Below are 72,089 nucleotides of genomic sequence, written 5' to 3'. Positions count from 1 at the left end.
GCAGAGGAATGCCAAGGATGGGTCCATCATGCCAGACGATTCTCCTCGGTGCATTGCCAGAGAGAATATCTGCTGCGATGTAGATGAAAATATGTGGCCGGAAAGGAATGAGAGACTTGGTTATCCTGAATGAGTATAAATAAGTACAGTATAATTTAAATTGCTTACTGTAAGTAGCAATTTAAATTATACATATTTAGTAATGCAAGTAGCCTATAGTTAATCACTGCTTGTAATTTATCTATAATTCATATTCATTATGGTGTCAATCAAATATGACAAAATCTTAAGTTTAGTATACATTTGTTTTAATGTTTAATTTCGTGAGCTTTTGAATTGCGTGAAATATTTGCAAAAGAGAGCTGTATTTCATTTTGAAAAATACCAGGAGCACTTAATTCACTTTTGGCAAGTTGCCAGACGAGGGGTAAATGACGAGTTTTATTCAAACTTTAGCCCAACCCTTTACCTTGTAGGGGATGCGGGTCCTAAAATGTTAGTATTGCTGTAAGAACCTTAGGGACCACTCTTCCAAATTTTGTGAAACACTTTTGGTTTCAGGTCTCTCCACTGGTCATTAACCCCCTCTGAAATCTTAATTTTTGGTATTTCTACTACGTTTAAGCCGAAATAACTCACGTGGGGGGCTCCAAAAATCACCCAAAGATATTTTTGGATAGTTGTTGATGAAATCTACAAGTAAAACAGATTTTTGAAGTTGCACTTGTCATGTATTTGAGCATTGCTTATGGCCACTTTGGTGAGGCTAAAGTACGGCATACTCCTAACCAAACCGGCATTATTCTTTAATTCTGCATTGTCTGTGGTTAGATCTACAGTAAAAAATGACAGGGTGTGCTTCCAGTGGCACTAGCTTGGAGCTGAGTAGTTATGAACTTGTGTGTGGAACTTAGATTTTTTTGTTACAGTGACACATTTGAAACGACCAAAACCTCACTCAGGTGCGTTTTAAAAACTACAAAAAATAGATTACCATGGTAAACTTAATGTAACTTGAAGGGATAACTTCCGACGTCACTAGAATTTCACATCTAGTCCTACTGGAATATAAAAAAATCTTAGTTCTTCTGACACGTATATAAATACACAAAAAGGAAAGGATCTTAAACATTTTAAAAGTTGCATGCAGAATGTAGTTGGTTAACAACTGCTATAGAAACCACACATTACAAAGTTCAGTAATCATCAAATTTAAAATTATTGCGGGCGTGAACTGGAACGGGGGGTGAGATTTTGTTCACAGTGTTCTTCCATTCATAGAATAGTCTGTCCTCGGGGGAAGGGCCACTTGAAGGTGTTCAGTCCAGCAGGATGCATAACCTTCACATGCTCAACTTCTCCAGGGAACATTTTATTGTCACACAGCACCTTCACTGAGTCACTAGCTTGTAGATGCGGCTGAGCTGAACCCACCTGGACAATTGCGCCTTTCAACACTGTCAGCACACGGAACCGTACTTTCACTGGCAAATGAGACCTTTATCTTGCCCGGGGTATTGGGCACAAAGTGGTGTCCCTGGAGCCGGTGATGGCTAGGGCATACCTGGCATTAAGGAGAGGGTGTTTATCTTCTACCTGTTCTTGAGAGACAAACATGATCTGCACACTGGTTATGTGTCCTTCACCCATTCATACAGCTGGTAAGGGGTAAGAATGATGTTGCCTTGAAGACTAGTTCATCCTGCTCTTGCATTAATAGTACCTCCCACACCATCACACAGACATTTTCCATGTCATGTGGTAAAGTAATGCCATTCTGCGGTGATACAGAAGTCTTGCTGATGAAAAGCTAAAAGTTTTTGTGATTCTTGTACTGACTAGCAGCTCTGTTACTGAAGTAATGTATATGTTTCAAGTTAGGGACCTCCCTCTTGATCAAAGGAATTTCCTCCTTCTGAAATGCATACACTGTCGATGTGGAGTGTTGCATTTCATTACTTATCACTGCAACACTCATGTGCTTAAGCTCACTGCCCCGGTTCAGCATGGACCTCTCAGAACTACATTTCCCATCTGTAGTTGAATGTAGTTCTGAGAGGTCCATGCAGGTACATGGGACGCCATCTTGAGGCAGGGAATGTAATTTAAAAGTTTAAAAAAGTGGTCAAAATGTAAAAAAAATAATAATTAAAACAATATACGCACCTTACGTAAACAGTTGTAGTAACACATGGAAACATGTAACACAATAAAATAAAAATGTCCTTATGTGCCCTTTAAATGGTTTTATTTCAACAAAACACAAAATAAACAATGGCTCAAGGGCCAAAAAACAACTTTTTCTCAAAAGCCCTATTCATTACGAGTCAAACAAGGTGCTACACATGGTAGCGTCTAAGTTGTGCCCTGGGTGATTTTTCTGGTCAAGGTAACTTTTTCACTTTAGGTTGACCTTTGTCAGGTCACAGCTCGAAGAGGAAATTTAAAAAAAAGAAATGATTAGCATTTCTGAACTCAGCGGGCCTGAAAACCCCCAGGTGAATTTACTAGCAAAATCTGAGACGGTCTGGCAGCAAAATTTCCTGTTGAGTTAATGTGGAATGACACAAAGATAATTATGCAAACTTATACTTACATGGAATTAACAGTATTAGACCCTGCCATTTCCTGGTGTAGTCGGCAGGATTTTGACTGTATCACACCAGACCAATAAACCATGAGTATACAGAACCCACCTGCAGTAGTGCCACCATTGGGGGACAATTTTGTGGCCCTTCCAGTGGTTGCTACTATGGTTAGGCCCTGGATGATGGGGGCCCAGTAGATCCCAAAGTTCAAGGGGATGGATAGTGGAGTTAGGTTTGGGGCAAGTCGATTTGATAATTAACCATTAGAGGGGGATGCAACAGAGAAATGTTGATTTGGATCTCGGCTGATCGTACTAACTCTATCCAGATTTTCAAGGTGCTGGAGAATTATATGGAGACCGGGCTTCTCTAGCTCAACTATGGGCTTGATTTTTCAGTTGTAGTCAGACTGGGGAAGAGACTGTGGGGGCTTACACTCTCTGGTTCCGTGAATTGTTGCATAGGGTGCAGAAGAGGAGCCCAGTGGACCTGGGAATTCAAGATGTGGTGCTCAGAGACCAGTGGATCTTTGGACTACAGCCAGGAGTGGTACGCCAAGTATGTCGAGTACCTGATATGCTCTTCACTGAGGTGTGCCAAGAGGCAAGGATTTTGGAGGAGGAAGCCATGGGCGGACCAGAGGAGATGGTCAGCTGCACAGTCACGTGGGGAGTTCCCCTCTGCAGACCTACTTGGACACCTGGAAGAACGAGGTACGTGCAGAACTACTAGCTAACAGCTTGTAGATACCGTATGTCGGCTACGCAGTCATGGACTTTGTAATCGGAGTGGTGCTGATTCCAGATGGAGGGGTAGTCATCGTTAAGGACGAGTGCCTGGGTGCAGAGAAAGGTATATTAGGAATGAACGTCATTTCTGCATGTTGGAGTACAGTATTTGGAAGCACTGCTTTGCAGAATGCCTGCTTTTTGATGACCGTCAAGTCGGATGCCCGCAGAGAGTGGGATTGAGCATTCGCAGAATGTCAGAGAGTGACGGCAAACGAGACCATTGATGGGTGCGTGTGATTGACCCGCCAAGAACCAGTCTGGATTCCTGCCTTCCCCCACCCAAAGTGAGATGTTTTTAAGTTATTTATTGTTAAGTGTGTTATTATTTGTAATGCAGCACAGGTGATTAGAGGGAGAAAATAGTCCCATTACTCAATTCCAAATGCAGCCATGTATTTTCCATTTGCAACAATTAACTATCATTGACAGTCCACATAAAAAGGGAACTAAAAAGTATAGAAAGGGAGTGTGCGGGTCTAGGGGGAATCGAACGGAAGACACAGGAAGTCGGCCATCTTGACAGACAGACCTGGATGGTAACAAAAAGGATTATTTGGAACTCTAAAGGGAATAAAGACACGGCAGCCAGGTGGAAAGAAGGACTGGTCAGAAACTGATAGCAAAGCTAAGTATTCATCCTTGAATTATGCTGTTGATTTAAAGGCTATTAATATTACACAGAGGACCGTGTGGCTTTTGACAAATGATTAAGAAGTAAAGATACTTGGCAGAAATATTTAGATTTACTGATTTACTGTGGTTGATGACAAGGTCTTGTACTGCTTCTCTTCAAGGCACCCCCCTTCCATGACCGATGTCCCGGAGGAGCAAACAGGCACCAACCAGGGGATGGACTACCAGCGCCCCCTAGCATAGTCTGACGATTGCATACACCTCTGCACTAGAAAAGTGAATACGTCACTTCCTTAGCAACGGTCATAATGACCACTAATTCTACACAAACAGCATGGCGTCGCCAGTTCATTATTATGGCATTTCTGTGTCTTTCACTTCCCCTGCCTTGTGCAGAATTGTTTATTTATTGATTCGTTCCTGCAGCCTTTGGGACCAGCACTACTATAAACGTTTATTTATAGTCTGAAATGTAAATGTAAGTCATAGCACATATTAAGCACCTATGTAATAAAGGTAAAACAAAACATAGGATAGACAACAAGTAAGAAAGTAATTAATAAGAAAATGCAAGTAGATAAATGTCACCACTTAGAGCCAGACTACGCCCCATGGTTGAGAAACTACGGGCACCAGGTCCTGTTAAAGTATGGAGGGAAAGATACTTCCCACCAAACACCACAGGTACTGTATGAGTATCTTACAGTTCTTAACATTTACCTTTAACCTCTACTTTCTCTTTTCAGGTTCTTTATCTAGGGCCACACCTCAGACATCGAACAGGAGAGACAACACAGGTAAGTAATTTAAATAATTACGTTTTTAAAATAAATAGAGGGAATCACATTAAAACTGGGATGAAAATCAAAAAAAAATGTAAAAATAACTGGATCAAAAAAAACAAACGATATTCCAAATCACTGCTTGTATGCAGCAAATCTTTCTGAATTCATGAGGAAAAAAGAAAACAATTCAGATCTTATGCATTGCTGTCCTCAAAGGAAAATGAATAAGCAAGAATACTGCACTGTAGCCTGTTTTCAGGAATGGTCTCCAAGCAGGAGAGCAGTTTTGGTTCTCTGCGGGCTGTCTATCAGCTTCCCTAGCTCGTCTGCCTGCTTTCAAAAAGAGACAAAGAAGTCCATACGAATTTTATAGAAATATTAAAAGCAATCCAAAATGGTGAAAGTTGCAAAAAAAAAGAAGGGAAGTAATCCATTCCAGCAAGAGACCAATCCGTCCACATTAAAAAGTTTCCCCTCTCAGTTCTTACCCCGTTGCTTTGCTTCTTTGCTTCTTACTGCATTACGTTCCACATTCTCATTTCTATTTTCTTAAACTACCTTTTTATAACCAAACATATTCCTCATTTCTCACTCGGTCCTGGTGTGTAGTGTCAGAATCCACACATTCTTCTTTTTATTTATATATATGCTCTGAGCACACTCTTAAACTCAGGGGTGACGTTCAAGGAGGACAGAGATGTTTTAAACTCCTGTAAGTGCTTTTTGTTCGTGCACTGGACGTGCTATATGTCCAGACAACTTTTTTAATAATCAAGAAAATCACACAGACTCATTTAATTTGAAGTTTTAATGAATCAGACCAGTAGTAGTGCTCTTTCAGTTTATTAAATGCTTTAAAAAGTGGATTGGTTGGTTGCACAGACCACCGTAAATCCCAAGTAATAAGCAATCTGGGCGATCCAGTACCTTTACAGGTTTAACAGCATTAGTAGTTCAATACAGTATTACAAATATGGTTATTATATGCTTAGCCTTCAGGCTAGCCATGCAAAAAGCTAGAGCATCCACAGCTACATTCTAAAACATTCAATATATCACTCTCTTAAGAATAGAACATAATTTCTATACCTTATAGCAATGCAGCCAATATTAACAAGGTATAAATTCAAATATATGCTTACCTTCCAGTATATGGAAGTGTAGTGTAGGATATATGAAAAATAAGAACTGTCTTCAAAAGGCAGAGACTTCTGACTTCGACCAAACAGCAATCAGTTTTTCAGAGACCCTCAGCGCATAGACCACATCAGCTTGCAAGATCAAGTTCAATGGTATTGAATGGGGTCTTGCTCTGGGCTTATATAGGATTTTCACTCCATTGAATACATCAGGAGTCCCAATTAAATCTCATCAATCTGCCTTGACAGTTCTTATCTTTGAGTTAATGATGTATTCTAGAAGGATCCAGACAACTCTTTTTTAAAAGTAATTGGAGTTATATAAAAAAAATCAATTGGATATAACTCCTTTCCAAAATATTGGAACATGATGTCATGGTTCTCATTTTCAACCCCTCCTTTCTTTAAAAAGTTAGGTGAACCAAAGTGCACAGGATCCTTGCTATAATACACTACAAGTTAATATGTGTATTAAAAGAGATGCTGTTATATATTATTATTATTATTATTATTATTATTATTATTATTATTATTATTATTATTATTATTATTAATTTTTTAGCAGACGCCCTTACCCAGGGCGACTTACAGTTGTATACAAAAAATACATATCAAGAATTACAGTACAATTAAGAACAATATACAAAATGCAGTGACTTCAGTCCTAATAAGAGCAAATACAAAACACAGTACGATTTGATATCAGGGCATTCAAGAGCAGATAACAGTGTTGATAGTTACATCAGGGTTAGATACGAGTGCAAGTGAAATACAAAATACTACAGATTGGGTTAAGTGCAGGATTAAATACAGTAAGATAGGGAGCTGATAAGTGCAAGTTAAAGTGCATTAAAGGCAGAGTGCTATATTGTCCAGAAGTGAAGAGTTGAGTTTTACAGGTGTTGTCTGAAGAGGTGTGTCTTGAGGAGGCGTCGGAAGGTGGTCAGGGATTGGGCAGTCTGGACATCCATAGGAAGATCATTCCACCACTGCGGGGCATGGGGGAGAAGGAGCGGGCTCTGGAAGCAGGGGAGCGTAGAGGAGGTACAGTCAGTCTTCTAGTGCAGGTGGAGTGGAGAAGTTGTGTGCTGGTGTAGGGAGAGATGAGGGTCTGGAGGTAGCTGGGTGCAGTCTGGTCAAGGCATCGGTAGGTGAGTACAAGAGTCTTGGATGCAAGCGGTGATCGGGAGCCAGTGGAGTGAGCAGAGCAGTGGAGTTACGTGGGAGAAGAGAGGCATAGAGAACACCAGGTGAGCAGCAGAGTTCTGGATGAGCTGGAGCGAACAGGTGGCGGACGCAGGGAGGCCAGCCAGGAGGGAGTTGCAGTAGTCTAGGTGGGAGAGTACCAGGGCCTGGACGAGGAGTTTTGTGGAGTACTTGGTAAGGAAGGGTTGGATTCTTTGTATGTTGCTTAGGAAGAAACAGCAGGTGCGTGCTAGAGTGGAGATGTGCTGGGAGTAGGAGAGGCAGGGGTCCAGGGTTACGTGGTTCTTGGCTGAGGAGGAGGGAGAGAGTGTGGTAGATAGAGAAACAACATCAACTTTTTGTTTGATTAGATTAACCTGGGTCTACAATATATTCTCTCTGAGCAGCATATCATGTCACCTTTTCAGATTAGTTTACTTTCATATACAGGTGTGTGTTAACAGGGTATTTAATTGGAATTGTAGGGAGTTTTGCCATAGGCTTTTGCTATGAAGTCATTTAAGCTTTCAGTGTAAGGTCCAGTTATTTTCATCTAAATTCAGGCTACTGTTAACATATTAGAATGTAATAGTCTTATAGTAATTCTAAGTCTGACCTCTTTCTCTGTTCATACAAAATCCAGTTGAAGCTGGTTTTAAGACAACCTACCCTCTTGCCAATTTTAGTGTTGATTAATATGAAACACTATCGTAAGTATTTTCTAATACTCATTATTTTAAACCAAATTTTAGCTTAACTCAGTAAACCGCCCTACGCTTTATGCTCTCATCTCTTCTTGCCAGGTTCTAATTAATTTCTGTGATATATAGAAAAATGTTTATTTTAATATAAACTCCTACCGTCTGTTATCCGAAAGGTATTTTGTTAATTAATATTAACGAGATCACTCATTATAGAAAGGACCTTGGCTTTTAAATTGCTGATCACCTAAAAACCCAGCTTCATCAGCCAAGCCCAATTAGTCATCTCCAACAGGAATACAGGTGTGGGCCAGAATTCATTATTTTTTATATCACTTGGTTTCCAACCTATTTTCTCTTGCACATCATCAGTGGGCAGACTCATTATAACTGAATCTGGGTTCATTAAAGAACCGCTCACCCTAGCAACTGAGACCTGCCATGCAAAGGGTTCCAATGATTCATAGCACAAAAGGGACACGCCAAGGCTACCTCTGACTGTAGTTAACAAGCAGTCAACATTGACACGTGGAAAAAAAGTTTCAATAATTAAATGAATTGTGAAAAATCATTTACAATCAGAAAAGTGAAAGAGAAAAAAATAGCAAAAAATTTAATAAAATTACATATACAGATAAGAAAAAAGAAAAGTCTCAAACCGTGATTTGTCAACTGGTGACATAAACAGCCTGTAAAGTTCATCACCCTGAACTACAAGATGTTAAATGTGGAACTAGTCTTTATTGGAATAAAACAGAGAACAAATGACCCACCCATTTGCTATTTTTAAAAGCACCATTATAAAACAAGTTTATTTGATAATTATGTTACTCTTATAATGCGTTAAAATATGTATGTATAACTGTATAAATTTAAGTTTAAAAATATCATACAAACCTGTATGTCTCTTGCCAAATTCTAAATTGTTTTGGATCTTTAGGGAAATTGAATCATTATTTTTTTCTAACTGTATATAGGAAATATGATTATGTCTTTCTGAATATGCTTCATGCCATTAAATCATTGCAGTATCCATGTTTGTGTTACGATTATTTTCAATCCATGCTTTTTTATAGTACCAATCAATGATTATGAGAAAACAGCACACATTAACTTACTTAAGAGATATATATATATACAAGGATACTGTAATGACCCGTGCCCTTGGAGGAGAAAGCAGAAGACAGACGCGTTGCCAGGGTGCAATGCATAACCAATTTTATTGGTAGTACTGAACAGGTCCCCCCCCACTCTATCTCTCAATCCATGTCTCTCCCAGGCTCCGGGATCCATTCTCTCACAGGCCGTCTCTCTGCACTGAACAGCGCAGTGCTACTCAGACTGTGACAAAATAATCAAGTAAAAGAAAAGAAAGTCCACAACACTGTTTGGGCCGTGTGCTACAGCCAACTAAGTTCTCTTAGTCCGCTTCTCTCTGGCTCTCTTTTGCTGTTTCTTCTCCAGTTCTCTCTCTGTTATTCAGCTCGCTTTCATCTCACACCACACCATTTGTCTCAGCAGCCTGCTACTTATCTCCCACCCCTGATTTGTGACAACAATGTTGCAACCGAGCTTCTGATTGGTGGCGACTCTCCCGTCTCTGACATCCCTGAACACCTGTTGCAATTGAACCTTTGACTCTGGGTCACAGAACCTTCACGAACGCAGTTACAGCAGACCCAGTGTTGTTACAATATTAATGTGTGTTTACAGAACAGAGACAGAAGTGTCTAGTTTATTCCGCATGCCTTCAAAATGCAGACTAACCTGTGACACACTGTGCTTGCTGTTTGGAGGGTGGAACAATTTTACTAAAACACCAACAAACAAAAAAGTAGAAAAACGAGTGCCGGAGAGGCAGAAGCAACACTGGAACATCTCGTGTGATTCTGAGTTTTAAGAATGGAAAAATGGCTGTGTTGTACTTTTCTATTGGTTAATTAATACATGATTTAAATAAAACAATGTGTTGAGTTTAGTTGGAAGACTTTAAGAGACACTCACAACAGTTCAAATGCACTTTCACAGTTCATGGTGTATGTACCTTTTTTAAGTGAATTTTAATGTATCCACCTTTACGGGTTTATAGTTTTGTAGGATTTTTATCTATTTTTTTCTAGTTAGTTTTGTCAACATTAATCAACAGATATACATTGCACATACTAAGAAGTCATGATGGATGAATCACAGTATATTATTTTTTGTAGTGAAATATTTAGTTTAATATACAGAACCGATATTTATATTGATAATTGCCAATTGTCATACAGTATATCAAATGATTGCAATGCTTTTCATCAAATTATATATAGAGAGGATAGCATACATGCCAACAGTCCCTATATGGTCGGGACAGTCCCGATTTCCTAACAAATGTCTCGTGTCCCGATGCATAGGAAGAAAGTCCCGATATTTACACATGGAAAAAAATTAATTTATTCTGCACAGTAGAGTTAGTGAAAACCACACGCTGTGCTCTTCGTGCGGTTGACACATCTGCTGATCACTAACTTACTGGTATACAAAGGTATGAATGCTTCATTGTGTCTATGTTTACTGTCCTGCTGGTTGTGCGGTGTTGAGTTGAGGGGATATGTCTATTATTATATGACATTATATGAGTGTTTTTTTTGCATATCACCCCTCCCATGTGTATGCTGTGTATAAACCCCCCCCCCCCCTTTTTATGGTGTAACAAAATGTAACAAAAAAAAGCATATGGTTTGATTAGATATTATTTACATTTTAAAAAAGCTGACTTTAAATTCTCTCTTTTTTTGTGACTGGGTCACAGCTAATCCCTGGCCTTGTTAATGTATGGTGAATTCTCACGGTTGAAGTTAATTACCAGTAACTTAAGTAGATGAAAAACAAAGGGAAAGGATCAGAGTACCTCCTTGGTATTTCTCCGCCTGCATCTTGAGTTAAAACAGCAATATCTTCACAGCATTCTACATATTTCATGTACTATTATTATTTGTTTATTTAGCAGACGCCTTTATCCAAGGCAACTTACAGAGACTAGGGTGTGTGAACTATGCATCAGCTGCAGAGTCACTTACAACTACGTCTCACCAGAAAGATGGAGCACAAGGAGGTTAAGTGAATTGCTCAGGGTCACACAGGATCAGTGGCTGAGGTGGGATTTGAACCGGGGACCTCCTGGTTACAAGCCCTTTTCTTTAACCACTGGACCACACAGCCTCCTATACTGTTCCAAATACAACCGTCTTCTAAAAGGCTTGGTTATTCTGAATCCAGACAATGTTCTGTTAAGTTTTTTTTTAGGTGTGATTTATTAGGTGTGAAGTGCAGTACGTTTGAGTACATGATTTGCTTCTCAGTTGTTGTCATTGTAAAACCTAATAGAAGGAGATTTTTGTGTTTTTACAAAACAAAAACAAGCAAAACATATGTACATGTGCCATTTCTCTAACAATCTTTTTTTTTTTATTGTTTTCACCTGTGTGGAATAACGAGGTATCAGGTAAGAAGTGTGTCCATTGAGATCTGCATGTAATTGTGTGCAATGTTCAGGTTCACTTGATGAAGTATTTCCTTTGACCGTTTGAGAAATGTACCCCTTCAGTTGCAACACTGTTACTCTGTTTACACTAGCCACTTTTAAGCCAACTCTGAGATAGCTTAGTTTTTTTGTTTTTTTTTGTAGTGTAAATGCAGTCATCTCAGGTCCAGCCAACTTAAAAATGGCCTGTTCAAGAGGGGGGTACTGTGACGGTTTTGGTTTGTTTCTTGGGTCTACTGTGAACGCAGCAGTTCCTGAGACAGTTCCTCATGTTTGCCACATACACTCATGGGCAAGGCCCCCATTGTCAGCGTCAAACAGCCACAGACAACAGCAACAGGAAGTTGGGATTGTTACTCGGACAACAACCAAAAAGTACCTTAGATTTAAAACAACACAAACCGAGGCAGAGGATTCCAATACAAACAGGCTTTTATATCTGTGCTGTAATGTGAATGTGGGATAAATGTGAAAAAGCATACTACACTCCTCTGCCTAATCGTTTTTGTTCACCTGGATGAACACGCTGCATAGATTTATTATTAAATTGTTTGTTTTTTAGCAGGCGGCACCAAGATGCTCCAAGGGATGAGGCTGTGCTCAAACAATTTTTACTCAGCTTATTTTTATTCATCCATAGTCGGGTTCAGTGTTTTTGGAAATCTATGAGATTTTGTATTATGATAAAAGTGGTTATTTAATGTAAGAATGTCCCGACTGAATTCTGATTATGCATATACATGTATCACATCTTTAAATGGTAACAGCTGATCTATTTTTTCTAATCTCATTTTTTGGTATATGAAAAGAGAGCAAACCGAGGTTTAGCTGCAATTATTATAATATTTGCAGAGTGGTTAAAAAGTGGATCTTCCCCCTTATCAATTTCATACAAACTTTTTGCAGGAAGAAGACACAGTAAGAAAGGTCTTGGGAATGGGTTTCTTTGTCAATTCAGTAAACCTCTGCATCCCTTATAAGGCAATATTGAAATGTTTTGTTTCCTAACATTTTCCCTGAATATTCTTTTCATTCTCTTCCAAGCCCAAATATAGTGAAGTTTTAGCCAAACCTCAGAATACCATGCAAGTAATAGTCCAGTATAATAATTTATATTGCAATACAATATAAGATTTATGGTATTATGCTTCCTGTTGTGGTCTATAATTCATTTGTTAAGTAATACGTCTTTTATAAATGTACCACAAACTGCAAACTGCATTATTATTATTTGTTTATTTAGCAGACGCCTTTATCCAAGGCGACTTAGAGACTAAGGTGTGTGAACTATGCATCAGCTGCAGAGTCACTTACAACTACATCTCACCCAAAAGACGGAACACAAGGAGGTTAAGTGACTTGCTCAGAGTCACACAGTGAGTCAGTGGCTGAGGTGGGATTTGAACCGGGGACCATCCATTAGTGACCAAATTTATATAAAATGCTAACTGTACAATATGCTTTTTTTATCTTCCAAAAGACAAAACAAAACAAAAAAAACCTTAGCCATGTTTGATCAAAAGACTGTAAAAGTAGAAGCTGCCAAGTGAAGACCTTTCTGGATTGCTGGCTTTGTTGAAATGTAATTATATTTTCTCACAGCACTCACACTCAATTCCCGAAGCACTGAAGTATGTGTGGGTGAAGAAGCAGTCTAATCGTTGACCTCTACAAATCATTTTCAGAAAGGCTTTGAAGCGGTGAAGGGCATACCATTTGTCAAGCACCTGACAGTTTACTCATTTAACTCATTGGGGCATTCTGTCTTTGTTGATTCATATTTTGTGTTGCCCAAGGACGACATATGTACTGATTTCTTAATGCAGGGGTTCTTCTGGGAGCCGCAAGACAGTTTCAGGAGGGACAGGTTTGTTTATTTAATGTTAATTTAACTTAACACCCTGATGCCTGCTTTAATGTACATGTATAAAATTAATTTCCAATGCGAGTGCTAACAGTATATATACCATTATACAGTACAATATGGTGATTACAAAGAGAACATTTACATTATTATGGACTAATTGGGAGGGGGCGCTCAGTCAGGATGACTAATGTGGGGCTTTGAGACAGAAAAGTTTGGGAACCCCGATCTCACTGAATACACAAGACGATATATAAAACCCCTGTGCAGGTTGACAGCAGACAATCATCTCCTGGACCTGAATTAACCACTAAATTAACTTGTTTTATTTGTCAAAAACTAGCATAACAAGCTCCTCAATTAACATTCTCTTGAACAGTCTCCTAAACTAGCGAGACAAGTTAAAACCAGCAAACTGGGATAAACCAGTGCTGTGCAGACCAGGACAAATCACTGCTGGTCTTGGCTGGGATTTGCAACAAGGTGATTATGTTCAAGAAAGGTGCCTGACTGTAACCCTGTATTTACCCACCCCTTATAAAAGTTTACCATTGTGGAAGGGTGCAGGTGTGGTGCACAATCAGTACATTTAAATGTCCAAATTGATAAAGTTATTTTAAAGGAAACTGTATTTACACAAACCGAATAAACAATAACAAATTTGTGGCAACTAGGCTTTTTCACATTACAGCAAAAATATAAAAGCCTGTTTGTATTGGAATCCTCTGCCTCGGCTTCCCTCAGATGTTGCTGTTTTAAATCTAAGGTACTTTTTGGTTGTTGTCCGAGTAACAATCCCAACTTCCTGTTGCTGTTGTCTGTGGCTGTTTGACGCTGACAATGGGGGCGTGGCCTATGAGTGTGCGTGGCAAACGGGAGCTGTCTCAGGAACTGCTATGTTCACAGTAGACCCAAGAAACAAACCAAAGCCGTCACAGTGCCCCCCTCTTGAGCAGGCCATTTTTAGGTTGGCTGGACCTGAAATCACTGCATTTACATTACAAAAAAAAAAAACTAAGCTGTCTCAGAGTTGGCTTAAAAGTGGCTAGTGTAAACAGAGTAACAGTGTTGCAACTGAAGGGGTACATTTCTCAAACAGTCAAAGGAAATACTTCATCAAGTGAACCTGAACATTGCACACAATTACATGCAGATCTCAATGGACACACTTCTTACCTGATACCTCATTATTCCACACAGGTGAAAACAATAAAAAAAGACTGTTAGAGAAATGGCACATGTACATATGTTTTGCTTGTTTTTGTTTTGTAAAAACACAAAAATCTCCTTCTATTAGGTTTTACAATGACAGCAACTGAGAATCAAATCATGTATTATTATTTTTTTTTAATTATTATTTATTTCTTAGCAGACACCCTTATTCAAGGAGACTTACAATTGTTAGAAGATATCACATTATTTTTACATACAATTACCCATTTATAAAGTTGGGTTTTTACTGGAGCAATCTAGGTAAAGTACCTTGCTCAAGGGTACAGCAGCAGGGTCACCCACCTGGGATTGAACCCACGATCCTCCGGTCAAATATAGTCCAGAGCCCTAACCACTACTCCACACTGCTGCCCATTAAAATAGATTAATATAGATTTTGTTCAAGTTACATTGTGTATGCTTTTTTAAAAGTACAATCCTACAAGAGAATGCAAACGAGTGTGAAAGGTTTAAGATAGCCTGAGCAGGATTAGGAATATATCACTGAACCTTACATTTCGGTCAATGATAATATTGCTCTGCAAAGCATGGTAAGAACTCTTAGGTCTGTATTCTAATCACAGTAATACCACTTCACAGCCAGTCAATGAAAAATAATTTTAAATGTTTAAACCACAACAGGTTCTATAAAAACAGATTAAGTGTGTTAATATCAGCTTTCAACTATGTTTTGTTAAGACGTTATGACTTATAATATGTTTACAAGTGTTCGGTGGCTACCTCTAATCAGATCGAGTGTACTTTCTCTTACACTCGCTTTGCTTGGGTGTCTCACACAGCAAAGAGCAAGTGAGAAACACATTCAACTTGATTAGAAGTAGCCAGCGAATAGTTATAAACATATAATAGCCCCTAATTATATCTGAAACATAATTAAATGCAGCTGGTACAAAGCGTTCCTCTAATAATATAGTGAATTGTATTCGAACCCTCTACTAAAGTATGGCAAATATAACAAAACCTGATTGTAAGAGTATTTACAGATGGTAAATAAACCTTTTGCATTTACTATAAAACAAGGATATTATTCAAGGTATTTGCGCCACCATCACCTTGTATGCACAGATATAAAACAGGGGGCTGTTTATGGAACTTACAATTGAGGATGTACTATTGAAAAATGTGCAATGCCATCTGTACCTGGGCTTTAGGCATGGCTTTAATACTGTGCCCTTTTAAATGCACACAAGTTGGTGCTACAAATAGCCTCAATCGTTGCTCACCCAGTGACCCAGAGAGTATAATTTATTAGCAATGGTATTAAAACGCAACGTGTTTACAGTGCATGGTGTTACTTTTTCTGTCAAACCCAGTCACTCCATTTTAAGGGATTAATGTACTGAAGAGTAAATGAGCTTTGACATTGAACCAGGCTTGAATTTAAACATATTAAAATGAATAGTTATTTTTAAATTCTTAAAAACAAACAAAAAAAAGCCTAAGGGAACTGTGTGTTCCAGCTGATTAAATAAATATCAACCAACTCGCATTACATGAACACACTAATTATTAATGTTAAATAAGATTTGCTTTATGTTTTTCTGTGCAGGGGAGGCGGCCTGTAATTTTCCATGGATTAAACAGGATCCTGCTCTGTTGTTAAGGCTGTTCCCTAGGATTTCTAGGTCATCTGTGCCTCCCAAGCCTTGCCTTGTTATTTACAACACTTTCCTCTGCCACAGTATCTGTGCAGAGATATATCTCTTTATTTTTGTCCTGGTCATTTCACCACATAATACCCTTCATTTTTGTAATTGATACTTACTCCAGGGTCATATGCATTAACGAAAAAGCAGCACAGATAGGGGTGTTCTCAAAATAAGAACATCATAAGATCTTACAAAAATAAATGTAAACTACATCTAAAAAGAAAAAAAAAAACAGATCATCTAAAGTTAAATGTTAAAAAAACAGATCACAATGTTAAAAAAAAAACAGAGACCAAATTTTAATTGTGACACACCTAACCTTATAGTGCTATTTAAGTCTAAATAACAAGGAAATAAAACATAAGAAAACACATGATAACACCTTCTTGCTTAACAGGAAAGACAATGACAAAAACTTCTCATTTAAACATGTATCTAATTATATAATTACTAGATACTGAATATTTAGTGATCATGTTTAAAATGATTGGTTTGCTCCAATAGTAAATCCAACTTCTTCTCAGTATTGGGGGATCATTGCCAGTTATTGGTGCTCATGTTAAGGGTTACCACTAGGTGTACCACTGGATATAAGGGTGCTGGGTTGGTTTTACAGCTGCAGTTGATTCAGTCTACACTGCAGGCAAGACAGAAAGTTGCTTAATGTTACCTGGTTGCAAGAATGTAGTCATAGGAACCGGCTTTTGATGTTAGATCACATAGCAACTGCAGAACCATTAGAATTCCATTGAGATTCTGAGTAGATACTATAGAGTGGTACAGGAATAGATCTGGATAACCCTACATTAAAGCACCATTTAGAATAGTATACATGACCTGCGCAGCATGGTTTTAATTCCTAATAAACTGAAGTGCACCTGCATTGTCTAAATACTGAATTAGAAAGAACCTCCATCCCAGTGAAGCAGTAGCCTCACGATTGTGCTTTTCAGGGCCTCTTGTTGCTGAGATGTATTAATCCATTGCCTGCGAATCACCCTTTAGCATTGAAATTGAAATGTGTTTTATACTGTTCTCAATGAGAGCATTAGCTCTGTCCCAATTTAAAGTAACGTAGACTTTCTACATTCAATTATATTTTTTACACCCCAGCAAGCTTGGCATGGTGTTTCATTGTTGTAAGGCAGTGAATAAAAAAGCACATTTTTTTCAAGTTCTCTTTACCTATTTGTTCTTGGAAGTTTCACTTTGCTTGTAATTTACTGTAACATTACTGATAATTTCCATGGTATTTGCATTACAAGAAAAAGATAACAAGGGGGATTTCTGATGTTTCAGTATGTTTAGTCCATGGTCTAGTTTTCCCTGTTTGTTACACAACACAGTATGAATCACCACTGCCTTGTCTTAATTTTAAAATCAACAAACCACGGATAGTAAAATTGGATACTGCAGTGCATAGACTGGTTAAATGTTCTTAGTATGATGTCCGTCATTACAGAAGCATATTAGGCAATCCTTCTGTATTTCACCATTCCACAGGAAAATATATCTATTAAGAACTGCATAATTGATTTGTTCAGAAGAAACCTAATTTCTAGTTTACATTTCACTGTAATAGTTTGCAGTAATTAATTAAGCAGAAATATCTGGAACGGAATGAATTACAAGAGGATTACCAGTCTTTGGAAGTAATGAGCCTGTTTTTGGCCAAACCAGTTAATGGCCTTGGTAATTTCAGATATGGGAATCTGATGTGGATTTGTTTCGCCTTTGTTATAAGGCAGGCTACTTTTAACTTCAGGCAGGTTATCGGGGATCACAGAAAGTTTTTCTAAATCAGAACCACCCTCACATATAATTGGGCGATCCTCAAAAATGAAAGTACGCGATGGTAAGCATACCTGGTTATCTTTTTGTAAACTGCAGTGTGAATTTCCTGGTTCCCTTGTTATGTCACAAAACTGGTTTTGAAATGGCTAGTTTTCTGACACAAATTCTTCACATGAAACATGAAAATAAACAACAAAAAGCAGAGAAATCTATGAATCTTAAATGAGCTCTTCTGAATAATGGAAAACATAGTTTATGAATGTCACTGAAAAATTATTAAAATAGATATGTGATGCTGAGCTGTTGTGCAGGCTTTAATCCTTTTAATTACTTGAATTGTTTCAAATTATTACAAAAAACAAATGGAAACACAACCTCCACAAACAAACACTGTGGCTCAAAGGTTATCCTTTATGCCTGTGTCTTGGGCGGCTTTGAGGGCCACTGTGTACTATGAGGGTTACACTTAAATAAGTGTCAGAACGATAGGTTGCGGATGCAACCCCGGTTCCCCGAAAGAGAAAATAACCATCAAGGTATGGGATATTGCCGTCAGGCAGTAGGGATTGGCTGAGCTTTATAGCAAAGCTGCCGATAGGCCTCTGCGCGAGCTGCCACGTAAGCCCGCCCCCCTGGGAGCAGAGACTCGCTTCCTCTTTTGCTCTTCAGGCTGTGAAGGCTTCCGAAGCGACCTCGCGGCTTGATGGTTATTTTCTCTTTCAGGGAACCGGCGTTGCATCTGCAACCTATCGTTCCCTTTCAAGTATGGGAATAGTGTACCAAGCTGTCGCGAGGGAGGATTCTCGGCAGTAGGACAGACTTACGTCATAATGCAACTGCGTAGGCAATACATCTACGCATATGCAGAGCCGCGCCTCAGCGTCTACGCTCGCAATGACACCTATCCTAAAGTGGAGTCAACACCATATCGTGACAATACTCAATATAAACGCCAACTAGGGTGTCATAGAGTGTAACACGGATGCTCCGAATGACGGAGCAGAGAATTCCAGTACATTTAAACGGTAGAACGTCATAAAAGTATGCGGTGTAGCCCAACTGGCTGCGGCACAAATGTCAGACACCGGCACCCCTCTAAAGAGGGCCCAGGATGTCGCCATACCCCTAGTGGAATGTGCCTTCAACTGCCCTGGTGGCGGAAGGCCTGCAGATTCATATGCTAATTTAATAGCATCCACTATCCAATGGGAAAGGCATTGTTTAGACAACGGCTGACCCAAAGTCCTAGAACCATGGCATATGAACAACTGTTCTGTTCGCCTCACAGTCATTGTACAGTCAATATAACACCTCAATGCCTGCACGGGGCAGAGCATGTGTAACCGTTCTTCCTCTGGGGAAGGAGAAGGATGGAACGCCATCAACTCGACTGGTTGGTTCATATGAAACGGGGATATGACCTTGGGTAAAAAGGCCGGATTTGGACGCATGGAGACCTTAGAACCGTCTCCTGCGAAACAAGTACATGATGAATGCACTGATAGTGCATGTAACTCGCCCAAACATGGTTTTCATAGACAAGAGCTTCATATCCACGCTGTGGAGAGGCTCAAACGGTGCCTTGGTAAGGGCTTCTAACACCACGTCAAGGCTCCATGACGGTAAACTGGTCGTCCTTGGAGGCCACAAGCGTCTTGCGCCTTTCAGGAACTGAGATCCCAGAAAATGGCAACCTGGTGATAAACCGTCAATGCGTACATGGCAAGCAGATATGGCGGCTAAATACACCTTAAGTGTAGAGGGAGATTTCCCTTCATCTAACAGTTTCTGTAGAAACTGTAATATCACAGCCTTAGGGCAGGATATTGGGTCATGGCCCTCAGACAGACACCAATCTTGAAACAACTGCCATTTGTACGTATATTGCGACCTAGTAGAGGGCGCTCTGGCGCTCTGAATGGTCGAAATCACCGCCGTCGAAAGCCCTAAGGCTGACAGGCGCTCCCGCTCAGGGGCCAAGCCCATAGCTGCATGAGCTTGGGGTTCGGGTGCCATAGCCCTCCTTGGGCTTGGGACAACAGGTCCGTTCGCAGAGGGAGCTCCCTCAGGCGACCGTGCAACAACTGCACCAGACTCGGAAACCAGAACTGAAGGGTGTACCCGGTGAGTATAGTTTTGTGCACCAAGATGTTGTCGGTGCAATGTTGCCAGAACTGGAGCTGTGGGACAGTGTAGGGGTGGGTTAACAGCTGCCTGGGATTTTCAGGGCTGTTTTGGCTGCTCTCGTTCGCGAGGGGCCTGGCCAGAGCCACGAGTGCGCCACCTTCCGCGCTGCACTCTTACAAACGCGGGTTGGCCGCGCGCTGATGCACCTGAAGGGAAGGTTTTATTGCCCCGTGGGTGCGCCTGCTGCTGTGGTGGTGATCCTGTGGCCGCTTCGGCTGGAAAGGCTTATTCGGCCACATCCTAGCCATTTGCTGCAACGCCTCACGCGCCTTGGCGGAGCGTTGCAGCATCTCCTCCACCGCCGGGCCAAATGTGTGCCCCGGTGTGATTGGGGCATCCAGCAATGGAACCTTATCAGGCTCCTGTACCCTTGCCTGCAAGAGCCAGAGCTGCCTCCTTGCCACCACAAGGGATGCGATGTTCCTGCCCTGAGCTCGCGCGTTTAGCAGCGCCAGCTTCACCAGCAGCTGAGCGACTGTACCCAGCTCGGTCCTAAGGGCAAGGGACGGGCACTCAGGTAGGTCTCGAATGAGCGCCGCACCGCCTGGTAGACCGTTAGGAGGCTGGCCATGTTTGACAGCCTGACTGCCTCTGTGGCCGCAGCGTACCCCTTTTTGAGGTGCACCTCCGTAATCCTGCATTGCTTGTTCAGGCATGCAGGATCCTTGGTCAGCCCAGATAGCGTTGGCGTCTTCACCAACGCAGCGCCCATCGGTGGGAATGACGCCAACCCAGTTTCGCTTGCCCCTTGCATAATGAAGGCCGAAGCCTTGCGAGAAGTGGCAGGGGCAGAGGCCGGGCCCCCTAGGTGGACTGCACCTCCTTCGTAAAGTCCGGGAATGCCGGAAGCATCCTGGACTGGTGGGGCTGGACTGAAGGCGACTCAAAAAGAGAACGCCGAGGTTGCTCGATCCCCAGATGGCGAGTTGCTCGCTCCACTAGTGGCCAAAGGGGGTCGTTGGTGTCCAAAACCTCCAACTCAGACTCATGCTCTGAGTGGTGAGACACCAATTCCGCCTCCACGCTATCCTCTTCGAGAAGAGGTTCCCCTTCAGACGCATCCCTGGAGATGACGTCAACGTCCCAAACCCCCTGGGGTCGTTGCACAACCTGGGCGGGCAGGGGCTGCAGCGGAACCGTTGGCTGGTTGGCAACTGGTCCGACTAAATCATCTGTGGCCCGAGGCACCCTATTGGCCAGAGTGATGAGCAGGGACTGTTGGCCCATCATGACCTCCATGAATTGGGACAGCTTAGAGGTGAGCTCTAAGACATCCAATCTGTCCGTATGGTACTTTTCGCGACGAGGGGAACGGGAGAGTCCCCTTCGGCGCGGTGACCTGGAGCGGGATCGTGATGTCCGGCAGGAGCGTCCCCTGTAAGGAGAGGGGTCTCGCTGTTGTATTGATGGTCTGCGGGGTTGCCGAGCGTGTCCGCTGCCGGGGGATCTCTGACCAGCTGTCAGCTGGGAGGACAGACTCCTGGACAGCCGCAGTCTAACGGGAGTCGCCGTTGGCGGGACAGACAGGGTGTGAGACGACCCTGAGGAGGGGGAGTGATCCCCAACCCCTTTCCTCGCCCTCTGGCAAAGAGTCCGCGCAGGCTCCACACACGAAAGTAAACAAAAATGCGATGCTGAAGCAAAGCATGAAGGAAATATATAAGTATAATAAAAAAATATATACAAATATATAATCCAATCTAACAATAATAATTACTCCGAAGAGTATAACTGAAATAAACTCGGAGAAGGGGCAAAAAACAGCTTCTCAAGCCTAAGCTTAGTGAGTACAGTCAGTTAAGCTCTATTACCTACTGCTACCGATGCTGAAGACAAAAGAGGAAGAGAGTCTCTCTGCACTGCGTATAGTAAGACCCCAGGGGCGCGGGCTTACATGGCAGCTCGCGCAGAGGCATATCAGCAGCTTTGCTATAAAGCTCAGCCAATCCCTACTGCCTGACGGCAACGTCTCATACCTTGATGATTATTTTCGACTTGAAAGGGAACTGGACAAGACATAAAGTATCCTACTTTATATGTACTACAATATATATATTGTAGTATATATAAGCAGAGCTAAATTGCAACTCAAAACAATTAGAAATAGGGTGAATTTTGTGAACAAAATCAAATAATTTCTGGGGACATGTAAGTGAAGTGGTATCTCCGATACAGTTCATTTTAACTGGACAACACTGTTAATGGAACTTGATTGAGAGGATAATACTATATAATGATTTAACCAGATTTCAATCCTAGCCTTTTTTTAGTGGTAGCTAGCAGGCAACAAATAACAATAGATAAACATTTCCACAGCAGCGCTTCCCTGCTCCCAACATTAATACATTATTCTCTGCTGAGTCAATCATATCAGTGAAAATGGGCAAAATAATGTTTATTTGACAGTGTAACCCATGTGCTAGGACTGAAACGCTGGTTCACCCATCATACAGCAGCAGTCTACCTTAAAAGTGGCTGTATGGCTTCAATAACCTGCAAGAGACACACGTTGTCAGCAAGTTCATTTGAAGTGTGCCATTTCAAAAGGTAGTCATGAGAAATGTGGTAAAAAACAGAATAAATAGATAGTATCCATTTGGACATTTTTATGCTATGTCAATGTGGCAGTGTGCCCCGCCCGTGTGTATTTTATATTTATATGTTGCGTGTGGTGTATTAATGTTGGTGTATATGTATTAGGGAACAGGATATAATGTGGGGTTATGTAGCACAAGTGTTATAAAATGTATATTTGTATTTAGACACAAGGGTGGCACAATCACTTCTCGTGCAGATTAAAAGGGGTATTTGTATAGAAGCACGGGAAGTGCACAAAGTAGTTCACGTGCAGATGTACCGAAATTCTGATTGAATGATTGATTAGCAATCCAATCTCGGTACAGCTGCCTAAAAGGCTGAATGTTTCACTCACTCGGGGTTGGATATACAGTAAGGATGTACGGGAGAGAGACAGAGGAGATAAGTTTAAGAATTAACAATTGCTACCGTGTTGGAGGGACAGCACGATACTTGTGTGTTTAGTGTTTGTCCCGGTTGTTAGTGTCTGTCTGTTGTGGCCAAAGTGTTTTGTGTACAGTGTTTTTCATTTGTTTAACCTTTTTATTTTGTTCATTTAATAAACGTACAAGCAGCACATTTATCATTTCCCCAATCTGCTGTGGATTCCTTTCTTTTCACTCACAGTGCTGTGTGTTTGTTCTGGGTCCAATGTCATCGCTCAAGCCAGCTTGCCACAGTCAACAATAGGCAGAATGTTTTATTTATTTAATCACTTAATAACCCTTAGTAACTATGCTCCACAGGAATACACACAGGAATATATTGCAGAATATATAGTAGAGTACATGGACGAAAATGTTTCAGCAATCATTATACATATGATTAAGACTATTGTATAATAGAGGCAGGCAACTTCTATCCACGAGGACCATTATAGTCAACATTTAATTGAGATAAATAAACAATTAAGAAAATATTGAAAGTTTCAATTAACATTTAAGCAAAAGTACAAAAATAAATGTTAGCATCGATTGCTGTCTACTGCACATTACACATTATTTACACGAGCAGTATTTATTGCTGTAGTCATGTTCCCCAAGGCGTTCTTGTTCATAGCCTGAATATTTATTACACAAGTCTAGCAAACATACTTTAGACTCTCAGCCTAACAGTCTAAAACAAACCAAGTATATAAATGTAGTGTATAATGAACATTTGCATCTCACATAATTTTAAGAACCCATCTCCTGCAATAATAATGAGCGCTAAACAAACCATACTTGATTCTAATATTCTTTAATGGTTACATCATTTTAAATGATCTTTTTTATTGCAATGAGGGTAAACTCTAGGACCACTCCAGTATTATTTTATTAGGGCTCTTCAATGTCTACAGATGTACCTGTTGCTTGATACCAATAAGCCCTCATCAGTTTGTTAAGGTTAAAGTAGTTCTCTGATGTGCAGTTTTGAAAGAAACATATTATATTGGGTATTTTCATTTTAAAACATAACATGTGGTACTACACTAGAAAATAAAGGTTCTTGGTTTGCTTGACTTGCCATGTGGTGAATCTGGTACACCTCAGCAGTGTTTCAGGGTCAAGCATCAGACTGGATGCAAAGCACGTCCGTCATTAGGGGAAGCATCTGCTTGGTTATAGTTATGGATGTACATGTAATGGAAAATCTATGGAATTCAATTTTAGCTACAAGCACTTTAAACCAAGTATTACTTCAAATGCTCAATCAGAATCCCGAGGTAAACATCAGTGTAAACTGAAAGGCGTCTCTACCCAAAACGTGTGTCAACTTGGCTCAGTTTCTTAGTTTTCCCCTCTATCGTTTAAGCCCGTGTTGAAAACACATGCTTCAGGGGTTTCACATAAAACCAATTATTATCAAAAAACAATAATTGGAAAAAAAGGTGAACAATGTTGTTTTTCTGAAAAAGGATAAACGACAAACTACGGGAAAAAGAAAGGACATTTTTGTGATCAAGATGGGAACATGGGAGACTAGTAATGGTAATAGACTACAGTGAATGGGTTAGGCATTTAAAACAGAGCTTGTGCTTAGATGTGTAGACTAATTATGTATCTAAAGAATGAAATTAAAATCACTAATTAAAAAAAAAAAAGCTTTGTAGGTCAACAGACACATTTGTAGTAGCCTTCGGCTTAGGTGTCAAATTAATTCAAATGTGTTTCTGCTTGGTTGCATATAAAATGAGCTAGAAGATTTATTTATTTATTTTTTAATTCCTATCTATTACTTTAGCCTGCAAGTATCCGAATATTGATTGACCGGCTTACTTTCTTACTTGACTCCAACAATACAATTTCCCTGTCTACTCATTATAGTTGTAAAGCAGAGTGGGACTACAAAAGCCACTCTCAAAACACAAGAGTCAGAACAAGCTATCCACTTTTAACTTAAGTGCACCAACATCTTCTACATAATGGAATGCTTTTGTGCAGTAAATACATTGACATGGGCTTGTCACTCAAACGTGATGTCTAGGGATAACCAAGCCATATGGTTTAGAAGTGCTGGTTTCAATGCAACTTTAAAAACAGCAGTATATACATACAAAAAAATAAAAAATAAGACAAAATAAAAGAATGGGCTGCCGATGCAAACTCATCCCAGTTTCTACCTCCTTTGGGAACAAATCTAAAATCCTACAATGATAGTTTTTGCTGGACTCTCTGCCTTGTATACTCGGGAACATTTGTTAACATTGGGTCGCTGGTAGGGATATGAAAAAAGCTTCCACTGCTGTAAAGACATGGATATCTGTAATGTTTATATTGGATCTAGATGAACAGCTGGTGCTGCTTGCACCCCATAAAAATAAATCCTGACAAAGTGGACCATGATATTCCAATCCCCTGTGTGCCTTGATTGTATAGTCATTGCCAAATAAGGTACAGTTGTTTCAGCTGTTTGGTCAGTTAGTTAGCAATGAACAAGAGGGTAGTAGTGTGGGTGTGTGAGTGTGTGTGTCTAATCTACAGTAAATCATCTTCTGTGTGTCTCCAGTTAGCAGGATTGGAGAGATTAAGGATGGCTCAGTGTTGTGGGGGTGGGGGATAGATTATTGTAACCCTCCCTTGCTGAGCCAAGATGTAGGGCACCCCAATACAGTCGAAACAAAAGCCTGTGCTGACAATCTTTACATAAATATCAAACATCACTGTATCACCAATGATCTGGGAGGTTGGCAGTGGGCAAACCAGAAACAAATCTTACACAATGTAAAAAGACAGCACGTGCCGTTTTCTTCATTTCAGAGGTCCTTGTCCTCAATGCCTTCAAACACGTTGTCTTCTTTGCTTCTGCGGACAGCAGACTTGATCCTTGTCAGTATTGGTCTGGCTTTGTCAGTCTAGAAATAAAAAAGAATGCATTGAAATTAATGAATGAAAGACCTGTCTCCCTTAACAGTGTATGCATGGTATTACAGTTTTGATACTCACTTCTTTTTATCTGTTTTTTGACATGGTGCTAGAAAAGGAAACCAGTGATGTTAATCTTCAATATTTTTTTTTGTTTATATAATTAAATGCCATTATATATACAGATGAATCCGCTTTATATCATGATTGCTGTGCAGGCATAATTTGTGATATAAAGTGGGTCATGATATAAACCAAGTTTCACGTTTGCCTATGACAGCACATTACGAGTGCGAGAAGAAAAAGAAAACTAACAGTGAATTAAAGAGCAGTGTTTTAATACTGTACATTTAGTCGTTCTTTACATTTAAACACATGCATATAGTTTACTACAGGACAAATATGTTTTGTATCAATAACTGGAACGAAACAATGTCATCTAAAAAAGGCATAAATTGTCAACTGATGAGAGCCATCTATACTTGGGTGTTTTCTTTTTGTGTGTGTGCATTTGTACAGACTGTTAATTTGGTGACATTGGAGTTTTGTAACTGAACTGTATCCCGTTAAGACCGCCCACGCAGCAGCTGACAGGCTGCACAAAATGTCAGTTTATCAGCCGAGTTGATTATTGGTTGTTAGTTGCGGTGAAAATGAATTACTGTACATCATGTGGTTACTTAGTAAAGCCGCGGCCATGCGGCATTTGACAGGCTGCACAAAACGTGACAATAAGTGGGTTTGTGAGATGATATTGAGGAGGTAATTTCTCAAAAGAACCTATGGTGCATGGCGAGTGCTTTTTCAAAAATCGTGATAATAAAACAGGGTATGATATTAAGCGAGGGGATATAAAATGGGTTCATCTGTATATCTTTAAATATCTAAACCAGTGGTTACCAACCCCGGTCCTGGGGACTCACTATGTCTACTGGTTTTCATTCCAACCGAGCTCTCAATTACTTAACTAGACCCTAAATTGAAATGATAATTTACTTAATTAAACCTTTTTAATTATTTTCAGCTCTTAATCAATTGCAGAGTTTAAGTTACTTATAAAATGTTATAGCTCTTGAAATATGCAACTGGTGAGGGCTGAAAGGCATAAATTGGCAATATCATATGGGAGATACTGAAATTGAAGAAGGGAACTATGAAAAAGACCTAGGAGTTTATGTTGACTCAGAAATGTCTTCATCTAGACAATGTGGGGAAGCTATAAAAGATGCTCGGATATATTGTGAGAATTGCTGAATTTAAATCAAGGGAAGTAATGTTAAAACTTTACAATGCATTAGTAAGACCTCACCTAGAATATTGTGTTCAGTTCTGGTCACCTCGTTACAAAAAGGATATTGCTGCTCTAGAAAGAGTGCAAAGAAGAGCAACCAGAATTATCCCGGGTTTAAAAGGCATGTCGTATGCAGACAGGCTAAAAGAATTGAATCTATTCAGTCTTGAACAAAGAAGACTACGCGGCAATCTGATTCAAACATTCAAAATCCTAAAAGGTATAGACAATGTCGACCCAGGGGACTTTTTTGACCTGAAAAAAGAAACAAGGACCAGGGGTCACAAATGGAGATTAGTAAAGGGGCATTCAGAACAGAAGATAAGAAGCACTTTTTTTTACACAGAGAATTGTGAGGGTCTGGAACCAACTCCCCAGTAATGTTGTTGAAGCGGACACCCTGGGATCCTTCAAGAAGCTGCTTGATGAGATTCTGGGATCAATAAGTTACTAACAACCAAACGAGCAAGATGGACTGAATGGCCTCCTCTCGTTTGTAAACTTTATGTTCTTATGTTCTTAAAACAATTAAAAGGGTCTAACTCAATAAATAAATCAGTTAAATTAAGGGTCTAGTTATGCAATTGAGAGTTCAGTTGGAATGGAAACCAGCAGACACAGTAGGCCTTCGGGACTGGTTTGGGAACCACGAAGCTAAAACAATATTAAATGAAAGGATCTGCCAGATTAAGTTCATTCTGGGTTCAAGTAATAATAATAATAATAATAATAATAATAATAATAATAATTCAGAGGATAGAAAGGAATGTTTACCCTAAAATCAGACCCTAGTCACAAACAGTTAATAAGTTCAGTCATGTGACATTTCATCTTGTGAAAATGGTTGCTTTTCTGTTGTTTTTTTTTATTTTATTTTTTTTCAGAGGTTGCTGTGACTGGCAAATGCAACAGGGAGCAAGATGTATGCTTACTTTAATATGGTGTGTGGATTACTGGAACCAAATCTTTATACAATTCAAAATGCAAAGCTTTAAAAATATCTTTGAGAGATCGGCTTGCTATTACAAATACGGAAAGAATCTGAAACCAAAACAACTGGCTGCGTATTTTATTCTGAAGTCGTCAAATTATAAATGGATGACACAAAGTGCACCATTAACAAAGAATTCCACCGCCCCCATGCACATCGCATGTCCAGTGCACATTACACTTTCAATTTAGAAGCATCAGGAAATATCTTTATTCTGTAACTGAACATATTAAGAAAAGGTTGTCTATTTAAGAAACGTTTTGCACCCTCCTAGCTGTTGATAATCATTCTGCTTACTCATGCAAATGAACAAGTTGAGCTCTCAAAATAAATAATATTATCTACATTTTGCATCTGAAGGAAATGGGGAAATTCCACTTAAGGTCCAGAGGGACTAAATGAATGCACTACATTTTTTAAAACAAAACCCCCCACACAGCCCCAAGGCAATGATGCCAAGGCAATGAACTGGTACCAGGACAGATCTGTGACAGTTATGACATTAGTTTTATTTATTTATTTAAAAAGTAGGGGGATTTATAACATAAACCAGCTGTTCTAAAGTACAAAAAAACTTTACCATGTCCAGTGTAGTCCCTGGCAAACTTAAAACTATTTTAAAACCCTGAAAAATGAGTAAATGGAATTTTTAATTTATGTTCAAGTGTTTTAAGTATTGCAGGAAGATGGCCTAGTGCTTTTAAAGCAGAAGTACATGTTCAATAAAATAAAGACATAAGGTAGGTTAGAATTGCAGTGTTTTTTTTTTTTTTGATATGAAGTTTTCTTTTTAAACATAATATTTAATTGTGTTGACCTGCCTTCAGCTCACAAATGATTAGTTTGAGACAGTTGCTTGGACAGCAGGGAATCAGTTTTTCCTGATTTTCTAAAGATTTGGTGCCCTTAGAAAAGCCTTGCTCTATTTTATCACGTCTGTTGCCTAACCTTCAGACTGCCTTCCTAGACTCCCTGCAGTATCATATACCGTCACACCGATGTCTGCTAAACAGTAACTCAGTAAAGAACACATTGGTTTAGTTTGATGGATAATAAACTGCAGGTGATCAGTAAGCAGCCTTAAACATTAACTAAACAAAGAATATTTAAGCTAAGAACGCACACAGTTACATACACCCCCTTGTTCATGTTTAAATAGTATATTCACACTTTTGCTTATTAACTACTTATTTTAGTTGGCAGTGCAAAACTACAAAATTGAGCACTCTGCTCTTAAGTAAATAAGTGTGTGTTATTGTTGCTACTCATATTCGCTGAAGGGAATTTGAAATTAAACTTCCCATATTATTTTACCAGGCAAGTGCTGCCGATTTTAAAAAAATAAAACCAAAAAATTACAAATGCTTTTGAATTTTATTAAGGGTTTATGCTGGAAGCCTAATTGTTTCAAATGAATTTACTTTAGAGTGAAAACACTTCCTTGCATGTTATTGCTGCTACCCTGATCAAGACAGCTGCAAGCAACAGAGCAGTGCTGTAACAGTTCTAAAGGGTTCAGAAGCAAATCTTATTTATACGCTGATGGGAAATTCAAAAAGACAATTCCCATAGCTCATTATATTTTATCAGGACCTGTGGCTGCTGTCAGCCACTCTGGACACTGGAATACAGCTGGATCATGTGCTGCCCAACTCAAGAACAGGAATACTGCATTTCAACCAGGGGCCCCTCAACAGGACAAATTCAGTGACATACCGTAGAACTCTAGAAAGACTAAACTAAATAGAACGGGGGAAAAAAGCAAAGTGCCAGCAACTCAAACATCATAAAACAAGGGTATTATTAATTTGTGCCATATATTCCATATATATTTAATTTTCTTGTTAAAGGTGAAATAACAATTCATTATAATTAGCTGAAACAAGAAAATGAATAATTGAAATACAATTATTAAAACAGTATATTGTTAAATTAAAATCCTTTTTTTTTTTTTTTTGGATGAGTACTTTGAGAGTTTCCAACCCATATACTTGTTACACACATACATAAGAAAGCTGCATTTAAGAATTGAGAAGAAAAGGAAACAGTCCAATTTGTATTATTTATTTCTAGTCTGTTCTAAAGTTCCCTCTGTCGTTATAGGTGAAACTTACATGTAACTAAAAGATACAGCCCTGACCTAAGAATTCAAGGGGTGTGCAGTGTGTGCTTGACAAGGCACTCACCTTCATGTACTGGAAAAAACTCTGTTTCTTCTTAATTTGCACATCAGGCATTTCAATCTGCTAAAAGACATAAAACACAGCATATTAAGGTTGTATGACTAATTAAGAAACTCTTGCAACTTAAATGCACAAACATGCAGGACAGATGCAATTTAAACCCTGTGTCCCTGTATGATTTGTAGCTACAGAAGATCCAAGCTGGTCAAAAGAATAAAATAAAATACATCTGGGCAAATATGATATGAATGCATGCATGCTCATTTAAAAAAAGCATAAATAAATGTATGTAAGGATGGATGGATGGATGTGGGCATTAATTAAGCTGCTGCTTTGGTGTCCACATGCAGGAGATTCTGTTTTAACTGAATCATTATATGCAATAACTTAAAATGACTAAATATTACAACTACTGGAAGAATAACCGAAGGACATGATACTTCAGCACTTACCATTTCACTGTTCATCTCAAGATTCTTTGCTGCGTGTTCTGCCCCAACCTGGTACATGAACGTGCTCAGCAAAAACGCCTGGAGAAATCAGTGTCAGCAATCAGAAACATTGGGAACGTTAAATAAGGCTTTTTAACAATGGAAATGTTGTGTCTTGAACAGACCATTGTGGTACAGAATTCATTTTTAAAATACCTATTACGCATTAGTAGAATGTGTTAAATTAAAACTTTTATCAATTGGTTTCATAGACCCTCAATAATACTAAATAAGCAATAAGTCCTGCAGGGTTGTCTATTAGATGCACAGTTGATGTCAGGTCTCCCTGTGAAATGTATAGGAAGACCATTTGTGCCATGTTATAATTTTGGAATAGGTCTGTAAAGAGTATAAGTCGAAAGCCTTACTTTCAATTTGGCATGTACTGTATGTGCGACCTCATTTTGACTGACCTTTAAATGGGAAGCCAATGGCATTGAAGTGGAAAAGGCTAGGCTAAGTTTACATTATATTTTGTTTAAATCTGTCAGGGTAAAATTAATCGCTTCAGGAAGCTTCCTGAAAGTCAACTAGAACAAAGAAATAAATTATCAAGGTGAGTTTTTTCCTTTGCTTGCTCTAACCACCAGATCAAACTGACATGAATTGTATGAAAATGAATCCAATCTGTACCTTCATTAGGTCATATTTCAGCATCACATACTGTGTCTGTTAAACAACTTCAGGTGGTAAAGAAGGTTAGCGATTAGAAATTCATTCTGATCCTTTCTAATCTGTACCTGGTGTGTGTGAATAGTAATCCATTTCCAGGTGTCGTTTCCATAGCAATACTCAAAACGGAGTTCCAGTTTAATGCCATCTTCCTCACTTGGGTTTCCTGTTGATGTCCCCTATTAAAAATGTTTATAAACTCATTACAGTGGTCACATAGTGCACTGTATGAATATAAAACCATTCAAATATATTTGGTGCAAATTATATATTTATATATAAATATTATAATGATTTTTAAATAAATAAAAAATAATTCAGTCCCCCTAAAAGATGGATTTTATTTTTTAGCACTGGGTATAACCTCAGATTCATTAACCTAACTGTAGTTATCCTGGGATAAAGTGGTTCGAAGGGGACTCCAGGTGGGGTATAAATTGATCAAATCAACCCCCAAGTATGCTTAATAAACACTTACATTTATATCTTGAAAAATGCAAATCTTATTTCTAAGGGTGCGGTGCTTGGAGGTAACAAACGCAGTAGTGGACAATGAACGTGAAATTACAATGGATGGTTATGCATTCGCTGCCTTCCTGGAGTATTTGAAAGTACCAGATTGTTGATTTGCTAGCAACAAGAATGTACAGAGGACTTTAGTAGCTAGGCATTTACAAAGATGCATTGCTTTAGTAGCTATGCACTCTTGTCTACTGCAATATCTGCCTTGAGTTTGTGTTGCCATAATTTCTTCAAAAGGACTGAATTAAGTTCTTTGAAATTAACCATACAAGTCTGAAGAGGACTGAATCAAAAACGATTCTATTCCAAAAAATGTGAAAGGCCAGAGTATGATCTAAGCTTTCTGAAATAATGATGTTGAGTTATTGTATTAAAATTGCTCATTGAAATGTGTGGATTGCTAATCTACTTGAAAAGGTTTGAAAGGTTTTATAAAAAGACGCATCTGCAAAATCCACCATAGGAAACCATTTTTGGCCACCCTTTCGAAACATTGTACAGGACACGCAGACTTTGTTCCTGTACAAAAGAACCAAAGTGCTGTAAATCTCGACAGGTTATTTATCCATGGAATTCCAAACACCATCTAGACTTTAATAGTGCAAGTATTGTGTGGCTCACCTAATGAAAGACCCAATGAAATACTGAGCACATGCATGTTGAATTATTTTGTCAGATACACATTTGGGCTGTTCCTCACTTTACAATTAGTAATTGACTCTTATATACAAGTCAGTCATTTAAAAAAACAAAAAAGACAATACTGTAAAGTGTTTTTTCTTTCTTTTTTTGTTAAAGAATAGGCTCATTTAGATAATACTCATTATTGAAACATACACTATTGAAATAAATAATAAAAAAAGTACAGATATGATTTCACCTTTTCTGGCCCAAAGCGTAATGTTCTCTTTAAATGAGTTGTTATGCATAGTTAAAAAACATTTGTGCTGTCACAATGAGAAGCTTTTGAGTCAGCCTGACCTCTGAGCTATTACTGATTTCAATTTGGAGGCCGACTGATTAGATTACAGTTTTATGACCTTTGATTAAGCATCTGCGCTACACTCAACTGCATGTGATCTATCCGGTTTTGTGTGTATGTGTGAGAGTGTGCGAGTTAATGAGCATCTAAGTGTTTATTTGTTAACCAGGATACATTTTCACCACTACATTTGCAAAGCAATCCCATGGGCTGTAACTTGCATGAAAACAAAACACACACACAAAATTAAGGTTATTCTGTCTAAATATTTTAGTTTCATTAACACAGTATTTTTTTTTTTTATTTGGGTAGTAAATGTCTTGTCCTTTTTGCTTGGCAATTTAAAGTAGTCATTTTCAGCTGTGTGTTCTGATACTTACCAGCAACCTGACACTCCAACATCTCACTTTGCTGATCTCAAAGCTGGTCTCTTCAGCTTGGTTGCTAAGTAACTTGGTGCAGCAATTAATTTCTTCATATCCCACCCTAACAACAGCAGGGCTGTTTGGCACTGGGTGATCACAGATACAAGCTTCAGCCTGCATATAGCCGTAGTGCTTAACTTGCTGTGCAACCTCTAAAAACTGAACCAGAGAGGAACAAATATTAGGAATGCCATTTTAAAACAATGGGCACGCATAGGAGAAAAAATAACTACTCAATTTTTTTTTTTATCAAAATAATTAAAATATAGAAAGTTCCTGCTATTTTCCCGAGACAGATTTCTGGATAACGAAAATGTCTAGAAATGTTCATCAAAAGAAGATTTTCTTCTAGCTATAAATTTTTTGGAGCCAGCAGGAAGTGTCTCGTGTCAGCCCCTTGTCCACAATTTACTGTTTAAATTGTCTTTTGATTTAATCCATACTTTGTATGTTGTAAAAACAATACACTGTTCTTATACACCACTGCTCTATAGAAAGACGGTCATTGGAAATCATTTATAATGAGTTTAGGGGTGCATTTAACTAAATAAGAGAACATAAAGCAAAGGGACTTTTTAAAATGGACTACAGCGCAGTTTATCTCCATACCCAGAGAGATTCAATTATTAAAAAAATAAATAAACAAATAAAAAAAAATAAAAACCATCAGGAAAATGTAAGAATCTCAGTTAACTTTTTTTTTTTTGCTGGTTTTGTTTTGTTTTGGTTTTGGTAAATGTCATTTGTATAATTAAAATACCACCTCCAAGTCAGTGGGCAAAGTGTGATTACTGTAAAAAAATAAATGAAACTGGATGATTTTGCTAAACAAAAGGTTAAACATGAAGGTAAGCCCCAAACTTTTCGGTTTACGAAAAACATTTGTTTTCAGCATATTAAGGGACTTTGGGCCAGATTCATGCAACTATTATCAGGATGGTGGGTGTATATATTTAAATTATGATTTACAACTTCTTTCTGGTTTATAGCATCCAGCTCAATCACCTACCTACCTGACCCTGACAGTGCCCCTTATGACTGTGTTTTTTTGTTTTTTTTTACTTCCGTAGCCTCCACCCCACCAGTTTTACATGGAAAATGTTAAACTAAAAAACTGTCAACGGTAACCAGTTCAAATTAAAACAGCAGCCTACAGATAATAATACAACCTCTAAGAATGGTTATACTTTAATAAAATAAATAAAAAACACTCTTAATATCACCTCTTTCTTCTGTCCTGTTTCCTGTAGCAACCTCAGTTTTTCAAGCTGCTCATTTGTGGGTTTCCAACATCCCATCTCCATGTCACTAACAGCCTAAAAAAAAAAAAAAAAAAACACAAAAAACACAGTAGCACTAAAATAAATAAAAATAAAAAACAGTTGTGTAGGACACCATTATGACATCCTTCAAATGTCTGCAGTGAAAATGCACTTTGGGTAGCAACTGATACACAAACCACACAATAATCACTGCATTTCATTGTTTTCTTACCTGTAAATACAGGAGATTCAAGCCACAGCTGCTCCCCATGACTGTCCGGTCAATTTCTGGGTCAAAGTAGCTGCAGATACACATGAAAAACATCTACAACATTAATTATGCCAAAATAGTTTTAAGCTGATTCATAGAGGGCAATGTCTTCACCGCTTTTCTGTTTTTATTGTTATGCACCATTACATTACACTTTAGATTTTCCTTTTTGATTGGAACAAATGCATCTGGCCTATTACTTTTCTCACTCAGTGGCATATATGTATGATACAAAATAACAAAGAAAAGAATTGGCTATTTTACTATTGGAATAAAAATAGAAGCCCGGTGTGCATCATGCAAGGCAGAACATTGATCCTTGAAATTACATAGAAAAGGCCACCAAACAACAAACGGCAACCGTTCCATTAATCACCCAGTAATAATGGATCTGGAGTTTGCCACAGGATTTGATCAATGTAGTGTTCAGACGTATATAAATTCTATTTAATGGAATAATTTTACCCACGGCAGCCAGAGTAGAATTTTTTAAAATTTAAATTGTACTTTGCTTCCCGAGATTTATCAGAACTCAGTTATGCTGTTATAACCCACTGCTACAATGGGGCAGTTTTATAGTACATTATAAGGACCCAGCGATGCTGTGGGAAGTTTGCCACTCAGACATACTTTATCGAACTGGCCCAGAACTATGGGAAAAAAAAAACTCTTCCTCAACTTCAACTTTGTGGTTGCGAAATTCTCAAATAAACAGAATACAAGTGGTTTTAGCTTGAGCAGTAGATGCATTTTTGCTAAAAGAATGGGCCAACATTTATCATGCTGATACAGTATGTTCAGGGCAGACCCAAAGGGAGACACCATCAAGAAGAAAAACATAATAGAAATAAGGGAATAATCTGTATGAATTGCAAGTCATTGTGTATGGTTTTATACAACTGAACGTGTGTATAGTGTCGATGATGCATTACTATAATTGGAATAGATTTTTCAGTAGCTTGTAGCTGCAATGGTTACCCATTACATTTTATGTAGTTACTTTGTCACATTTAAAAAGAAAAAAGGGACTAGGGCATAACATGGGAATTAAAAACCACTTTAACAGTGCTAGTCCAACCTTACATCTCACATCAACATGCTTTTTTTATGTCATCTTTCTAGAAAATGGCATCATGAGTTTGTAGCCTGACCAAACCAGAAAAAAAAAAATATATACTGTATATATTAGAAGTAACTATTTGTAACTGCAACTAGTTACATTTTGGTCAAAGTAATAAGTATGAGTAATTTAATTACTATAATGAGTTACAACAGTGGTAATTAGAACCAAACAAGTACAAAACAGGACTGTTGGATATACCTTTACATTTATACTGTGCATATAAAAAGGACAAAGGTAGATTTAAATAGATTGAAGTTGGGGTTAACTTGACCAGGCCCTTATTTTTATTGCAACAGAAACTACAAAAAAAAGCGGGTAGATATCATATCTTGACAGTATATCTGACCATTTATTCTATTTTGGTAAAATATGACATTTTGTTTGTCTTCGGGTCTAGTGTCTAGATTGTAAAACAGATAAGAACGTCACGGTAGTTGCTCCACTCATTATTCTAACTTGGCAGGAGTAACTAGTGAGCCTCCTGGCTTTTACAAAAAGTCACAGCTATATCCAACATTGCTATAATGATGTGTTCCACAAGGAAATACTGTATTGACTTTGAAGCTTTCTAATTTCAAACTACTGTATGCAACACAGTTTATTGTTGAAGCAGTGCCTCCTAGTGGGTGTTTGACAAAACAGCCAACTTGTACTTTATTAGTCCAGGGGGTGTCAAATGCAGCAGTTTGATGAAACCTTGTGCTTAGCTTATTCATTTCTTCAGTTCTGCTGAATAGCTGATTGAGAACTAACACTTCACAAAAGACTTTGACAAGACATTGACCCCAGAATACATTCAACACATACCAGATCAAGGACAGAGATTTAACTTTTAAACACAAACATTTACAACAGTTGAGAAAAATGTCAGAACCTATCCATAGCAATGACTTAAAGGGTATATAAGGGCACTTTTATTTTATTGTGTTACATGTTCCCATGTGTTGCTACAACTGTTTAACTAAGGTGTGTATATTGTTTTAATTTTCTTTTTTTTTTTTTTTTTTTACATCGACCATTTTTCTTTCACTTTTAAATTGCAGTGCTCTCTGGCTATTTCTAGCTCCAAGATGGCCTCGCGAGTATTAATCAGAACTACATTTCCCATCATCCTGCTCATTGGTAAATCCATCTCAGTTACATATGTCAGCAGGAGGATGATGGGAAATGCAGTTTGAGCGGTCCATGCAGGTCCATGTGAAGCCATATTGGAGGTAGTGGAATGCAATTGCAAAGTTCAAAAAATGTGTAAAACAAACAAAAAAAAACCTTACAACATCTTCCTTAAACAGTTGTAGCAACACATGGGAACATGTAACAATAAAAAGTCTTGATATACCTTTTAAAATAACTAAATTCATTACTTGTGTTTAACACAAGTAAATATCACACAGAAGTTATGGACCTTTTCGAATAGGCCCAGTACTTTCTAAAAAGTAATTTTACTGGGTATTTATTTATAAAGCATGTGAGAGGTAGTTTCAGGAATTAAGAGCATCAAAAAGTAAAACTAACATATGCAAATGTATAGCATATTTAATATTCTTCACTATAAAAACTGCAATATTTCTTTGTTGGTTTGTATTTTGCCCCCAGACTCTCCATTTTAGCCATTGTTTGACTGGCTGCCTGCATGTTTGAAGAGAGCAAAGCACACCCTGCTCTGGTATGATGAGTCAGCTGTTGCTCTTCAGTTAAACTGTAAGCAGTAATTATTTACAGTTGGGAACACTTCTATGGTCTATTATGTAAAGAAAAAAACACCCCAGAAACCATTCTAATTTGGCCTATCTTGGGCATTTAAAAAAATCTTGATTTTAAAATTGGTTTATTTTTAATAAATCCTTCTGAAAAACAACCACGTGATGTTCAGACGTTCTGAATAGCCTTGAAAACAATACACTGCATATCCACAAGGTGGCATTTTAAAGAAAACTTCAAAAGGTGAAGTGTGCCTTCTTGTGGAATAGAGATTTTAGGTGGTCAGTTACTCCAGTCAAAGGTGAATCCTCAGTGAGTACTCTTTACCATATTGTGAACACAATCTACCATCTCTTTGTACAGAATAAGTATGCTGTAAGGCCCCAGCTACAGCAAAGATAGATTTCAGTGACTACATAAGGAAATCACCTACCTTTTTCTGATCATGATCACGCACTGCTCGTTGTTCATACTCTTCAGAGACACATAAGGCAGTTCAAATGGAGCCAGCTTTTTCAAAACTAGGCAATAAAAGTAAATAAAAATAACATATATGTTAAAAGTAACCATTTTCTTTAGATAAGAGCAGATTCTTCAGCATAAAAACACATGTGTAAGCAGATTCTGCTCAAAATAACTCAGCGTGTGTGTGTGTGTTTCATTTGAGGTATTTCCAAATGAACCAAAATCTGTCTTGCCATGAAAGTAGGACCCTATGTCATAATCAGTATAGCTAAAAGGGAAATGTGAATTGTTTAAAATTACATATCTTTCTACAGTCCAACTAATTGACACTAGTTAATTGAAATATGTAATAAATCACACAAGCACAAAAGGATACAGGTCCCCCAACAGCTTTCTAGGACTGAACGTCAAGACGTCATTGTTGGTTAAATAGACTCTAATTGGGAGTTACAGACGGCACCAACAGGTTTGGGAATCATCAGGGCTTGGTAACAGAGGCAAGACTCATTGAAAGCTTTTGACAGCGTGAACAGTAAAAACACAATTCCATCAAACAGGTTTCTCCTCAGGGCTCTAGCAGTAGATATTGCCCCAACAAGTCACTGGGGTTTGTCAGAAAAATTAAATACTGTACATTTTGGCCATGGTGTTTGGTACAAGGCCCAGGCTTGTTAAAAGTAATATCAGATCACACTGCTAGACAATAACCTGTCAATTGTCACGCTTTAAAAGCTGGATATTTTACACCTACCAGAGTACTGTCCTCCACTGATCCCTTCCACCAGGAAGAGACTGAAATATCCCATCACCTGCCTGGGCAACTCCATCTTACAAAACACAATCTAGAAAGGAGCATTCGTAAATTAGGATATTATTTATCTGTGTTTCAGAAATCATCTATTTGCTAGATTAGTCTCAAATGTGCAGTTTTAATTAATATTATAGCAATGCAGCATTTTAATTTTAGTGATATGGTATTGCACAAAGTTAAAGAAATTAAATTGATGACACTTCCTTGGCTACTTTACCTCAGCAGTGTCTATGGGGTCAAAGCATGTTCCTGACCGCACAGCATTTCCATTAACAGGGGAAGCAGGTGGTTAATTATGAAATGCCCAAGATAGGCAGACCCACCTTGAAGAAACGCTTGCAAACAGATTTCTTTAATCAAGTGCAGTACCAGATATCATGTTTTTAAAATGAATATACATTTGAAACCTAAGTAGTGAATAGAGTTTTGCACCGAGTATGATGTGTTATAAGCTCCACACATACTGGGGTGTTTTTTTTTTTATATAAATTTAGTTGTCGCCAATTTTTTTACCCCGGTTTTCTCCCCAATTTAGTATGCCCAATTATTATCTGTATCCTCGGCTCATCACTCGCAACCCCCCCGCCGACTCGGGAAACGGCGGCTGGAACACGCGTCCTCCGAAACGTGCTCCTGCCAAGCCGTCATTTTTCGCACTGCAGATCCACAGCAATGCCACCAGACCTATAGTGCCGGAGGACAACACAGATCTGGCGGCTCCACTGCAGAACCACAGGCGCCCTATCGGCCACAGGGGTCGCTGATACGCGGTGAGCCGTGGATTCCCCTGCCGACCTAAGCCCTCCCTACCCGGGCAGCGCTCAGCCAATTGTGCGCTGCCCCCTAGGAACTCCCGGTCACGGTCGGCTGTGACATAGCCTGGATTAGAACTTGCGATCTCCAGGCTATAGGGCACCTCCTGCACTCCGCGCGGAGCGCCTTTACTGGATGCGCCACTAGGGAGCCCACACACTGGGGTGGTTAATGGATGAATGATTGGATGTGTCGCATTACAAAAAAAATACATAATCCAAGGCTGTATTGGTTTGTCGATATATTCTGCTGAATGAACCGCTGGGTTGTAAACATGAGCTGGTATCATTGGTCTTTCAACAGGGGTAAAGCTAGAACAGGTTCCAGGTTTCTTATGCATGCTGGAAACAAGATTACACAAATAACAAACATTTACCCAGAACATATCCAAACATGTTTTGCCAACCTGATGATTGTTACTCAACAGTTTGAACATGGGAATAAAGCAATGGTCTTCCCTTTGCACAGCTGGGAGTCGTCCCAACACATGTACTGGACGGACTTGGCGCAATCAATGTGTTGTCCTTATGTGGGGAACTTAACACTGCCTTCATGTTCTAGATTTTGTTATGTGCTGTGCTGAGTTAGTGGAGCTGCTATACTAAACAGTGGAATATACATCCTGTGACCTGTGAAATGTGGAGAAGAAAACACAAACACACACACACACACACACACACACACACAGCATACAAACATGCTTTTAGCAAGGCAGTCATTGTGTGCTTTTTCAACTGCAGATTCTCATATGACATAACTAGATAAGAGTGTAATTTATGTATTTAAAATTGCTTAATTCACACGGATATTATTTACTCAAAGCGGCAAAAATAACTTTAATGCGTTCACAGGCCAAGTGACACAAGTCACTCAAAAAAACAAGCTCAACAGGCACCTTTTCAGTGCCAGATTACCATATCATGAAAATTCATTCCTACAGATAAAATGCTGGAAATTGTTACTTTACTTTAGTTCACATTATTATCTTATATTTATTCTTCAAATTAGCCCTTTTATGGTCGTCACACCAACTCCTGATTACAATATGGACATGAATCCAACGATCAGCCCATTTGTGCTTTATCATGGTCCTCAAGCAATTAAAAGTAATTAGAACGAGCATGGTTGATTAATCTGGAATACTCTGATATTTACTGGATGGTATATAAATGTTAGATGAAAGCATATCTGCCTCAGGAAAATGCTTTAAGCTTTGCATTCATGACAGACATTTGTTGCTGAGGGAAACATTCCTTACAGATCCACAAAGAGGGGATTCCACATGACAGCAGCAAACCTGGACAGGGGCCAGACAAGTAACAAAGGTATGCTGGTGTTGTATGAACATCATATTGCCACATGCCTATGTGTAAAAAAAGTCCTCCTTTTAAAAACAGACAGTAGTGAGCAGCAGTATAAACAAACTGTAGATTTTCTCAGATGACATTTCACGGTTCAGTGATCGGGAAGTAGCATTTCTTAAGAAGCCGCAATACCTCAGTTTATTAAAATAACCCAAGATGTGTGGATAACAAATATAAATAATAAATATAAAAGATAAATAAATAAATAATCCAGAACGTATATTGCAAGTAGTGAGGGTGTTTTAAATGCAACACTTTAATATGGCGTGATGATAGTAGTTACCTTAAATGATGTATTTTCTTGTTGTATAGATTCACTTTATATCATTTTTAATTTCAGTCATAACCTTCTGGTGACTTTTTGTTAATCAAAAGTTTAAAGAATCTCTGTGGCTTAATAGAGCTCTCAGAATGATGTCTAAACTGAATGCACATCACGTGCACCACAGTGTAACCATTAACCTGCCCCTACACCTCTTAATAAATGTTATGCATGGCTTTATCTTGGTAAATCAACATATCTAAATTTAGTCTGTCTACACAGAAATTAAAACCAACAGGTGTGGAGTAGGTGTCGATGTTGATGGAAATGTTCATAAGCGATCCTACAGAAGTGCGACATACAGGCAGGTGGATGACTGACAGACAGACCCCCCCCCCCCCCCCCCAATAGTCCCAGAATCCAATACTCTCAATAACTTAAGCAAAATAATGTTACTACCCAGATTTATGAAAATCGAATAAGCAGTTATCCAGTTATTTGATACATAAATCAATACAACTAAGCAATAGAATGAAGTTAAGTTTTTAGCCTTACCTCCAGGACTCTTTCAGCTGGGTCGGACGACTGAATATCTGCCCTAACCTCGTGCCCATCCGGCAGTAAAATTTCTAGGACACAATTTTGTATAGGAATCTTGAATGTTTCCTGTAACAAACAAACAAAAAACATATTAATTAATTAATACACATCTTATCCCATCCTTTGGATGTAAAACCAAGTTTTACATCCAGCAGCTGTTGATACATAGTTCACCCTCTAGTCTCTAAGTCGCTTTGGATAAAAGCGTCTGCTAATGCGCCTTCTGTACAATACCCAGTGCCTTTGCCGTCATATTTCACGAGCATTAAATTCATGCTAAAGATCTGAATGGAAACTATATTAACCAATGTAGCCTTTCTCACCATAGAACCTATTGTTCATTCTGTATTGAATGTGAAATTTACTTTATACCCCAAATTCCTAGTTGGTGAAATGTCACTGCATTTATGATTGAAGAGGTTATACGGTTATTCTTGACTTGCCAAATAGTAATGTTTTGCTTTCTGATGACATTATAATTCTTAAAATTATATATTATATCCCATTACAGGATTTATTAATTGTAACCGCATGTAATTTACATGCTTAATGTTCCTATGATTTAATTTATGTGGGTCAAACAAAACACCAGCTTAAAATACATATCCAGACATTATAAAACTATATTAAAAAAGGGAATCCTACTGGATATTCACATTGAAAAGTATTAGACAACACAGTCTAAATTAAACCTTAGACCTCTGTCCATATTTCTAAGAACGTTTAATATGAGAACTGATAATAGCCAAAGTGTCTTTAGTGAAATATAATATAACAAGTGCTTTTTTACAGAAGTCAAGTCTTCGGACAAAATCTAACTGCTGTTAGATAAGAAATTATACTTGATAGCGGTACGATGATCCAAGTTTCTTTAATAAAACGATTTAATTGCATGTAAGAATTGAAAAAAGAGAAATGTTGCATTTTGACTTTATTTGTATGATTAGATAAACATATTTTGCCTTACAATCAATGTTTTTAAATATTCAGTCTGTACGAGAGTGACTATTAATTGAGAAGGAAGTTTACGGTGCTTTGTAACCTATGCATTGCTGTTTATGTATACATCTTCCTTATGAATATTGTATAGGTTTGTGTAATTGAATCTACTAATTCAATAATTATTTAATGGGGAGAGATGATGGCTATAAATAGGGGTGTTCCTAAATAGTAAACCACCTGACGAAGACATGCGAGTGTCGAAACACGCTGTGTGGTGTACAGCCATTTGTTTATATGCGGCTTTTGTTTTTAACAATAAAATGAAATAAGTAAAAATGTAAAATGATGTTTACATTTAACGCTTTCAACACTGTAGACCTGTATACTGGTCTGGAAAAAATAACTGCAGATTGCCCGAGTAGAATAGAAAAATAACTCCAGTCAAAACAGCATACTAATACATCAAATATAACAATATGTATATCCATGGGTATTTTTACTTATTTTTTAGTAGAAGAAACTACCGGCAATTCATTTTGCAAGGATAGCCTTTCTGCACTGTTACTTAATGCGGACACAATTAAGGCATAACTATATAAAAAAAATGTAAAAAGTATATGCCCAGTTATCAAAAAGGAAAGTATTTTGCTTTAGCTTTTTAAAAGTCTGTAGACCACAGAGGGTTGTTTAGCAAGGTTGCCAACCGTCCGTAACATTTAACACTGTCTGTAAGCCCGTAAATAACAAAACGTCTGTGATTTTGGATCGAAATAAAGGATGGTATATTTGTATTGCTTTGCGGCTTTCCCAATCAGCTCAAATTACATATACCTACACCTTATGTGATTGCAGTGAAAAGTATTAAAAGAAGAATGCCAATTAACAATACTGTGCTGAAATTAATGTGTGTTCTTAAACAAGTAGCCAAAGCACAGCGAGCTCGGGAGACATCGTCCAGCTTGCAATGCTTTTCCCACAGACTGTTCTTGGAAATATGCTGGATAGGCCAGAAATGGAAGTTATGCAGTACCAAGTGACTGACTTGAAGGATCTTAGACGGGATCTGATTGCGGCTGATAAATACTGGCACAAAACTGTGCTCTTGCCTACACCTAGCAGAGAGCCACGTTTTCCTACACTTGCCAAGTTTGCCATTAATATGTTGGCTTTGCCACACAGTACTGCAAAAATGAGAACAAGTTTTTTTTCTCAGATGAACCCTGTAAAAACAGACGTAAGAAAACAACTTTACAGACATTGTGGATCGAACTCTAACTATGAAAAGTGCTGTTAAAAACAGCACCAGCTTCAGACCAAAAATGGTCCAGTCTGCAAATGTGTCCTGTCCACGTATGACCGTAAGAAGTAAATAAGAAATGTAAGTACATAAAAATAGCTTATTTTATAATGTATTTCATATGTTTCCTTTTTTTAAAGGATGTCAATGAAAAAAATAGTGTCAGTAACAAAAAAGCCACCAAGTCCGTATGTCAGTAAAAGCACCACTATACAATAATGGCTTGGGGTTCAAGAAAAGAACTCTGACGCCACCGATTGGGGAAAGATAATTTCTTTTTTGTTCTGTCAAACACCTCCTTGTTGTTAAATCGTAAACATTAGTGATGCATAATGCCTGAAATATCTGTCCTTTAATCGTAATGGACATTTTTAGGTGTTTTTTTTTTGTATTCTAATTTTAGGTCTACAAACAACGGAGGACAGGAATGTGAAGACTGGGTATAATGACACAGCAGACCAATCTCAGGCCAAACAATCAAGAAAATTCCTGGGCAGATGTTATCAGTGAGTGAACAGAGGCCATTACTTCACTTCTGGTAAGAAGATGTTTTTGAAACTATCAAAGGCTGTTGAATTTTTAAACTACCTAGTCAGCCTTTGTTCCCATGTTGTGGTATATAAGGTATATATTTTGTTTTGTCTTTAAAACACCTGTACATCTGTGATAATATAACAGTGACTTAACACTGCTTGCTGAAAAGCCAGCAATTGGTACAGCTCTTGTCACTGAGCAAAAGGACCTCATTAAATTACAGGGATTAAGAACATTCACATGGTAGAAACCACATTAGGGCAAAAAAAAAAAAAAAAAAACCTGGATTCGACATTCGTTCAGAGCAAATTGGCCGACAAGGATCACAAAACCAATACGACATTTTGGTGAATGCTTAAGTCCAGTTCAAGATGCATTACCAGGGATGGAATTAAGAAACCCACTGTATCACTCTTTGATGCATTTATGGCTTTACCATGAGCTTAATAAGATATGTCAAAACCTGTGATCTTCAGTGCACATTGGAAAACCTGGAATGCTTCAAACTTCTAGCTTTCAAAATCTTATTCCTTTGCTGCATTACATGAAAACAAAATTGCTATTGATTCTTTCAATTGACAAAGGTACACTGCCATTGCATTACAGATATGTACTACAAAGCACCAGTGTCACACCCAAAACAAAAACAAAATAACTATTAGTAAAAAAAAATAACTTCTAGCTCCAGCCCAGAATAGTGAATAGCTATTTATATGGTTATATACATGAATACAAAGGACAGAACTCATTTGCAAACATTTATAATAAGACTTTTTAAATGAACACATTCTAGTCAGAATATAATTTGCTTACCTGTTGCATTTTTATTAAAAACATGCAAAATATGTCATATGTTGAAATGCTTGAGTTGGCGCCGACTGAAAGGAGAACAAAAAGCATTTACCATAAAGTGAATATATTATGTTAATTCTAAACACACATGTATATATATATATATATATATATATATATATATATATATATATATATATATATATACACACAGTGCCTTGCGAAAGTATTCGGCCCCCTTGAACTTTGCGACCTTTTGCCACATTTCAGGCTTCAAACATAAAGATATGAAACTGTAATTTTTTGTGAAGAATCAACAACAAGTGGGACACAATCATGAAGTGGAACGAAATTTATTGGATATTTCAAACTTTTTTAACAAATAAAAAACTGAAAAATTGGGCGTGCAAAATTATTCAGCCCCCTTAAGTTAATACTTTGTAGCGCCACCTTTTGCTGCGATTACAGCTGTAAGTCGCTTGGGGTATGTCTCTATCAGTTTTGCACATCGAGAGACTGAAATTTTTGCCCATTCCTCCTTGCAAAACAGCTCGAGCTCAGTGAGGTTGGATGGAGAGCATTTGTGAACAGCAGTTTTCAGTTCTTTCCACAGATTCTCGATTGGATTCAGGTCTGGACTTTGACTTGGCCATTCTAACACCTGGATATGTTTATTTGTGAACCATTCCATTGTAGATTTTGCTTTATGTTTTGGATCATTGTCTTGTTGGAAGACAAATCTCCGTCCCAGTCTCAGGTCTTTTGCAGACTCCATCAGGTTTTCTTCCAGAATGGTCCTGTATTTGGCTCCATCCATCTTCCCATCAATTTTAACCATCTTCCCTGTCCCTGCTGAAGAAAAGCAGGCCCAAACCATGATGCTGCCACCACCATGTTTGACAGTGGGGATGGTGTGTTCAGGGTGATGAGCTGTGTTGCTTTTACGCCAAACATAACGTTTTGCATTGTTGCCAAAAAGTTCGATTTTGGTTTCATCTGACCAGAGCACCTTCTTCCACATGTTTGGTGTGTCTCCCAGGTGGCTTGTGGCAAACTGTAAACGACACTTTTTATGGATATCTTTAAGAAATGGCTTTCTTCTTGCCACTCTTCCATAAAGGCCAGATTTGTGCAGTATACGACTGATTGTTGTCCTATGGACAGAGTCTCCCACCTCAGCTGTAGATCTCTGCAGTTCATCCAGAGTGATCATGGGCCTCTTGGCTGCATCTCTGATCAGTCTTCTCCTTGTATGAGCTGAAAGTTTAGAGGGACGGCCAGGTCTTGGTTGATTTGCAGTGGTCTGATAATATTGAAATGGAAGGAGTATCGCTTGCACAGTGCTCCTTGGGATGTTTAAAGCTTGGGAAATCTTTTTGTATCCAAATCCGGCTTTAAACTTCTCCACAACAGTATCTCGGACCTGCCTGGTGTGTTCCTTGTTCTTCATGATGCTCTCTGCGCTTTAAACGGACCTCTGAGACTATCACAGTGCAGGTGCATTTATACAGAGACTTGATTACACACAGGTGGATTCTATTTATCATCATTAGTCATTTAGGTCAACATTGGATCATTCAGAGATCCTCACTGAACTTCTGGAGAGAGTTTGCTGCACTGAAAGTAAAGGGGCTGAATAATTTTGCACGCCCAATTTTTCAGTTTTTTATTTGTTAAAAAAGTTTGAAATATCCAATAAATTTCGTTCCACTTCATGATTGTGTCCCACTTGTTGATTCTTCACAAAAAATTACAGTTTCATATCTTTATGTTTGAAGCCTGAAATGTGGCAAAAGGTCGCAAAGTTCAAGGGGGCCGAATACTTTCGCAATCATGAAGTGGAACGAAATTTATTGGATATTTCAAACTTTTTTAACAAATAAAAAACTGAAAAATTGGGCGTGCAAAATTATTCAGCCCCTTTACTTTCAGTGCAGCAAACTCTCTCCAGAAGTTCAGTGAGGATCTCTGAATGATCCAATGTTGACCTAAATGACTAATGATGATAAATAGAATCCACCTGTGTGTAATCAAGTCTCCGTATAAATGCACCTGCACTGTGATAGTCTCAGAGGTCCGTTTAAAGCGCAGAGAGCATCATGAAGAACAAGGAACACACCAGGCAGGTCCGAGATACTGTTGTGGAGAAGTTTAAAGCCGGATTTGGATACAAAAAGATTTCCCAAGCTTTAAACATCCCAAGGAGCACTGTGCAAGTGATAATATTGAAATGGAAGGAGTATCAGACCACTGCAAATCTACCAAGACCTGGCCGTCCCTCTAAACTTTCAGCTCATACAAGGAGAAGACTGATCAGAGATGCAGCCAAGAGGCCCATGATCACTCTGGATGAACTGCAGAGATCTACAGCTGAGGTGGGAGACTCTGTCCATAGGACAACAATCAGTCGTATACTGCACAAATCTGGCCTTTATGGAAGAGTGGCAAGAAGAAAGCCATTTCTTAAAGATATCCATAAAAAGTGTCATTTACAGTTTGCCACAAGCCACCTGGGAGACACACCAAACATGTGGAAGAAGGTGCTCTGGTCAGATGAAACCAAAATCGAACTTTTTGGCAACAATGCAAAACGTTATGTTTGGCGTAAAAGCAACACAGCTCATCATCCTGAACACACCATCCCCACTGTCAAACATGGTGGTGGCAGCATCATGGTTTGGGCCTGCTTTTCTTCAGCAGGGACAGGGAAGATGGTTAAAATTGATGGGAAGATGGATGGAGCCAAATACAGGACCATTCTGGAAGAAAACCTGATGGAGTCTGCAAAAGACCTGAGACTGGGACGGAGATTTGTCTTCCAACAAGACAATGATCCAAAACATAAAGCAAAATCTACAATGGAATGGTTCACAAATAAACATATCCAGGTGTTAGAATGGCCAAGTCAAAGTCCAGACCTGAATCCAATCGAGAATCTGTGGAAAGAACTGAAAACTGCTGTTCACAAATGCTCTCCATCCAACCTCACTGAGCTCGAGCTGTTTTGCAAGGAGGAACGGGCAAAAATTTCAGTCTCTCGATGTGCAAAACTGATAGAGACATACCCCAAGCGACTTACAGCTGTAATCGCAGCAAAAGGTGGCGCTACAAAGTATTAACTTAAGGGGGCTGAATAATTTTGCACGCCCAATTTTTCAGTTTTTTATTTGTTAAAAAAAGTTTGAAATATCCAATAAATTTCGTTCCACTTCATGATTGTGTCCCACTTGTTGTTGATTCTTCACAAAAAATTACAGTTTCATATCTTTATGTTTGAAGCCTGAAATGTGGCAAAAGGTCGCAAAGTTCAAGGGGGCCGAATACTTTCGCAAGGCACTGTATATATATATATATATATATATATATATATATATATATATATAGATATAGATATATATATAGATACACACACACACACACACGTACGTATGCATAGAACTGTGTCATGTGTCAAAAATATCAAATCCAATTGTACAGTACCTTGACTGAGCAAGAACCGTTAAATGTTATTATTTCAATAACAAGTGTCAGACACACTGGTTTCAGAAAAATGGGACATCTATAGCAATTGTAATAAGAATAATAGCCAATATATATTGTGAACAAAATGTAATCAATTTGATAAAAACGTGAATTTGTGAAGCAGTGTAATGGACCCACCTTTCTGAAGGTAGTGCTCCAGTAGCAGTCTTCGCTCATCTGCCATAGTCTCAGTCATGGAGAGGTAATATTTAGGGGGAAAGGGTGGAAGACAGTCCCCAAAGACTCTTCTCAGCTAAATAATCATTGCAATGAAAACATCAGCAATACAAGACGAAGTGTCACATTCTATCAAAGCCATTATAGTTTATGTCAACTACTTTCAAAACAAAATTAAGAGAAATATATATATACACTCATATGCATACATAACCGCATTACTGTTATCCATATTGATAATTGCACAGTATGGTGTTAAGAACTATTAATATGGTGTACATGTCTGCTTTATTCAAGTAAGATTTGATACTGTATTTGAATCAAGCAAAGTGTAAAGAACAGTACACTTCTATGGTCATGGTAATTGCACTTGTATAAACATCAAACAACTTCTCCCCAGATACAATCCAAATAATACAAATCCTATCTAGAAATACTGCCTTTTAGGTAACATATCAATTTAAGATCAAAAGAAAATGAAATTTATAGACTTAAAATGTGGAACGCTATGGAAGGCCATCTGGCTTAAAAACACATTAGTACATTTTTCTAATATTTAGTACATGTATTGATTTGGACCAATCAGAAAACATAAAATAGTATGTGTTCTAAATAAATATAAATTAACTATGCATTTTGTAGGTAGGGGCTGGCCATTTTACAGCAGTACCAACATAGGGGCTGGTCATTTTACAGTCATGCAGCGTAATTACAAGACTAGTCAATCACCTTGGGGACAACGTCTTTTTAATTTCAGACAAGCAATACGCTTTAAAAAAAATCAAGAACAAGGTGCAAATATAGATTTGTCGAGTCCTGCCGACTTCTTGAGACAGACAATGTTGACAGTGACATGGTTCAGTTTGTACACAATCATTTTTTTTTTATATTGTAATTATATTTTTCAGTTTTACACTAAAATATTGAGTTACCACAGTGAAAATTAGATTCAATGTCATATCTTTCAAACACTACCCTAGACAAATCTTTCAAATTACATATTAGTTACAGTGGGGTTACCACTGTAATTAAAGCAATTTCTAGGCTCTGAAACCGCTGGTTGACGCTTGTCTAATTTCGCTGGTCGAGTGCAAAACCCTGGTTTTTGGCTAAAGGAAAAAGGTGCACTAACCTTTTAGTAGGCAGTGTGGAATAGTGGTTAGGGCTCTGGACTCTTGACTGGAGGGTCGTGGGTTCAATCCCAGGTGGGGGACACTGTTGCTGTACCCTTGAGCAAGGTACTTTACCTAGATTCCTCCAGTAAAAACCCTACTGTATAAATTGTATGTAAAAATAATGTGATATCTTGTAACAATTGTAAGTCGCCCTGGATAAGGGCGTCTGCTAAGAAATAAATAATAATAACCTTAAACTGGTTGGACAGAATTTTTTTGAAAGTGGTCATTCCTTCATGGAGTGTGACAGTGCGCACAGCGTAATTGAAAGAAAAGCGAAACATGCAGCAGTTTACTTGACAATCAGACTACTGTCGCTTTGTAAAGGAAGTCTGTTTCCGTCAACCATATGAAGTCACTACCATCACCCACGATGACTTTGTTGACTGGAGTTCCATCAATGGGCACTACTTCAAACAAAATGCATTTTCTGGAATTGGTTCTGTGCATTACATTCGATATGAGAAAACTGCTGATGAAATCCAACTATTCATCAGGAAGGAACTCAGTGAAAAATGAAGAACTCATTCAAGTCCACTACAAAAAGCATGGGAGACCAAACCTCAGCTCTTCATTCTGAAAAAGGCTTACACACAATCTCTTTAATTGATGCACACAAGAAGAGAGCAAGTTTCTTCCTCCCGATTGCAGAGGCTTTTATGAAAGTCTTCCTGCAAGGTCTGATTCTTAAGATGAAGACTTCTACTTAAAATGACCACCCGTACCAGGTTGCATTCCATTTGTTTGCAGATACCACAAGCTTGATTTTCAAAGAGATTCATGCGCTCAAGTTATTGATGTTTCTTTAAGGGTTCCTCCACGAATGCAGTCCCTGCATGTTACAGTTTTACATGTATTAAGTTTAAAAGAACAATAGCATTATATTATTTCTAATTGGAGAAGGTAATCAGCAAAGGTGCATTGTTGCATGTCAGTTTACTCACACATTCACATATGCCACATAAAACAGAACTGTTTTCAAAAATACAATTTGCACCCAACACAAGGCAGTCAGTGGCAAAGATGGTGTTCAAAATATTTGTCATATTATTGTTACAAATGCATTTTATGAACTGCAACAGATTTTATTTAACATATGTATATAATTATTTGTGTGTGTGTGTGTGTGTGTGTGTGTGTGATTGGCTTTACTTGATGAGTTGTATGCTAATATTTGAATACCAGTGATTTAAGGATGACCCGTGTGTATGTTCTAGTCACAGGTTACCAACATTGTATTAACATTAGGTCTGTTGAATTGTTAAAATGTTTTACTTAACAGGTTTGTGTTCTTGGTCCTGTTTTACTGGTTCAGATCCACATAAAATTCAACCACTGAGTCAAATACATAGACAATCTGAGATGTACTGTATATCTTCAATCAAATGTTTACAGACACCTAACTATGAGAAATGTTAAGTTGTTGTTCATACAATGCTTTGTTCTTCCCAGTATGTAATATATTTTAGTGTAAAAACATCGTATGAACCTTTCAGGCATTTAACATGTGACAAAATAAAGAAAACTGGCTTTATGTGGTATTTTCAAAGCTATTTCATATGACATGCCAGTTTACATACAAGGAAGTACTGATTTTATGGGAAGATTAAAACTTTTGATGTGTAATATCTCAAAAATAGATAGTGGAGTTACTAGGTTTTTGCGCTCAGCCTACGATGTATTACACTTAATATTTTCTTTAAATTAATCGTTTCTCATTTCATTTTCAGTGATCTGATTGGCCCAATGAGTCTGTGTAATAATTAGAATCACACCACGTACTAAAGTCAAATTAGAACGTGTACTAAATATTTGAAACAGATACTAAAAAAAGCGTTTTTGACCCAGATGACCTTCCATATTAAAATACATTTTTGATCCTTACCTCTTCATCCAACTTGTACATATCGCTGTACCTCATTTTACAGTACAGGAACCCGTCCAAGTAAACATGATACACCTGCAATACATTTACCGTATATGCCACATTACAGAAATGAATTCCACACTGGAACACAACTCAAACACAAACACACACACACACTATATATATATATATATATATATATATATATATATATATATATATATATATATACACACACACACACACACATACATATATAAAACTGCAGTGTAGAAAATTGAAGGCATATGAAAGAAAAAGTTTTTAAAAAGATGTACACAAAAAAAGTTTTAAAAAGATTAATAAATCTTATTTTCAGGACGTTTCGGGCAAAAGCCCTTCTTCAGCTGTTTAAAAAGAAAGGTAAACAGAGTGCAGTAAACGTGTTATTAAAGAATTCTTGAACAACAAGTTTACTGCAATGAGTTTACTTTTGTTTTTAAACAGCTGAAGGGCTTTTGCCCAAAACGTCCTGAGAATAATCTTTTTAACTTTCATATACATATATATATATATAATAATATATAATATAATATAATAATATATAATTATATATAATAATAATAATAATAATAATAAATATATATATATATATATTTTTTTTTTTTTTTTGAAAACGCTATATATAAACACATAAAAAGATACTTACCACAAAGCGCCCACCGAGCTTATCTATTTGTTCTTCTGTAGCAGGTATGTTGAAGTGCATCGTTGCTTTTTTGTTTTGTTTTTTGTTTTAATATTCCAAGTTTGTGTTATATGTAAACAATACTTCTGTCACACTAAATCTGGCTTTCCCCCACACCAGACCAGACCACACAAATATACGTTAAAGACAAAGGGAAACCGTGTGCTCCTCCCACTCAGACAGGTGAGCACAACCCTGTGATTAACAGCAACAAAAACTAAAAAAACTGGTTGCACTGGAGAATTGTTCCGAAAACATTACGTTTTATTTCAATGGACTTGTACTAATATATATATACGAAATTGGATTTCATGAGTTGATTTAACTTGCTGTTTCCCGGTAGGACGTTATGGGTCTGTACACTTATCATCGACGTCGCAGCCGTAAAACATTTTGGGCTCTTTCCTAAATGCAAACCTTATTTAACCCATTAAGTGGCATTGTCCTCATTTCAGGACAGGCTACTTTGTATTTCTGTAACACTTTTAACTAGTATATACTGTACCTGTTATTTAAATTTTCTCTTTAACTATATTGTTAACATATATACTTCATATTATTTATATGAAAATAGGTCAGTGGCGCTGGAACCGTTTTTTTAATGGGGTTGCTGAAAACCATTGAACAAAACTGCAACCCCTGTATATGATAAAAGCAGATGCACAGCACTTCAGTCTACAGCACCCCCAGTTCCTGCGCCCCTGATAATACTACGAACCAACTTTGGTGTCAGAAAGTAGTATTGTAACCAAAGTACCGACGATGAAATCTTACTATTCTCATTGCGACTCCTCGTGGTTGAATCATATTTTGACAGTTGACGAGTGAGTAGTGGAAGTCCTGATCATATGAACATGACATAGCTACCATGGTCTTCTCAACAAATCTGAAGTTGTTTGTTATTTTAAATGAAGAGCAATAGATTATGTTTCTACAAATATGTACTCACTACAGATGGCACCAGAGATAATTATGGAAAACTCCAAAACAACATTCAAGGCAGTGCTCATGGCAAGTGGGGCACCTGATTGGACAGCTTTCTCATTTCTTGTTTAAATAGCGCATGAGTTGGGATAAGTTAAATGCAAATGTTTGTGTACACATACAACTAGAACACATACAAGGGGTCCTAATAATCTCAAATGTTTGTCTTAATTCAAATTGTACCAAAACCCAATCCAAAAGGAAGCAAATGTTGTATTCATCATTATTGACACCATCAGTGTATCGGGGTGCAAAAAGCAGTTAAGTAACGCCCTGTTCACACTAGCATTTTTATACCGGTATCGTTGCGGAACCGTACGAAACAGTACCGAAAGATCTGTCCAGACCGGAGTTCTTATCGGTGTCGTACCGATATAACTGTATTGCTACGAAACTCAAAAAAGAGCAGGTTTCGTACAACTGTCACGTCAGTTTCTGGTATACCCCCGAAACCGCTATACAAACTTCTGCGCTTGCCCAGTTACTGCTCACGCATGCGCAAATCATTTTCGTGGGTGAATACAGGGGCCGCTCATTTGAAATATTCATTGTACATTATTATTTTACTGAACATAGTGATTTAATGTTTTATTGATAAATATGTTTATTAAATGTACATTATGTTTTAATTGTTTTCGATAGTAAAATATAGCCAATGTTTAATGTTGGACTTGTCGACGGCTAATAAAAACACATTTAACAGGTTGTTTCTGATTATTTTTTGTGAATACAAGCGAAATCATGCAAATGTTGCTAGCCTACTACTGTTCAGAACAAAAAAAAAAGAACTACCCAAATCGCGTTGTTTTAACTTATTGTGATACTTTAAAAAATATTATAATTATAAACATTATATAAACTGGTATGTGCATGAAAATTGTTTAAATATAAAAGTACCCATTTTTGACAGTAGTAAAACACTTATCAGAAACGTATGCACATAAAACATATCCATTTATTTTTACTTGTCTGAATTTTTGTGTCACCTTATTGGTATCCTTGAAGTAAATCTTTTTCTCTATAAACATACATTTCTAGTTGGCTTTTTTGGGGGGTGCTAATATGTATTGCAGATGATAGATGCCTCTTTTGTTGGTGGATGCTATAGAGCAGGGTTTCCCAATCCTGGTCCTGGGGACCCACTGTCTGCTGGTTTTAATTCTAACTGAGCTCTCAATTACTTAACTAGACCCTTAATTTAACTGATAATTTGCTTAATTAGACCTTTTTAATTGTTTTCAGCTCTTAAAGTTGCAGATTTCAAGTTAGCTATACCATTGTATAAGTAACTTGAACTCTGCAACTCTAAGAGCTGAAAACAATTAAAAAGGGTCAAGGGTTGAGAACCAATACTATAGAGAACAATTGTACTCCTTCGGTACAATATATATAGGACTCAAGCCGAATATTATAATAATAATGTTTCAAATCAGCATAACATTTGTGAAAATGGCACATCTTTGATTTTGATAAAACATTGCACATACCTGGATAAAGCTACGTTAGGAAAAATGCAAAGTGTAGCTCTCTACTCTAGTTTCTGATATATGGTAGGTTAAACTTCAATGAGTAACAAGCTGGTGGTCTTGCAATATTGAGTCTGTATTCCCAGGCTGTGTGTGTGCTTGAAAAGGGATAATCACACTACCTTAAAGTTATGCAGCAGTGTGGAGTAGTGGTTGGGGCTTTGGACTCTTGACTGGAGGATCGTTGGTTCAATCCCGGGGGGGGGGGGGGATACTGCTGCTGTGCCCTTGAGCAAGGTACTTAGAATGCTCCTGTAAAAACCCAACTATAAATGGGTAATTGTATGTAAAGATAATGTGATATCTTGTAACAATTGTAAGTCGCCCTGGATAAGGGCATCTGCTAAGAAATAAATAATAATAATAAAGTTATGCCTTTACACAACACTATCTAAAACGTTCTGTGTTGCTGGTGCCCCATCACTTTTTATTTTTTCCTTCAAATGAGTGTCTCCCCGCCCCCAACACTATACGTCCATTTCTGGCCAATTACTTTCACTATTAATCTTTATGTGCCTGTCTTGTGCATACTTTTTCAATTGCTTAAAAAAAAATTACACCTTATTTGGGCAAGGCAGGGCTCACAGTTTTGTTACATAGTGACTACCTGAGTTAATAGTCATAGTAAATAGCAAAAATTAGTAGTAAAAAGAAACAAAACCTCCTAAATCGTAAAACAGATGAGAGTCAAAGTACACACAACAGGTTAATTCAACTTCTATGCATGAAATACACATTTCATTTGAGCATCTAAATCATGTTCCACTTTTTAATATCTAAAATTGTATTCAGTGCAAAGGTATAATTGATGTTGTGTTAATACTTTTAGTATTAAAATACACAGCCAATTAACTAATCTTTTAGGGATCATGGTAACAAACTATCCGAAGGAAAAGTGCACATGTAGTTTTACAACATTTGATACAATTAATAACAATAGTACTTTCATTTCTGTACAATTGCTGATCTTGTAATTTGGCAAATTATTTATTTTTCTTTGCACCTGATATGCAGCTTTTACTTAGAAATCCAAATCATTTAGCATGCTGTAAATTTACATGCTCAATTAATTTGAACTTGCAGTTCTTCATTGATCATTTCATATTTACCGTAATGTTGGCCTCTTCAGTTCCAAAATCCCATCTGGCTCTCGTTAGAAAAAACGTAGAAATGTATGCATGTGGTGTGTCGTTAATATACAAATAATAACCTGAATACATTATTACATAATAGGGCCCTGCTTTCCTCCAGTATAAAATAATGAAGAAAAAAAGGTTTCTGTCCCAGAGCAAGTGAGGAGCAGATCAACACACAGATTATGCAGCAGAACAACGCCTTTCCAAATCAGACTTTAAGCCTAGTCAGAAAGCAGGTAATGTACTAGAATTAGTTGAAATATAAATATACCACTTCTGTAGCACTGAAACACCTGTCAGGAACTTTGAAAGTACTTGAAATACAAACATACCACTTTTTGACAGCAGAAATTGGTACATGTCATTAAAGTACTTAAAATATAAATTCACTTATTTTCAACAACAGCAAAACACTTATGATAAACTGGTATGCAGATGTAAAAAGGTATAATAGTTTTACAGTACAACAGCCACCAGGTCTCTATTTGTTACACACACCAAAATATGACCACATATCATTTCTTGACGTTACAAGGGTCATGTTTCGATACAACTCGTATCAGCGTGTGGACAGGTAAAATGACACGGTATAGATACAGTTAAGTCAATATTCTGAAGCACGCGTACATCTTGCTTTACAGTTTAAATACTTTAAACCTCTTTACATTTTACGGTGAGCTGCAGTACCTTTATCATGGCTACATCAAAAAATGCCAAAATAAGTGACAAAATAATCTCCACAAAATGAGTGATGATGGCTATGAGGTAAAGCGTACTGCCGCTCCAAAATAAAATCCCTTGAGGGAATATCAAAAAGCAAAATATTAAAAAAAAAAAAAAAAAAAAAAAAACATGCATTCCCAAAGCTGTGATGCAAGCCCACTGTTTAGCAACCTCATGCTTTTAAAGACGGTGTGGAATATTGATAGTTAGTCCCCTGGGTTTTAGTTACGTTTTATTCCAGTTGAGTTATTGTAACATGATCCCTGGTACAGCTCCAATAGCTGAAGGGGTCGGGTCACGGGGAGCCACGTCCTGCCCAGATTCTAGTTCCGGTCCAGGCTAGCGTGAGCACCTTCTTGTACAGAAAAATAAAAGAACACTTAATTAGAGTAAGTGTACGCGTGCCGTTTCTCTGAGTCGATAATTAGAAAGTTATTGAGTTTATTACAGACGGCTAATTGTTTTTGCCTTTTTGTTCGTCTCAGCCTTTCACGTTCTGCTCGTCTCTTAACATACTTGGCAACATTTGGAAACTGTTCAGCGGGACGCTCGTCTCCAGGGGGGACGGGGGGAACGACGTGTCGCCCCCCCAACTCAACACCACACGACCATCATGACAGTAAAAACAGACATAATGAAGCGTTCTTACCTTTACATGTTAGTGATCAGCAGATGTGTGAGCCGCACAAAGAGCACAGCGTGTGGTTTTCACTAACTCCATTGTGCAGAATAAATGATTTTTTTCTGTAGATAAATATCGAGACTTTCTTCCTATGCATCAGGACGTGGGACATTTGCTAGATAATTGGGACTGTCCCAACCATATAGGAACTGTTGGCATGCATGTCTTAATGATTGAACACCGAAAATAATGTACATGGACAGGACGGCAAAACATGCTGTATTACATAAAACACGAATCCATTTCTAACAGATGTGACTCGTCACGGAAACAAGTTCAAAACCCGAACACTGTCGATTTAAACATGCATTAATGTGGACAGGTATATCTTAACTATCGGTACTGTACCGGTATTGAAAAGTGAGTTAGGACAGAAAGTGGTACCGATATAAGTGTGAAAAGGGCTTAATAGGGCTATTCCCCCCCCCACTGTTATTGCCGTGTAATACATATCTCCATTTAGTATCTATCTATCTACCTATGTGTGTACGTGTAATATATATATGTATATACAGTACTGTGCAAAAGTTTTAGGCAGGTGTGAAAAAATGCTGTAAAGTAAGAATGCTTTCAAAAATAGACATGTTAATAGTTTATATTTATCAATTAACAAAATGCAAAGTGAGTGAACAAGAAAAATCTACAACAAATCAATATTTGGTATGACCACCCTTTGCCTTCAAAACAGCATCAATTCTTCTAGGTACACTTGCACACAGTTTTTGAAGGAACTCAGCAGGTAGGTTGGCCCAAACATCTTGAAGAACTAACCACAGTTCTTCTGTGGATTTAGGCAGCCTCAGTTGCTTCTCTCTCTTCATGTAATCCCAGACAGATGCAATGATGTTGAGATCAGGGCTCTGTGGGGGCCATAGCATCACTTCCAGGACTCCTTGTTCTTCTTTACGCTGAAGCTAGTTCTTCATGACTTTCGCTGTATGTTTGGGGTCGTTGTCATGCTGCAGAATAAATTTGGGGCCAATCAGATGCCTCCCTGATGGTATTGCATGATAGATAAGTATCTGCCTGTACTTCTCAGCATTGAGGAGACCATTAATTCTGACCAAATCCCCAACTCCATTTACAGAAATGCAGCCCCAAACTTGCAAGGAACCTCCACCATGCTTCACTGTTGCCTGCAGACACTCATTTGTGTACCGCTCTCCAGCCCTTCGGCGAACAAACTGTCTTCTGCTACAGCCAAATATTTCAAATTTTGACTCATCAGTCCAGAGCACCTGCTGCCATTTTTCTGCACCCCAGTTCCTGTGTTTTCGTGCATAGTTGAGTCGCTTGGCCTTGTTTCCACGTCGGAGGTATGGCTTTTTGGCCGCAAGTCTTCCATGAAGGCCACTTCTGACCAGACTTCTCCAGACAGTAGATGGGTGTACCAGGGTCCCACTGTTTTCTGCCAATTCTGAGCTGATGGCACTGCTGGACATCTTCCGATTGCGAAGGGAAGTAAGCATGATGTGTCTTTCATCTGCTGCAGTAAGTTTCCTTGGCCGACCACTGCGTCTACGGTCCTCAACGTTGCCCGTTTCTTTGTGCTTCTTCAAAAGAGCCTGGACAGCACATCTGGAAACCCGTCTGCCTTGAAATTTCTGCCTGGGAGAGACCTTGCTGTTGCAGTATAAATACCTTGTGTCTTGTTGCTGTGCTCAGTCTTGCCATGGTGTATGACTTTTGACAGTAAACTGTCTTCAGCAACCTCACCTTGTTAGCTGAGTTTGGCTGTTCCTCATCCAGTTTTATTCCTCCAACACAGCTGTTTCTGTTTCAGTTAATGATTGTGTTTCAACCTACATATTGAATTGATGATCATTAGCACCTGTTTGGTATAATTGTTTAATCATACACCTGACTATATGCCTACAAAATCCCTGACTTTGTGCAAGTGTACCTGAAAGAATTGATGTTGTTTTGAAGGCAAAGGGTGGTCACACCAAATAAGGATTTGATTTAGATTTTTCTTCTGTTCACGCACTTAGCATTTAGTTAATTGATGAATATAATCTATTAACATGTCTATTTTTGAAAGCATTCTTACTTTTTTCACACCTGCCTAAAACGTTTGCACTGTACTATATATATATATATATATATATATATATATATATATATATATATATATATATATATATCCCGTAAATACAGCAAACAATTGCCTTTTGACGCACTACCTGCATTTAGCAACCTGGCAGCTGCCCCTGATAAATGATTGAACACACTGTATACAACTGCACGATTTCTTTAAAATTAAAAAAAAAAAAAAAAAAAACACACCAGCTGCATCAAAGCCCAGGAATATCTGTGCTAATTATTGATCTGTCCAGTAAGAGGGGAGCATTTCACGTGTCTCATTTCTACTTATGTTTTTATTTTTTCTTAAATAGAATGTGTTTAAAAAGTGGAGATATACAAAAGCCTACAATTTAGCAGTGTTTTTTAGGTAAGCATTTAAATATTCAGGAGCATTTGCTGTTGAAAATGATCAGTTTCAAATTACACTTTTTTCTGTTTTAATTTTGAAATGTCTTTAAATACCATTTTCACAGCATGAAATAAGCGATTTGTTAGCAGTGAAAAAATACCTCCCATCTTGAAGCCATATTGTTTTTCACCCTCAAAGACAAGCACTAATGTTCCTCACCCCACTTAGTTGTATTAAGACAGCAGACTGCCACCCCCCATCTATCCTGTACCTCTAAATAGGAGTTTAATGGATTCAGAAAGTAGTTGCACACCAAATCTTTATGTTTAAAACGTAGTTGAAAAACAACACACTTTTCTAAATACATTTACAGTCATGGTACACTGCTCAATTTAAGAGAGAAAATTTGCAAAATATGCTCTGTTTGAAGTAGCAGAGAATTTGAGATTCAATTAGGCAGAAACAATACAGTGCCTTGCAAAAGTATTCACCCCCCTTGGACTTTTCCACATTTTGTAGTGTTACAACCTGGAATTAAAATGGATTTAATTGGGATTTTTATCATTTGATTTATACAACATACTTAACACTTTGAAGGTGTAAAATATTTTTTATTGTGACACAAAAGTTAATTAAACAAAAAAAAGACATTTGTTGGTTGCATAAGTATTCACCCCCCTGAGTCAATACTTGGTAGAAGCACCTTTGGCAGCAATGACAGCTGTGAGTCTTTTGGGGTAAGTCTCTACCAGCTTTGCACATCTGGATCCTGCCATTTTTGCTCATTCTTCTTGGCAAAATTGCTCAAGCTCTGTCAAGTTGGATGGGGACCATTGGTGAACAGCAACTTTCAAGTCTTGCCACAGATTATCAATCGGATTGAGGTCTGGGCTTTGACTGGGCCACTCTAAGGCATTCAGGTTCTTGTTTTTAAACCACTCCAGTGTAGCTTTGGCTGTGTGTTTAGGGTCATTGTCCTGCTGGAAGGTGAACCTCCGCCCCAGTCCCAGGTCTCTTGCAGACTGAAACAGGTTTTCTTCTAGAATTTCCCTTTATTTGGCTCCATCCATCTTGCCCTCAATCCTGACCAGTTTCCCAGTCCCTGCCGATGAAAAGCATCCCCATAAGATGATGCTGCCACCACCATGCTTCACCGTGGGGATGGTGTTTTCAGGGTGATGAGCAGTGTTGGCTTTGCGCCACACATAGCGTTTTGCGCTAAGGCCAAAAAGATCAATTTTGGTCTCATCAGACCAGAGAACCTTTTTCCTCGTTTGCTGCGTCTCCCACATGCCTTTTGGCAAAATCCAAACAGGATTTGATATGGCTTTCTTCTCGCCACTCTTTCATAAAGCCCAGCTTTGTGGAGCGTCCGGGTTATAGTTGTCCCATGGACGGTTTCTCCCATCTCAGCTGTGGATCTCTCCAGCTCCTTCAGAATTACCATTGGCCTCTTGGTTGCTTCTCTGACTAATGCCCTCCTTACCTGGTGACAGAGTTTTGGTGGACGGCCTTCTCTAGGTTGTGCCATATTCTTTCCATTTTTTAATAATGGATTTAACGGTGCTCCGGGGGATGTTCAAAGTTTGGGATATTTTTTTATAACCCAAACCTGATTGGTGCTTCTCCAGAACTTTATCCCAGACTTGTTTTGATAGCTCCTTGGTCTTTATGATGCTATTTGTTTAGATATGCTCTCTAACAAACTCTGGGGCCTTCCAGAAACAGGTGTATTTAATCTGAGATCATGTGACACTTTAATTGCACATAGGTGGACCCCATTCAACTATGTGACTTCTGAAGGCAATTGGTTGCACCAGAGCTTATTTAGGGGTGTCACAGCAAAGGGGGTTAATACTTATGCAATCAAGACTTTTCAATTTTTTATTTGTAAATAATTTTGAAAAATATGTAAAAAAAATTCCCCACTTTGACATTATGGACTATTTTGTGTAAGATCAGTGACAACAAATCCTAATTAAATCCATTTTAATTCCAGGTTGTAACACTACAAAATGTGGAAAAGTCCAAAGGGGGGTGAATACTAATGCAAGGCACTGTAGCTGGACATCTAGAAGATTAATTTTCTGTTACAAAATTACAAAATACAAATTTTCAGCACTATGGTCCTAAACTACTGAAACATGCCTCTACCATTTTGTATCTCAGAACAGGTGGTGAAAATTGGGTCAATCTCAGCTGAGGGCCATAGGGGTCTTTATTCACCAACAGGACTTGTAACTCACTATGGGGCAATTTTTATAGCTTCAGGTTCATAAGCCAACTGTTCAACTATAGAATTTCACAATATGCCAATGCAAGACAAACATACAAAAGTATCAGTAGAGCACTGTGAATTGCATTCACTACACAACTGGTGCATTAACTGAAGCCAAGCCATTTGAAAGTGTGTTGAAGTTATGGATGTCATTTGAACGACAAAAGAACTTTGAAAATGGTATCATAAAATGTGTGCATGCTGGCAACACAATCACTACCACCTACTCTCGCAGATAGTTTACTGCATAATGAGGACAAAGATTCAGATGTTTAAACTTTTATTAAAGCAAGCATTTTTTTCAATCCAATTTTTTTTCCCAATGCTCAGCTATCAAATAACACTGCCAACTAAAACAGTGTTGATATTCTGAGCATTCACACAGTAAAGGAATACAAAATAAAAGAAAGGAATGCTTTGTTTCATGTACTGTGGTGAAAATGATCAAACCCCGGGTTTTTATAATTTATTTTAAAGTTCCTTTTCCTTTTTTTTTTTTTTTTTTTTATTTAAATATATAACTAGGTCTAGCTTTAGCTTCTCTAGACCTGGCATCAATTCTGTAGTTTCCTTTCCTTTTTTATAGGTTTTATTTTTTTGCAATGTTTTGAGTGTTTTAGCATTTTTCAATGTTTAATTTTTTTTTTTTTCCTTCGGTGAAGCAAGTAGGTCTCATTTCAAGGTCCCCCATACCTTTGAAAAAAGCAAGATACAAAAAAGATTGTTAAACCACCTCCCTTCAAAATGTGACTTTCTACCATACCAGATTATACACTCACTAATTCAAATTCACCTGAGGTACATGTCACAAGTTATCAAGGATTAACATTGCAGGTGTCATGAAAAAGTTGGTCCCCATCATGATGTGCATTTACAAATAGATTAGTATAATGCTCTGTAGTTTCAACAAAACAAGATGAATGGTTCGCAAGATGTACACTGTCAATGCAGTGTGAAAACTTCATGTAACTTACAAAACTATAAAATTCACATGGATGTCAATCTGATGGCAGTACTCTGAACAGCAAGGCATATGAAGATAATAGTATAATGTTTTCTTTCATTCAAACTAATTCAGTACCCTTTAACTTTCATAAAACACATATACACTAAAAATATTTTATTTTTCAGTAATTGGCTTTATAAGGTGATTTACACTATTTACCTTAGCTTAGACACTTGGAACACCACCTGAATTGGTTACAGATTTCTGTGCAGCCTCTTTGGCCTGATGGGCCTGCAGTACAGCTACAGCTTCATCAACCTGAAAGGCAAGAGGAAAGGCTTGAAACCAAGCACACAATATAACATATTGCTTCAGGTATGGATTATATGCAGGGGTTCACATAACTGGTACGCATGTTTTTGTTTTTTTTTTGACAGGCATACCATCAGTACATTTTTAACAGGAAAGCATTTTTTCAGAAAGGCAGTGAGGGTGCTCACACTTGCAAGGTGACCCATACCTGCCTAACCTCTGGATTGTTCCCGGAGACTCATGGTCTCTGGGCTCTATCAACGATCCCTGGGTAACTGAGCTGATCATAATTAAAATACCAGTCCCCATATTTCACTTAAAACCAGAGGGTTCCAATTTAACTACAGTGCCTCCCTGCTAGCGCTATATATCATTGGCTGCTTCAAGTTTTCATTAAAAAACTGAGTGGTAGGTGGAACCACTCCAGTTCACATCAATCATTTTCTTTCAACGGGCACTTGAAACAACCAATGACTGCTGGGATCTCTATTAAGCCATCCATTCAGAGAAGAGGGATGCAGTTACAGGGAGTAGCATTGTGGATGGGTGTGGATGAGAGGAGGTGTCGATGTTTGAAAGCTGTTACATTTAAATGTTTTTAAAAAATACATTTACTTAACCATTTTACTTAATAAAAATATTTTTTCCCTTCAGTTATATCCTTGTATAAATACAATTGTGCCGTCAAGCTCACTTGTTCAACCAACACTAATAAAGTGAAGTGTTTGGGTTTTTGCTTTTGAATTCCCAGGGCGGGAATATGGTGGTAGGCTATAGAAATAAACAGAGAATGTGTGATGATTTGTTAATTGTAATAACCAGCAATCTGGACAGTGACTTGGATGATGACCCCTAATTTTTACAAGTACCAAACCAGTTCTGCTGGTACTCATGTGAGAACCTAATAAGTTATGTGAACCCCTGATTAAGTGAATCTAAAAACAAATACTGATTGTTATTTACTGCCTACCCAAAGCGTTAAATGCCATGGAACTTAATTGGCATTACTTGGGTGTTGCATTTCACACAAGTATTACCTGGCATAGCTATGTACCTGTGTTAAAGTCCTTATTCATAATTTATATTTCCAGGGTTAGATGCAAATACATGGTCAAGGATAATTTTAATATTTTAAATTACCATTATCCAAGTGGGTCAATGCAATTACACAATAGGTTTATTCTAAAAAGTTTACAGTACCAATTTAATACAGATGTAATAATAAAATACTAACGCTGCTTAGTGATAGAACTGACCTTGGATCTCAGAGACTCTGGAGACTCCAGCATGTGGAGCAGCTCAGAGTTGTCAATCTCCAGAAGCATTCCAGTGATTTTTCCAGCCAGACTGGGATGCATTGCCTGGATCAGTGGGAACAGACGCTCGCCTGTAAAACACCCACACCAGTTAACACAAGTCTAGTTACAATGTTTACCAAGGACCTAAAGAACTAAAATACTTTTTTTTTTTAGCTCCTACTACATTTCTATTAATATGAAGACAGCTTTTGAACGCTTTATGCAGCAGGCATAATTTAGTAAAAACTACCTTGAACTGCTTTGAATAAAAAGTAAATTGTTTTAATGAAATTCAATTGAGGGGCAACTACTATAATAAAACATATTACTTTAATACAAGTAACTAACAGGCTTGGTGCCAATAATTAACTTACATGTGGCAGATTGCATTAGTCTTATTCATGTCAACTTACCCAGCATCTGCTTTTGCTCCTGTGGAGGAGCAGAGGCTAGCATGGAAGCAGTCAAAGGTTCCTGGCCTTGCACATGGACAGCAGGCTGACGAAGAAAAGTGTTACGGTCAGTGTTACACTGTTTAATAGACACTTTCTCAATTAATTCAATACATCAAGTCCCACTTTTGATTTCTACATTGTGGGGGTGGGGAGGATATATATATAGATTATATATATATATATATATTCCTCAAGAATTAAACTGATTGCACAGGACTGCCACACTTCTCACCTGCTGCATGGAAACCTGTGTCTGACTGTTGAGATGCTGCTGAGGATTGCGGACTCCGGCAGCATACTTGTACTGTGGAACACCTCTGACCCCAGGAGCAGCTGCAGCAGCCACAGAAGTGGTGGCAGGGCGTGGTCCCATCGTCTGCGTTGCTGTATGAGCAGAGAATTGAAAGACACAGCTTTAGATGTCTGGATTCATGTACATGCAGAATAACTTAAATGAAACAGTAGAGTATTTCACAAACAGCAGTTTAATTTTATGTTTTAATCTTTTTAAAAGCCTTCAAGAATTTCAGTTAGCAAACAAAACAATAGTTACGGCATTATCTAAACAAGTATGCCAGTGAAAATCAATGCCATATAAGTTTAACAAAAATGTACAGGGGATCCAGAGTGGCGCATCCATAAAGGCACTCCTCCCAGAGTGCAGGATGCACCCTATAGCTTGGTGATCGCCAGTTTGAATCCAGGCTATGCCACTGCCAACCGTGGCCAGGAGTTCTCAGGGGGCGGTGGCACACAATTGGCCAAGCGCTGCCTGGGTAGGGAGGGTTTAGGTCGGCTGGGGAATCCTTGGCTCATCGCGCACCAGCAACCCCTGCAGGCCTGCCTGTGCGCAATTCAGAACTGCATGGTCCTCTGACGCTGTAGTCCTGTAATGGCTTCAGGGCAGGCTTGCAGTGCGAAAAAAACGATGGCTGGCAACACACGTTTGAGAGGAAGCGAATACAAGATGGTTCTCCACATAACTGCTATGGAATAGCTGCCATAAAATGTCAAGATATGTATGGGTGCTAGTAGAAAGTTAAGCAGAACACTAACCGACTCGCTGAGCGGACATCACACGTGGAACCCCCTGAGAGGAAGTTGGTCTCATTGCACTGAAGGTTGGTGCTCTTGGGGCTGAAGGGCGGAGGGCATTGGGCATGCCTTGGAAATCTGTATTAAAACAAACAATTTATTTATTTATTTATTTAATTTATTTATTTATATATATATATATATATATATATATATAAATAATTTTTTTTTTACATCTCAACGGTTCAGCAGCTGGACACTGGGTCAGTGAAGGAAATCGCTGGATCTTATTTTAGGCCACTGAATAAATTGATGTACTTACGCTGGGGCCTCACACCCTGTGTAGTCCAGCGAGGGCTAGGTCTCAGCTGTGCAAGCTGACTTGTTGGGTAGTATGCAGCTCGGTTCTGAGCCTGTGTAAGAAAGCAAAGAATGGGTTATCCACAAACATATTACATTTGAACTAGGGATGCAATGGTTATGATTTTCCCAAACAAACAGAGATTTTCCCAAATGCGACTGAAGCAAATGTTGAAAAAGCATTGGCAGTCTCGATACTAAGTCTAGATTTTCTGCACCACTGCCAGATTCTGGTGGTACCCTTAAATCAGTATCCAAATCCAGCTGCTCATTTAGCTAAAACCTGAAAACGCAATTACCCCCAGAAGTCACAAAAGGAGCACCTAATAAAAATGTATCCACGTAGCACTAAACCAGTTATAAAGGTACCATTGATTAGCCCCCCTATCATTTCATGTATAATGAAAAGACATGAAAATTCAGTAAATAGTTTACCTGTGGAATAGCTGCCATAAAATATCCAGAAGGAGGTGCAGGCTGGTAAGGGTTGATGACTGGGTTTGGAACAGCTCTGACACTGGCCATCCTCTGCATGTACTGGTTGGTAAGGTGAGCTTGTCGCTCCTCCTTGCGCTGTGCCAGAGCAACGTACAGAGGCTTGGTAGCGACAATCCTGCCGTTCATTTCAGTCACAGCCTTGGTGGCTTCCTCCGGGGAGGAGAAACACACAAAGCCAAAGCCCTTGCTACGACCACCCTCCATCATAACCTGAATAAAAAAAAAAGGAATATTAAGGCAGACATTTCAGGTATTGCTGTATATTCAGTTTAAGATTCAAGACTATATTCCCCTATTTACATGGGCTCATTCTTTGACAGTTCAGCCAGTTTTCTTCCACAAAGGTCTGTGCCCGCCAACTCCAAAAAAGCAGCCAGGATCTATATTCTAAATAGAGAAATACACTTGCTCTCACCTTAGCACTAGTAATGGTACCAAATGGTGTAAACTCCTTGCGCAGACGCTCATCGTCGATGCCATCATCAAGATTTTTCACATACAGATTAACACCCTACCAAAAGAACACAGGAATTAGTATGTCTGACAATACATAGACCATTATGCCATACATTCAAATATGCTGGACACAATGTACAGTAGTAAACAAATGTATTATATACTTATTTATATGCTTTAATTACGACATTCAGACATTTTCATTATTCTTAAACAGCATGTTACATGTTGGTGAAATCTGGGCCCATTCTGTCTTGCGTATTTTCTTCAGCTTAGACAGCTTAGATACACAATACTTGACTACGGCTTTTTCACATCATCCAAAACATTCCTATTGGATTGAGATCTGGTGATTGCGAAGGCTATTCCAGAACTACTTTGTTTTCAAGAATTCCAGTTTACTTAGCGAATGTTTTGGGTCATTGTGTTGGGAAGACAAACCGTCTGCCAATCAGCCTACAAGCAGATGGTATCATTGTACTTTGTAGAATGTTATGATACATAGCTGCATTCATTCGATCTTCAATATGAATGTCCCCCCAGTCCCTGAAACACTTCCATATGATGATTGAATCATTTCCGTGTTTAACTGTAATTTGATTACTACTATAGGAACATAACAGGTTAATAGGATTCGGCATATAGGTCTGGAGGCAGCTGACCTAGTCTCTATGACAATCAGAAAGATAAGGAGAGTATATCTGCAAATTGTTATAAAAGGAGGTAAGAGAGAGTGAGTCTAGCTCAGTAACCATAGCTACACTGATACGCGAGGCCCACAGGCTTGACCACGTTCGACTCCCTAGAATTGCCAGGTGTTGCGGAAAACTTAAGGGCAAACAAAAAGGCCGTCTGTAGAGCGAGTTTGTACAATCAATCAGAGGAAGAAAAGAGCAGAGGTAACACCTTGAACTGCAACACTGCTATCAACATCTAGCAAGCAAAGTCAGAAAAATATCCTATTAATTAGAATTCACTGAATTTATATTCATTTACTTAAACAATGATCCTGCTTGCATATTCACATTATATTTACAGACTTAATATAATTAGTCTAACAAAATAGACAAATTACACAATTAATGTATTGCTTTCACTTGTTTTGACATTGACACAGATTCTGCCTAACCATTATTGCTTACTGAGATTAATGTGCTGATTAATATCTTGATATTAACCTTTCCTGCTTTTGTACTGCATTTTATTTACAAACTTTTGAGAAGTTATAAAAGACAAGTGTTGCATGTTTTATTATGAAATTGTTTCCTCGCAATCTTGAGCTCGTTTGGGAGAAATTTTAACTAAGTGTCAAAATAACTAACCATTACACATTAATTCTCTTCATTGGGTAGCGCAACACCCAAATCTCCCCTATACTACTGTACTGTATTTGTTTATTTAGCAGACGGCTTTATCCAAGGCGACTTACAGAGACTAGGGTGGGTGCACTATGCATCAGCTGCAGTCACTTACAACTACGTCTCACCCGAAAGACGGAGCACAAGGAGGTTAAGTGACTTGCTCAGGGTCACACAATGAGTCAGTGGCTGAGGTGGGATTTGAACCGGGTACCTCCTGGTTACAAGCCTGTTTCTTTAACCACTGGACCACACAGCCTGTATACTGTATGGGTCTATTGTACAGATGTATTTTTACATAATGCAACGTGTACAGAGTACACATTTCAGCACAATGATTTATATATTTAAAATAAAATGAGCACTAAATGTGTGCTTCATTAATTTTTTTTCAAACCAGACATCATTATTTCAGACAACCTGCCTGTCTCCAAACATGCCTGGTTAAATGAGGACTACTGTACCAGTTGTCAAGTGTTATGATATAATAAATGTGTACACTGAGCTGGTAAATGAGAAATGTGCAATGTCCACAAAAGAAGCCTTAGTCTAGCAAGAACGTTTAACGTTTACGAACCTGGTACCGTGTCATTCTGTCCTGCTTCATTTGCTCAAACTTGCGCTTAAGCTCTGTCTGGCGTTCCACTTTCTTCTGAGCACGGCCAACGTAGATTTGTTTTCCATTGACCTCTTTCCCATTCATCTCATCCACGGCCTTGAAACAAAAACATTGTTTTTATTAAGTTTAAAAAAATAATTTCAAAACACTATTGATCAATTTCTATAACATGTACTTCAATTATTTTCTGGAATAATGTGCTAGATATAAACTTTAAAAATAAAAAAGGCACTTTAATTTTGTGCAAAACACACTATTGCTCACAAGAATGTTTAATTCACTCACTTTTTGTGCATCTTCATGTCTCTCAAAGCTGACAAAGCCAAAGCCCTTTGACTTTCCACTGTCATCAGTCATTACTCTGATACTCAAGGCTGGTCCTGAAATTGCAGAGAAGTTAAATCCTGCTACTCATCAGGTAGCTTTTGATAGTCCACCTTTGTGTATGATTTTACAAAATCACAAATTCGGTCCATCTAATAAAGCATGCAGAGTAGACCATGCACCAACACCCTTAGAAAACTCAAGCGCAGTTGCACCAGTGACTTCTAACCACCACCAAAATAAACTCACTATATTTACCAAAAATTTCTTTAAGCTTCTCATCATCCATGTCCTCTCCAAAGTTCTTGATGTACACGTTTGTGAACTCCTTTGCCCTAGCTCCAAGCTCGGCCTCACGCTCCTTGCGAGATTTGAAACGGCCAACAAATCTGTAAGAAGATTTAATAGAACACTTTGGTTACTGTCATATTCAAGGCCACTACAAGTCCTCGGTTTGGCAAGTGAACTCAAAACACATGTTCTGTCAAACTGACATTTGTCTGTAGCACTGATATATCCCCAATATCCATTAGTTTAAGATATGGGGCATATTAACTACAAGTTTCTTGTAGCAGCCATTTTGGCCAGTATAGCCCACAGAGAATGACATACTGAATTTGACAAGGCTGCATTTGTTTTTGGAATGAAGATATACTGATGGTTTCACTTAATTTTTTTTTTTCATCGTGGTTCCTTTAAGCTGCATGCTAAATCTTTCTTGGTTAATAGTCAGAATTAAAGGATTAAACTTTATTAACCAAATGCTTAAAATACATGTGTGCTCAAATGGCAAATCTTCAGTACTGCAAAGTGATTTCAGTACTTTGGATTCACTGAGAAATTACAAGTGTCTTGGTTTAACTGATGCCCCTTTTCCTCCTTGATCCACATGCAAAGTTACTAATGTAGTAAACATCACTAACAGATATATACTTACACTTTTCGGTCATTGAGAAGCATGCCGTTCATCTTTTCAATGGCTCTCTCTGCAGCTTCCTGGGTTTCAAAGTGCACAAATCCATATCCCTTTGATCCATTTTCATCACATACCACCTAGACAAAAAAAATTATAAAATCATGTCCATCAAGGAATGTTTACGTCGTTGTACTGTACAGTAAGAAAATGGGCTTGCTATACATTTCACACAAGTCAGTTTGCAACCATGAACACTTAACATGATATCCATGTTTATGGGAAGAGTCCTCATCTCTTGCCTCGTTAACACTGTCCTGTGTATTAAGTTTCAATATAAATTCTCTACCTCCTGCACGATTGCTTTGATTATATGCAACGGTTCTCACTCACCTTACAGGAGAGGATATTTCCAAAGGCAGAGAAGGTGTCATATAGAGCTTTGTTATCTATGGATTTGTCCAGGTTCTTGATGAAGATGTTGCCCACTCCAC

At 38.2% G+C, this 72,089-nt stretch overlaps 2 protein-coding genes and 1 non-coding gene across 4 annotated transcripts in view; all 3 read right to left on the bottom strand.

Moving 5' to 3' along the window:
• Nucleotides 1–23,339: 23,339 nt before the first annotated feature.
• Nucleotides 23,340–53,639, bottom strand: LOC117399949 (sorting nexin-31-like). 2 transcript variants are annotated; one of them, XM_033999413.3, is made up of 14 exons: nucleotides 53,220–53,639; nucleotides 52,550–52,624; nucleotides 49,451–49,565; nucleotides 45,812–45,876; nucleotides 42,181–42,291; nucleotides 39,127–39,217; nucleotides 38,344–38,431; nucleotides 35,048–35,117; nucleotides 34,777–34,869; nucleotides 33,509–33,712; nucleotides 31,693–31,803; nucleotides 30,914–30,991; nucleotides 30,465–30,521; nucleotides 23,340–25,986 (listed from the first exon to the last, which is right to left on the bottom strand). In XM_033999413.3, exons 1-14 carry the CDS (start codon nucleotides 53,277–53,279, stop codon nucleotides 25,888–25,890), a joined length of 1,317 nt encoding a protein of 438 aa, XP_033855304.3. In that variant the 5' UTR covers nucleotides 53,280–53,639; the 3' UTR covers nucleotides 23,340–25,887. The 2 variants fall into 2 exon arrangements, with proteins under 2 accessions (XP_033855304.3, XP_033855303.3); XM_033999412.3 differs by having other exon boundaries at nucleotides 30,465–30,524; nucleotides 53,220–53,638.
• Nucleotides 53,640–63,284: 9,645 nt separating this feature from the next.
• LOC117400233 (polyadenylate-binding protein 1-like) overlaps nucleotides 63,285–72,089 on the bottom strand; it is an 11,851-nt gene continuing 3,046 nt past the window's right edge. Inside the window, exons 2-15 of the mRNA XM_033999850.3 lie at nucleotides 71,989–72,089; nucleotides 71,620–71,735; nucleotides 70,941–71,071; nucleotides 70,644–70,738; nucleotides 70,317–70,454; nucleotides 68,341–68,436; nucleotides 67,863–68,135; nucleotides 67,390–67,480; nucleotides 67,089–67,205; nucleotides 66,265–66,416; nucleotides 65,991–66,075; nucleotides 65,536–65,666; nucleotides 64,187–64,285; nucleotides 63,285–63,714 (exon numbers count right to left, since the gene is read on the bottom strand). The exon at nucleotides 71,989–72,089 is cut by the window's right edge and continues 93 nt beyond it. Coding sequence (XP_033855741.1) covers nucleotides 64,193–64,285; nucleotides 65,536–65,666; nucleotides 65,991–66,075; nucleotides 66,265–66,416; nucleotides 67,089–67,205; nucleotides 67,390–67,480; nucleotides 67,863–68,135; nucleotides 68,341–68,436; nucleotides 70,317–70,454; nucleotides 70,644–70,738; nucleotides 70,941–71,071; nucleotides 71,620–71,735; nucleotides 71,989–72,089 — 1,619 coding nt within the window. The 3' untranslated portion in view covers nucleotides 63,285–63,714; nucleotides 64,187–64,192. The remainder of the gene's footprint in view (nucleotides 63,715–64,186; nucleotides 64,286–65,535; nucleotides 65,667–65,990; nucleotides 66,076–66,264; nucleotides 66,417–67,088; nucleotides 67,206–67,389; nucleotides 67,481–67,862; nucleotides 68,136–68,340; nucleotides 68,437–70,316; nucleotides 70,455–70,643; nucleotides 70,739–70,940; nucleotides 71,072–71,619; nucleotides 71,736–71,988) is intronic.
• Nucleotides 71,177–71,313, bottom strand: LOC117400800 (small nucleolar RNA SNORA5). The gene has a single exon (XR_004544261.1). It is a non-coding gene; the product is annotated as a small nucleolar RNA SNORA5 (small nucleolar RNA).

This window comes from Acipenser ruthenus, chromosome 4, assembly GCF_902713425.1.
Source record: "Acipenser ruthenus chromosome 4, fAciRut3.2 maternal haplotype, whole genome shotgun sequence".
NCBI lineage: Eukaryota > Metazoa > Chordata > Actinopteri > Acipenseriformes > Acipenseridae > Acipenser > Acipenser ruthenus.
Note: the sequence above shows the minus strand (reverse complement) of the source record. Positions and strands in the feature narration are given on the sequence as shown.

Coding starts and splice junctions, on each gene's coding strand:
- LOC117399949 (XM_033999412.3), bottom strand. CDS start 53,279: ATGCACTTCAACATACCTGCTACAGAAGAACAAATAGATAAGCTCGGT. Junction 38,432..39,126: donor CAGTGGAGGACAGTACTCTG/GTAGGTGTAAAA, acceptor TTTATTGCCTAG/TTTTGAAAAAGCTGGCTCCA. Junction 33,713..34,776: donor AAACAGGACAGAAGAAAGAG/GTGATATTAAGA, acceptor TCTCTGGTTCAG/TTTTTAGAGGTTGCACAGCA.